General features: G+C 29.7%; 4 protein-coding genes across 7 annotated transcripts; 1 reads left to right on the forward strand and 3 right to left on the reverse strand.

The window, feature by feature from the left end:
• Positions 1–14,885: 14,885 nt before the first annotated feature.
• Positions 14,886–16,339, reverse strand: LOC129912535 (uncharacterized). 3 transcript variants are annotated; one of them, XM_055990823.1, is made up of 5 exons: positions 16,246–16,339; positions 15,799–16,015; positions 15,374–15,726; positions 15,129–15,295; positions 14,886–15,011 (listed from the first exon to the last, which is right to left on the reverse strand). In XM_055990823.1, exons 3-5 carry the CDS (start codon positions 15,595–15,597, stop codon positions 14,941–14,943), a joined length of 462 nt encoding a protein of 153 aa, XP_055846798.1. In that variant the 5' UTR covers positions 15,598–15,726; positions 15,799–16,015; positions 16,246–16,339; the 3' UTR covers positions 14,886–14,940. The 3 variants fall into 3 exon arrangements, with proteins under 3 accessions (XP_055846798.1, XP_055846799.1, XP_055846800.1); XM_055990824.1 differs by having other exon boundaries at positions 16,211–16,322; XM_055990825.1 differs by having other exon boundaries at positions 16,179–16,290.
• Positions 16,340–19,521: 3,182 nt separating this feature from the next.
• Positions 19,522–22,722, reverse strand: LOC129910373 (nestin-like). Its single transcript, XM_055987727.1, has 3 exons — positions 22,237–22,722; positions 22,006–22,172; positions 19,522–21,943 (listed from the first exon to the last, which is right to left on the reverse strand). Exons 1-3 carry the CDS (start codon positions 22,437–22,439, stop codon positions 19,614–19,616), a joined length of 2,700 nt encoding a protein of 899 aa, XP_055843702.1. The 5' UTR covers positions 22,440–22,722; the 3' UTR covers positions 19,522–19,613.
• Positions 22,723–36,664: 13,942 nt separating this feature from the next.
• LOC129911457 (monocarboxylate transporter 1-like) lies at positions 36,665–42,666 on the reverse strand. 2 transcript variants are annotated; one of them, XM_055989268.1, is made up of 6 exons: positions 42,512–42,666; positions 42,025–42,265; positions 38,367–38,493; positions 38,117–38,260; positions 37,004–38,062; positions 36,665–36,943 (listed from the first exon to the last, which is right to left on the reverse strand). In XM_055989268.1, the coding sequence occupies exons 2-6, from the start codon at positions 42,217–42,219 to the stop codon at positions 36,774–36,776; spliced, it is 1,695 nt and encodes a 564-aa protein (XP_055845243.1). In that variant the 5' UTR covers positions 42,220–42,265; positions 42,512–42,666; the 3' UTR covers positions 36,665–36,773. The 2 variants fall into 2 exon arrangements, with proteins under 2 accessions (XP_055845243.1, XP_055845244.1); XM_055989269.1 differs by lacking the exons at positions 38,367–38,493; positions 42,512–42,666 and having other exon boundaries at positions 42,025–42,124.
• A 10,976-nt stretch (positions 42,667–53,642) lies between these two features.
• On the forward strand, positions 53,643–57,816 carry LOC129911950 (uncharacterized). The gene is made up of 2 exons (XM_055989986.1): positions 53,643–53,776; positions 56,894–57,816. Exons 1-2 carry the CDS (start codon positions 53,773–53,775, stop codon positions 57,742–57,744), a joined length of 855 nt encoding a protein of 284 aa, XP_055845961.1. The 5' UTR covers positions 53,643–53,772; the 3' UTR covers positions 57,745–57,816.
• The last annotated feature ends 14,273 nt before the right edge of the window (positions 57,817–72,089 follow it).

The raw sequence follows: 72,089 nt of genomic DNA on the forward strand, positions 1-72,089 counted from the left end.
AAATTTTTGAAAAACAACTAGTTTTTAGGGACATTTTTGAGTAGTCTTTTATTTTTTTGGAATTTTTAAAAGTCTGCAAAAAATCTCAAACTTATAGGAAATATCGGTTTTAATCATGCGCATGAATGAGTATTTGGCATAGGCCACTTTTGCTAAAAGTTAAAAAGTGAATATTTTTAAACTCATTTTATGAACTTTTCGAGTTTTGATCCTCTTTATCAATTGAAAACTAACTAATTACAGAGTCGAAAATTAGAAATAAATACAAGAAATGGCGGAACGAAGTCCGCCGGGTCAGCTAGTAATTATATTAAAAAAAACTTACAAAATGATAAAAGAAAAAAAAAGTCATTTTTTTCCCTTATTTTTACAAAAAAAAATAGATTTCAAATTAGTCTTTTTTCCTACAAACGTGCAGATATAAGCAATGTCTTAATCTTTATCTTAAATATGGTTTTATTATATTATAAATTTTGTATACAAAATATTTGACAAATTTCTAATTTTCAAATGACTGCTTTGTATTTTACAATGTATTTTGATAATTCAGTTCAATTCATAAAAGTATGCAATTTTTCATCAATGTCTTTTTATAACGTTGACACGTAAAATTATCATCCGTAAACCAAATTTGTTTTTTCATCACACAATCTTAAATCTCAGTGCCTTTTTCTATTATAACTGTCAAACTAATGTATCCTTTCTGCTAAATATAAATTTATGAGAAGTTACTTTCACATTTGTCATTACATTAAGTATTCATGCTGTAATAGATTCCTTTCAAAACAAAATAATCAACAATCCAAAATAAACAAAAATCCAATATTCACACGAAAACAAAAATGTTCTACCAATAATATATTGATACATGTACATTATACACATAAACATATATGTCTCATAGATGTAACTTGTCTTTTTTGTCAACCAAAATACATAAATCTTATATGCCTTGGCTCTTTAAGCATCATTCATGATTCATTTAATTAGCAATCTGTTGTACGTCTTTGATATGGTTAAGTCCAGATTAATAAACTGGTTTTTATTATTTGATATGTTAATCCAAACGTTAATGAGATATTAAGAGTCAATGTGTGTCATTTCGCTGTCAGACCTTTTGAATTTTCATCATTATCTGCATTTATTTTAATATCACATAAATATATACAACACCTTTAAACACACAATTACAATTAGACTAAATGGGTTTTAAAGACTATTCAATTTTTGTCGCATCATAAACCAGGTAATAGATATATCGAATTATCACCTACTTGACCCTCTGTTAAACTATCAAATGGTAAACAATATTGAATTGAAACCCTTTAGTAAACAAATACTTTTCCTTTTTAAACGATTTGCCAGCAATGGAAATAAAGTCGATTAAAAGTGGCTTCTTGTCTTTCAAAAAGTTTAAGAATTTATAAGATAAGTATCAATTTCAAAAATGCTGTTATTTATCCCCACAAAATAGACTCGTATGGGTAGCTATAACAGAATTGAATTAAGTTACTCTTTAAGGAGAACATCCATCAGTTTCAAATACTAAATATCCGACGTCTGTCATCCTTCGTTTTTTTTTTATCAAAAGTTATTTAGACCTACAACAACTTACCTTATGGTGATTTCTTATTGAGATTATTTACCTTTTTTTTTGTGGAAAGGTATTGGAAAACTAAATTTGAGTTCGGGATATAACATTTTTTATTTATTTGGCCTCAAAACGTGTCTGATGGATAAAATTGTTAAGGAGTGACATTGATGTGACATGACAGATTCATATCAATAGCTTTTGGGGTTGGAAAAGTAATGATGACTGATTAGATGACATTTTTTTGTCTACAGTTTTTTTTTTGTTTTGAAAGAAATATTTTTATTTTGAAGGAAGATTAAAGGTTATTATTTTACGAGTGGGCTAGAAACTAAAGCCTTTTAATAAATAAAATTGTTTGTTAAGGTCATGTGATGTGATATGTCTTTTGAAATTAATAAACCTTTTTGGAGTACATATTTGATCAGTGTAATATTTTAATTTTTAAAGGAAATAAATTATATAGTATATTTCTTAAATTTGATGGTCTTAAAAATTTAAAGTTTATTCGTCTTTTGTCATCCGATATTATTTTTAATTATTGTATGAATAGATTTTGTTCAGTTAGAATTATGATGTTCATCTTTTTTTAGTAAAATTTCCATCAAATTGCCTTCATTGTTTAAAATAAAGAGATGAATTGAAAAAATCAAGTTTGGAGCTCAGCTCTTTTGTTTTGTACATCGGCTTTGACTTGCGTGTAAATTCAATGCAATTATGACGAACTTTGTATCCAAACTTGAATTATTTATTGTTTTGATTACATTAAACGCTTACAACTCATTTTTTGGTGAGGTGGCAGTACTAAACTACTCGTTTTTGGGAGAGAGTTAAAAATTTAAAAAAAAAAAAGGGACCCAATTTTCGAAAAAAAACAAAAATAAAAAAAAATGTTACCATTTCCTTACAAAAACAAAATTCACATTTTAAGTTTGCCAAAACAAAGGATTTTTTTACTGCCAGTAATAAAACTTATGAAAATAGAAACATTTCAAATTCTTAGAATTTAAAAATTTGTGTTAATTTTCACCAAGTTATTGTATATGAAAGGGTTTCACTTTTTTTCCAATTATAAAAATCAAGTGAAGCAAACAAAATTCAAAAGATGATCCTTACAATATGGATGGCTTTTTATATATTATTTTTTTTTTTTTGTATAATTGTGTCAAAAGTATCACATGACAACTGTAGACATTCATGTCATGGTTTCAAGTTGATGCTTAAGGGAATGAATTATGAAAATGAATATGAGCAAAAAATATAAGTAAGTATATATCCTTTAGAGATGGAAGTGGGGTGGAATGAAAAAAAGAAGCCAAATTGGTAGTAATTATAGGCATTATGATGGATAAATCTCCTCATTACTGACATTTACTCATTTATTGTGTCATTTCAGCGAGTAATAATAGTGCCTTAGGGTTGAGTGAAAAAAAATATTTAAATGACGTGTGCATGAGAAATAATAATATTATGTGAAAAGTAGAGCGTGTCCTTATTAAGTTGAATTAATTCACAAAATGAATAGTTACAAGTCAGATTGTATTAAGATACGTAGGTATATCAAAGGAAGAAAAACTTGAGCATTTTTGATGTCACATTTTTGAAGTTCTACTTCATATTCAGAAGAATAGTTAATGATTGTTATTTTTTGCTCTTTTGTTTTAATTTTTCAACATTATGTTCTTTTATGAAATAAGGTTTTAAGGGGGAATTGATTCTTAAGGACTCCGTTGTATTTTGATTTTGAAGAGCGAATCATTGTCATTTTATGTCATTTGATTAGCTTTGTTTGACTTTTTCATGCTTAAATGGTTAATCGAAACCAACAACTACTTTTCGATCTATAAAAGAGATGTTATGCTCTAGAAGAGAGTCACATTCATGCAAGACATATTTTGAAAAAAAAAAAAACATTAAAATCTACAGTTTCAAAATGTATTGTTTAATTTGTCTTTCTTTGTAAAATCAACATATTTTCAAGGGGCTTGAAAAATTGAAAACAAAAATGATCTTAATTAAAAGAAGAACCCAGTAGGTACGTAGATATTGATTTTGATTTTTATACGTGGAAGACGGTATTTTCTAAATATTTTATTTCAAATAGTGAATAGCATCACTCTAACCAGGGAAGTAGTTTCACCTTTCGGGGCCCTGTTTCAATTTTGTTGTTCGGAACCCCGTTTCCCATTTTAATAATCTTATATATTTGCAAATGTTTAATTTAAAATTATAAAAATTCAAAGGACAAAACAACATCTTAAAAGAATTTGAGCACTGTTTGAAAAAAAAATAAAATATAAACGATAATTTATAAACGAAAAATTTTAATTGACAGTTTACACTTTACACCAAAATCCAAAATTTTGAAATAAATTCAATCACCCCTATTCTAATTTTTGCTCCGAATTGAATTCGTTACCGAAATTGATTTTCTCACAGATTTATAAAAACTAGACGACCCCGCCCTCGAAATTCGAGTGCAAATTTCTTTATTTTTTTTTTTTTTTTATTTGCAACAATTTTGAACACATTTATATCAAAATAGTTTCTTAATTTTTTATAGTATTTGTTGTTGTTGTCTTGCGATTAACTACAATTTTCGAGGACAAAATAAACATGTATATATAATATACCTACTTTTTGATATATTTTAAACCTGACTTAGATATTGTTGAACTACGTTTTAACTGCGCTCAACTACGTAAAAAAAGTATCAAAAAAGAAATTGCAAAGTGTAATCGCCTTAATGCATTGTGTTTACACCTTGCATTTTGCGATTCAATTCAACCTGTTTCATGTTCCATTCGTTCAAATTCCATCATTCAATCATTCAACCTCCACCAACTTCACTCAAGTTTGTCATTCACACCAGGTTGTAGGTTCTCGTCTTGGCTTGTAGAAGTTTAAATTTCCGAAAGGTAGAGGGCGTTATTTACGATAAATCCGAGATTTAGCTAAATAGATTTAGAATAAATCTCGAGATTTATTTTAAATCTACTTCGCTTAATCTCAGATTTGGGTTCAGTTACCCTAAATCTAAGATTTTCACCTACTTTCAATCCGAGATTTAGAATAAAACTCGAGATGTATGCTAAATCTACTTAGATAAATCTAAGATTTAGGGTAGGTAAAAACGTAGTATTACAAAATTAAATTTCTTTTATTTCTTTCTTGCGCTATTTGTTTTTTAAAAATTTTTGAAAAAAACTACAAAAATTGTTTTTGAAATCAAAAAATAGGCTTTCTGCGTCATTATTTTTAATTTTGTGGTTGGAAAAACTGTCAAAAAATGAGTTTGAAAATTTTCACTTTTTGACTTTTTGCAAAAATTGGCCGTCGTAGTTATAACTTAAAAGCCTTAACTTAACTGAAAAAGTGGGAAATTTACAAAAGTAAATTTTTTTTATTTCTTTCTAGAGCTATTTGTTTTTGTAAAAAAAATTTGGAAAAAACTACAAAAATGGTTTTTGAAACCAAAAAATAGGCTTTCTGCATAACAATTTGTCATTTTGTGGTCGGAGAAACTGTCACAAAATGAGTTTGAAAATTTTCACTTTTTGACTTTTTGCAAAAAGTGGCCATTGTAGTTATACATACCTTAAAGTGACCTAAAAAGTGAAAAAGTGGGAAATTTACAAAATTAAATTTTTTTAAAATTTCTTTCTAGGAATATTTGTTTTTTTTTTTTGAAAAAAACTACAAAAATTTTGTTTTAAACCAAAAAATCAGATTTTTGCATCATTATTTTTTATTTGTCGTCGTAAAAACTGTCATAAAATGAGTTTGAAATCTATATCACTTTTTGACTTTTTGCAAAAAGTTGCCGTTGTAGTTATTGGCTCAACAAGTGAAGTGATTGGACCTTAGTAATAGACTCGATTTTAAGTTTTTTTCTACAAATATACATAAATCAGAAATAAAATTAAAAAAAAAATAATTTTTTTGGCTTTTTCAACAAATTTTGAAAAATCAAATTTTCGATAACGGGACAGTGAATTTTTTTGAAATTTTGGTTTTTGATGTTGATAAGTGATTTCTATAAAATGGCATACCATTTTTATTTTGAAACTTTTTTTTACCAAAAAATAATTTATATATGTACGTAAAATTAGTTGTTTTTTTTTAAACGGCTCTAACGATTTTGAAAATTTTTTTCTAAATATGCATCTTAATATACATACTGCATACTTGTTTTGGAGGGCAATTTGATTTCAGATGTTGTTTTATTGCTTTGAAAAACGAATTTTAAATATTAAATAATAAAAAATATTTCTTTCATCAGAAGAAAAGTCTGGGTTAAAAACGTCAAGTTCAGAGATGCTTTCTCAAGCCGTACCACACGAATGTGGAATATATTACAGGTCTCTATTTTAAATGTCCAGGACTCCAAAACTAATGTGAATCGGTTTCTCCTAAAGTTACTCCCTATTTCAATGAAGATCGCAATGTGTTCATCAAATTGGTGCCCGTAGAATATACAAAAAAAAAAAAAAAAACGGTTCATCCGCTTAGGTTGTAGCTCCTTATAATTTACATTAATTAGGGAGACGAACACAATCCCCAAATCCTGAATCCAGAATACCCAGAATCCCGACAAAAAAAAAAATAAAACTTTTTGAAAAATTTGCGCAATTTTTTCATTTTATGTGTATAAGTTTTCGGGAACCCATTCGGGAATTTGGGTTTTCAAAATTCTGTGTTTTCGGGATTTCGTATTTTCAAGATTATGGGGGACTTTGGATATTTTTGAATTTAAATTTTCTAGGATTTTTGATTTTCGGGATTTTGGGTTTTCGGTTTTTGGGATTTTGACCCCAACACTATTATTTAATCAAAATATTTTACCATACTTATTGGATGGATTTTTGAATTATGAATTTGTTTCTTTGCAGGTATAAAAATAATAAAAGGAAAAAAAAACGGATTTCAATTTTAATCCCACTATGGCTTACATTTTTATAATTCATCGTCACCAAAGTACAAATTATTGTTATGCAAGCTACATTATGTATGCATTCCCAGCGATAAATGAATTTGTTTATCTTATACTAATAGCTTTCCGGTTCTTAAAAAATTCTGATCGAATTCAGCATTTTAACAAAAGCACACGAGACATTTTGATTGCAAAATTAATGACAGTTCCGTATTTTCTTTTTTGGAATCACTTTAAAGCCAAACGATCACCATCAGGAGTAACTCTATAAATAACTTTTCTGAATTTAAGTTTGTTTTCATTTAAATAACTACCACGTTTGTTTAAACTCTTTCGGCCGAATTCGTTCATCATTTGTTTGTTTATGAGTTCATTTTCAACATTCTTTCAGACACAGGATATTGCTTTTCCATCATCGCCAGTAATATAAAATGTGTATTGAACATTTTATCTGTATATTTCCAACACTTGTGTTTAATGAAAACTCCATTTGTCTTTTTGTTAAAAAAAAAAAAAAATTAATAAAAAAGAAAAAACTGAATTAATCAAAAAGAGTAAACTTAATTTTCTTTATTTTACGAGAGAACCATACAACTTTTATGTCCTTCAAAAGTAATTACATATTTTTTATGTTTATTCGATTTATGAATGTGTGTAAAAAATTATGCATTGCGTATGGCAGTAGTTCTCAGTTCTCATGAGTCCCAAATAAGGTTGACAACAAAATGTATCCTTACATTATTCTCATCACAGCCATAATAATTGTATGTTGTTGTTCAATAAAGTCAATCAGTCAGAGGCATCCATCATAAAAAAAAAACTGAATGTTAAAGGTTCTTCAATTTACCTCTACTATTTATTGTAGGTCCTCTGATGATTTATAAATGTCCATTTCTCATAAAAGTCCTGGTACAATAGTCGTATAGACCACAACAACAACAAAAAAAAAAAACTGAAAATGTTAAACCACCTCATATGTATTGCAGCCTGACACATCACTTACTTTGAACTCCAACATTGTTCATCCATCTGGCAGGACTCGATTAAATCGATCCAACTCACGTGCTCTGTTGTTGTGGTGGTGTGTGGCAGTGGCAGTGGCATTGGCATATACTGGAAGGATAATTCGAGAGTTCCTACTTTCGTCCTTGTCGTCATACGATGACCATAGACCATAGCTTTATGCGGACTAACTGAAGCTGATGGATTGCGTATATCACATTTCCAGAGCCTTTCGGTTGGTTTTTGGTTGCGTTGTTCTTTCTGCCGTGTGTGCTACTGCCACCAATATGAGATATACAGATACAAAGTAAACGGACAACTTCAACTGTGAAAGATTCCCATTGAAACCGAAATTTCGTATTTCCAAGTAGTGTTCGTTGTTGGGTTCAGTATACGAAAAGTTTGTTTTACGAGTGACTTGTTTTTATTTTTTAACCGATAACTACTCTGCTTGCTCATACTTCACAAATTGTTTTCGAAAATACCGAAGAAATTTCTTGCATTTTATCGATTCCATTTGCAAAAAAAAAAAAAGAGATCAATGTGGTCTACAGTCTACTCGTTTATAAAGTTCATCACATGTTGGTGAATAAATTTCCCACACGAATAAGCAAGTGTAAGAGTATTTTGACATAATCAGGTACTCACTGAGTTAATGTTGATTATTGTGCGACCGGTATAAAGCATCAACAGGATCATGGGTCGTCGTTGCTTACAGACAGTTGGAGATTATAATGGAAAATGGGATGAAAAATGGATTTAAATAATTTTTTTTTAAATTAATAATTCTTATAAAGAAAGAATTCCAATTAATTTTTTATCCGATGTATGTGGAGAGTAGATACTTACTTCTTTCTAGAGGTTTTAAAAGCAAAGAAAAATACCTTCTTTAAGAGAATGCGATATTCACCTTATATGTACTACTTTTTGTAAGAGGAGCAAAAAATACACAGCTGACTGGGTGGAACTGACTTTAAACAATTTTCTTAGTCGCGATATAGGTGCTATAAGGACATTCAAATTATGGAGAATGAATTGATTGCATTTAAAAAATGCCAGTTTTTTTTTCTTGATGTCGTACAAACATGATTGAGGTGAATATTTAAAGCTAAAATAATGAGCTTTCAGTAAATATAAAATTTATATTGTAGGTTGTCATGTAAAAATATTGACAGTATAATGTGTAAAGAAAAAGAAGTTAATTTTTTTCTTGAAAAATGTGCGATTTCAAGAATGGGTTAGAAAATATTTTTGTCTTAAAATCGACTATCACAAATTTTATCAGTACGGGATAGCCATTTCCAAACATTTTCAACCAGGTTTAGACTTATTTTCTATGGTAGATACTCAAGTACTTTCTAAATTTGCACTTCCTTCCAATATTTTGCACAGCATTTTTGGTGGTATGAGGCGTGGTCCTGTTGAAAAATTCAGTATACTGATTCACAAATACTAGAGAATTAAGGAAAAGTTTCTTGAATATTCATTTACAAATAGGGTAAATTAGGGCATTATGGCATACCTAAGCACAAACTCAAATATCTTTACTACGGACTACAATTTTTACTTCAATCATTTTTTTTAATTAAATTTCATAAAAACGTAACATAAATAAATTATTTAAGAATAAAAATTCAAGCTTTTTAACAAAAAATAAATTAATTAAAAAATAGTCCAAAAAAAACCATATTGCCCTATGTACGGGCAATATGGCGAACCCCATTTACTTCGGAACCCTTTACTTTTTTTACGTATATTCAGCATTTCTGAAATATAATTGTTAATAAGTTTCATAAAATTAACGTTAAATTGAGGTTATTTTCAAATTAAAAAAAATGCAGAGTTACTTTTGAAATTAGTTTTACATAAGGGCATTATGGCGCAGTCGGGTATAATATAGCGCCATAATGCCCTTATTGCATCTGCGCCATATTGCAAAATATACACATATTCACAAAACTCCAAAAACTAAACACAATTCTTACTTCAGTTAAAATATAACAAGTGATATAACCAAACCAAAACTGTACTCTGCGTTTCACTCTTTACAACAAACACGTGCACTGTATACTTACCGAGATACACACAAACAAAAACAAAGATTTATTATATTGGAACCCAGAACCGGTATTTTTTTTTTGTTTTCTTTTTTGTTTGGCACAAAAATAATAGCACTGACCTGCGATCGTCACAAGGCTAGTGTTCGACGAAGGCCAAAGTTTCTGCATTGGTTTTATTTAAAAGTGAGTATTGGAAGTATGGTAGTTGAGAGGTGCGCCATAATGCCCGGTGCGCCATAATGCCCGAAGTTACCCTAATTGTGACCATTCTTCACGTTTGAAATTTATTATTTGTATTATCGTAGTAGATTACTTTCTTCCATGCCTTAACACTTTTTTTTTAACAATGAAGTTGGTCTCAAAATGGTTTCTCTTTTCGCAGAATGTTAAACTGATAGTTTAACTCACCAAGAACATCAAAATTAAATGTTCGTTCATCCAAAAATAACAAGAAATACCACTCAACTTTTCATGTGGTAAGGGATTTCAAAAACCTTAAACGCATACAAATCTGTTCTTGGTTTAGTGATGGTGTCTTTTCAAAATTCAGCCATTTTAGAAAATTGGGACTAATGACCATTGTATTTACTACCTATCCTAAAATTACAAATAACAACTGTTTTTCACTTTTATTCTTGTCGTTAATCCACCAAAACTGGTAGCACATGTAAAAATTTACTCATTTTTTTAAATAATTTTAGCCGTTGCTTTTCCTATAACATCTTCAAATATCAAAAAACAATAAAACCTTTTTAGGTCACGCACCACTATTGGGGGCAAATGATTAATGAACATTTGAAAAGTTGGGTACCTATTCTGATGAAAAGAAGTGTATATGGTTGATTTCATTCCACTGGAAGGCAAGTATTTTCTTTAATTTCAATAGTTTTTAATGCGAATTATGCTTTCAGCAACTCAAATAACTCGTATTTCATCTTCAGTTTTGTTTTCCAAAAACATACTCAAGAATCATCCATCAAAGTCTTCTTGACTATTCAGAGACATTACAGGATGTCTTACTATGAGACTTTAATACATTTTAGTATTAATAACAATACCAAGAATGTATTTTTTTGGGGATAGTACGATAACTAAGGCGGTGAAAACTAGTAACGGATTCTTGTAGAGGAGTTAAATACAAGCATTTTTTACTATGGGAGGGGGGTCTAAAAAATGACTCAAAATAAAAAAAATATATTGAAAAATGACTGCAACACCTTCAGTTATGAATGATCACAACAAAAACATTACTGTTAAAAAAAGAGCCAAGTTCTCCTATGTTGAAATTATGCTGGCACAAAAAGTACTGAGATGTAAAAGTGTACCAAGTTCTAAAGTTTGGGTTCAAATTCGTATCAATAAAATTTTGATTGTTCTATTGACAATTTTTCTTTTAATTACCGATTTTTAAAGTTATTTCAAAAATTGCCAAGTAAACAAACAAAATTTTATTGATACGAATTTGAACCCAAACTTTAGAACTTGGTACACTTTTACATCTCAGTACTTTTTGTGCCAGCATAATTTCAACATAGGAGAACTTGGCTCTTTTTTTAACAGTAATGTTTTTGTTGTGATTTCACTACTTTTTGCAAGGTATGGCTGTAGAATTGAAAATCTCTATATTTGATGAAAATTCAGTGAAAATGGGTGGTTGCCACGCCCCCTGGCTGAAATTCTCAAACTTTAAATTTTTTCCTTTGTATAAACTACCAGCTCTACCATTCTACCAAATTTCAAGATTCTACGATAATCAGAAGTGCTCTATAATATTTGATTAAAATTCAGCGGAAATGGGCGATTGCCACGCCCCCTGGGTGAAATTCTCAAATATTAAATGTTTTCCTTTGTATAAACTACCAGCTCTACCATTCTTACAAATTTCAAGATTCTAATCAGAAGTGCTCTATAATATTTGATGAAAATTCAGCGGAAATGGGCGATTGCCACGCCCCCTGGCTGAAATTATCAAATTTTAAATTTTTTCCCTTGTATGAATTACCATCTCTACCATTCTACCAAATTTCAAGATTCTACGATAATCAGAAGTGCTCTATAATATTTGATTAAAATTCAGTGGAAATGGGCGATTGCCACGCTCCCTGGGTGAAATTCTCAAATATTAAATGTTTTCCTTTGTATAAACTACCATCTATACCATTCTACCAAATTTCAAGATTCTACGATAATCAGAAGTGCTCTATAATATTTGATTAAAATTCAGCGGAAATGGGCGATTGCCACGCCCCCTGGGTGAAATTCTCAAATATTAAATGTTTTCCTTCACCCAGAGAAAAAACGCATAGTAATTTTTAATCCGTTCTACATTGAATCAATGGTGAAAAATATATTCATTAATTTTTTTAAAAAATCGTCCTGTGCTTAAGTTACAGTTTGTCACATCAATTTTTATAAGTGAGATGGCACAGTGGTAAAGCACAAGCTTGTCAACGCAGGTATAGCAGGTTCGATCCCCAGCGGATGCCAGTTTTACTTTTTTTATTTTTTTAATGTATGAACAACTTTTATTTAATGTGTGAACAACTTTGATTGAATGTGTGAACAACTTTGATTTGAAGTGTGCTACTTTGATTCAATCATTTTCCACTTTAGGCTAAAAATGTAGTGATTTTCCATTGATTCAAAGTGGTTTAGATTGATTTTACGTTGTTTTTTGGCTCAGTGTTTGTATAAACTACCAGCTCTACCATTCTTACAAATTTCAAGATTCTACGATAATCAGAAGTGCTCTATAATATTTGATGAAAATTCAGCGGAAATGGGCGATTGCCACGCCCCCTGGCTGAAATTATCAAATTTTAAATTTTTTCCCTTGTATGAATTACCATCTCTACCATTCTACCAAATTTCAAGATTCTACGATAATCAGAAGTGCTCTATAATATTTGATTAAAATTCAGCGGAAATGGGCGATTGCCACACCCCCTGGGTGAAATTCTCAAATATTAAATGTTTTCCTTTGTATAAACTACCAGCTCTACCATTCTTACAAATTTCAAGATTCTACGATAATCAGAAGTGCTCTATAATATTTGATGAAAATTCAGCGGAAATGGGCGATTGCCACGCTCCCTAGGTGAAATTCTCAAATATTAAATGTTTTCCTTTGTATAAACTACCATCTATACCATTCTACCAAATTTCAAGATTCTACGATAATCAGAAGTGCTCTATAATATTTGATTAAAATTCAGCGGAAATGGGCGATTGCCACGCCCCCTGGGTGAAATTCTCAAATATTAAATGTTTTCCTTTGTATAAACTACCAGCTCTACCATTCTTACAAATTTCAAGATTCTACGATAATCAGAAGTGCTCTATAATATTTGATGAAAATTCAGCGGAAATGGGCGATTGCCACGCTCCCTGGGTGAAATTCTCAAATATTAAATGTTTTCCTTTGTATAAACTACCAGCTCTACCATTCTACCAAATTTCAAGATTCTACGATAATCAGAAGAGCTCTATAATATTTGATGAAAATGGGCGATTGCCACGCCCCCTGGGTGAAATTCTCAAATATTAAATTTTTTCCTTTGTATAAACTACCAGTTCTACCATTCTACCAAATTTCAAGATTCTACGATAATCAGAAGTGCTCTATAATATTTGATGAAAATTCAGCGGAAATGGGCGATTGCCACGCCCCCTGGGTGAAATTCTCAAATATTAAATTTTTTCCTTTGTATAAACTACCAGCTCTACCATTCTACCAAATTTCAAGATTCTACGATAATCAGAAGTGCTCTATAATATTTGATGAAAATTCAGCGGAAATGGGCGGATGCCACGCCCCCTGAATTGAAAATCTCAAATTTTCGATTTTTTCCTTTGTATACACCACAAGTCCTATCACCGTGTAAATAATTTTGATGATCTGTCAGTGAGTCAGTGAGTCAGTGAATCAGTGAGTCAGTGAGTCAGTTACGGTTTTTGCGATTTTTGAAGCCCTATATCTCAGAAACTACTCATCGTAGGAGGCTGAAATTTTGTGAGGTGTTTGGTTTTGACCAGCTCAACAAATGTAGTGAGTTTGAAATTTCTAGCATCTTTGGTGTGGAAGTTAGAGGGGGGTCGAAAATGGCCTGAGTTGTTTCCTGTAAATAAGGGTGTAGTGCCAAAGTTGCTAGAGAACTTGGCTGGGCACTACCGTGCCCCTTGATACATTTTTCAAAATCCCGAATATTACACTTTATTTTAATTTTTAAATTAAGTTATTTTAAATCAATTTTAATCAATTTCAAAGTTAAAATTTGGGAAAAAAAAGTAAAGGTACAAGGTACTGTTTAAATAAAAAAAAAAAACTGTTGACATTGGCGCCTGCCAGATGACTTTACATACCCCAAGCAGAGCTGCAAAGTTGCGTGAGCGGTACAGAGGACCTAAAAAGTAAAGTTCAAATCCTGAGAACCCGCGAAGCGGGACAGGCAAAGTATACTTTATAGATTATAGATAATAAAAGCTATTGACATTGGCGAGCATGCCTGCCGAGGTATCTAGTGTTTTTCTTGGAGGTACACAAAGTTCTCAACTTACTCTATGTATAAAATATCAAAGACCTTTTTAATGATGGCAATGTAATGCCAAATTTATCGAAAACAGTTAAAAAATTAAAATCTAATAAAAAAGTAGTTTTCGTGTATTCGTGTATTCCAATTTTCTCAAAAACTATATGGCATAAAAACATATGGTGTTCAGTGGTTAATTGGGGCAGTTTACTTTATCAATCAATTTTGTGTTGAGGTCCACAGTCATAAGAAAAATAGTATTCAGTGCGTTTTGTATGCCTTTTCCACAATTTTTGACTTCGAATTCGATTATTTTAAAAACTATTGACTGAAAAAACATGATCTGAAATTTAAAATTAAGTGTAGAATTCTGGCTTTTGAAAAAGGTATCTTTTATAGTTGTATGTGTTGCCATTGCTTTTAAATATTTTTTTTTATCACTTTTAGTTTTTTTTTTTGAAAATTGCCCCTCCCTCTTAAACGAGGGTCTATAACCCCCCTCCTATAGTAAAAAATGCTTGTATTTGACTGGTCTACAAAATGCCGTTATTATTTTTCACCGCCTTAGTTATCGTACTCTTGCCATTTTTTTTTTATACTTTCTTTTTACTGATTTGAAAATATAAGCCAGAAAACTTTAACTTTTTTCCGAAGCCAATATGCTCAAAAGTAAGTTTTTTGCTAACTCACCATAGATGGTATTGGAGTCAATTGAACTGAAACAATTAAACAAAATAGAAGACAAATACTTTTTATTATATGATCTTTTTATTTCAATAATAGTTCAAGCCCAAAAATATTTAAGATTTTTTTGATAATAAGGTATTATAAATTTTTCAATTTTGGCACGTATGGAACATATGGAGGCAGCACTGGTGGTTTGGTGTCAAATTCTCCTAAACGAATAAAAAATATTACAAAATTAGTTTTTATGTTCAATTTCAAAACGAGTAAAAAGTTAAAACAAAAACTACAAAATGGATATGAGTTGGTTATTGTACAAATTAACATACTTCTTATGCGACGAAATCCATTTTCATCGGCAATATAATAAGTTGTTCGATATGTATTATCAGGAAGTAATTCTGAATGATATCCTTCATAGACTTGAATAATTTTACCATTAACCTCTTTGTTAGTTATCTTTTGGTATTGGGCAACACCATTGCTAAGCACAAATCTGCAACAAAAAAAAAAAATATTTCGGTAAGTTATTTTAAAATTAGAATAGGCTTTCATTTCAAATTAAGGCACTCACTTAAACTCGATTGTTCCATCTTCATAAACACGATAAAATCGATCTAATTGAGTTACTCCATCGCCAGATCTTGTTTTTATTAAATTTGATAACTCAGATTCAGATTTTGGTAAATTTGGATCTTTCAATCCAGGTATTAAATTGTTATCTCCGTTGACTGAAGCAGACTTAGCACTTGCTAATATACAAATTATTAAGACAAAACTTATTTTTAAAATCTCCATCTTGAAGAGTGGTCACTTTAAAACTCAATCCTTTCAACAAAATACATTGCGTTTTATATTGTAAAAGTTTATTCCTTTTTTGTTTCCTGGTTTTAAAGTGGAAACTCTGAATCTAGGTCATTTAAAATTCTATTTATAGAAATTTGAAAAAAAAAAATTAAAATGAGAATAATTTAAATTTGTATCAAAATTTAAAATTACCAGGTTATTATAAATTCTTTACGAGTTCATTTAGATATAATAATGATTCCATTTACATGTGTTGCCTTTTAAGATATTTTGGTTTTTCTTTGACCAGAAAAAATAAAATGCATGGCATGACTCTGCTCCATCAACTTGTTCTTCAAGTACATATATTATTTTTGTATTAATATTTTTCAGATTTTTGTCCTTTCCAGGCGGGAGGGGAAATAAATTTCTAAAATTGAAAAAAGTATAGAAATTAAACGGCAACGCTTGCAACACTTTTCAATTGCTCAAAATGTTTAAAAAATTATATTTTAAGCCCAAAGTTTTAAAACAAAAAAGAAATTTTTAAAAGTTTTTCTGGTTTTAGAAAAAGCTGTAGGTTAATTAAAAACTAATCACAGATGGTTGCAACAGAGTTACCAACAGAATAATCTAGAATAATTGCCAAAAGTTATTAACTTTTATTTTATTAACTAAATCATCGGAAGAGTTTATAATAGGGTAGTCAAAATCAGCAATGCTGATTCTTAAGAAAAAAAAATTTAAAAAAAAATGTCAAATTGTTTTTTTTTTTTTTTTGAAAATTTTCATTATTTTTAAAACGTATAAACTTTGCGAGAAATTTTTTTTTTTTTAATTTATTTCAAAGTTATAGACATTGTCTTAGAACAAGTTCTATATAGATTTTTTTTTTTGTATGTTTGTTCCAAAGTGATCAAACATCGCCTTTTTTTACTCGAAGAATGAGGATGAATACAAAACACACTTGGAACTGGAAAATAAATATTTTGAGGAAGTTTTATTGTTATCAGAGACTCATTTATTAATTTATTCTTAAGAACTTAAGATGAACAATTTCCACCATTAAGGATTAAGGATATTCCAATTTCTAAATGTACCTATTTTCTAATTTATCCTATTTTCGTGACCTTTTATCAATCAAAATTACCTATTTTCTCTTTTTTTTTTGTTTTAGTTTAAATTTAGTATCTATGACTTAGTTTTGCATTATATTTCCACACATTGTTTTTAATTTTGTTTCAAATCATTTTGGTTTAGTGAGTAATTTTATTGCTTTTATGAACATTTTTGTATACAGTCAGCATCATAGCCGGCGTTGAAAATAATAAAAAAATTTTAATGCTTTTTTTTATTCAAGAGACCATAAAACGGACAGTCACACGAAAACGCTGAGATTTGTGTTTGCTGGTATGCATCAGCGTGCAGTACATTCTTGATGGAGATGCAAAAAAAAAAAATGACTAAAAAAGTGTGTGATAGAATTATGATGGGAAGCAAAAAAAAATTGTATGATGTGCCAAATGCACATCGCATCGTCGTCGTCAGACCGGATGTCCCATAAATGTTAGAGCATTTTCAGGATGTGTGTTGAGAATCTGCGTTAAAATATGTACCCAAAGTATTGCACAAGATAAAGTTGAGAGGCATTTTTTAAACGACTTCCCTCTACACACACTCACACACAAAAAAGTGAATGAGTATGAAAAGTTTGTCTTCTAGTTTAACTCGCACAGAGCTCAGGGTGTTGAAATGAAAATTTCACGGAAAAGATTATTATTATTATTTTTTTTTTTTGTATTTTCTTCTTCTTCTTAAAGAACAAATGCAAAGTTGCAAATTTCTTTTGAACAATTCTACAGTAAAAATATGTAAATTTTTTCACACACATAGAAGTCGTTGCGAAAAGGATTCATACAATAGAGTTTTGAAGAATGGATGTATCCGAGCTTTTATAGAATATGCGAAGAAGAAAAAAAAAAAACAATTACCAGAGGAAAGTAGGACTACTTATGTGTACCTTCCTAATAAGAACAAAAAAATCAAAATCTTTAATTTTAAACTTCAAAAAGTTGGTGAATGTTTTTTTTTTTTCTTTTTTTGTTTAGCAGGAACTTTTTATCCTCGTTGTTCTTTTCCACTCTTCATACATACGACACATCATAATTTAGTTTAAAAATTAATTATAATACCAGTATTAGGATCAGTTACCTAAAGATAAAATTTCAATGACTTACCATCTTGTCTGACATAAGGTGTTAGATAATTGCATTCATATCAGCCACAACAAGTCAAAAGCTTGCATCAAAAATGAATCGTTTATTTCAGAAACGACATAAGTCCATGAGCATAAACTTTTCAGAAGCAACAAAAAACTGTTTTTTACTTAAAATTCCACAACACTTCAAATTTAGAGTATGCCGAGTTATAATCTAGCCTAAGATGCATTAAGAAACCTTTAAAATATATATTTTTAAGCCTTTAAAGTCGGTGGACTTATGTCGTTTCTGAAATAAACGAAATTTTTGTGGCAAAACTTTTGTTTTTATTTAGCTATAGTTTTTGAACCGTACTTTCGATTTTACTAAATTAAATAGCAGTAATTTTATAGATGTATAACTTAAAGGCTTGCGTGTCATGATGTTTGCCAAAATAAGTTAAAACTGGTAAAATGTCATATTATTCAAGAGTTAAAAATGCTACCACCACCAGAAATCTGGCTATAACTTTTGAATCCTGAGTACAATTTTAATGAATTTAATAGATATAGATAGAGTAATTCTTTACATTTTTATAGATATATAACAAAAGGGGGTGCGTGTCAAGATTGCTGCCAAAATAATTTAAAACTGGTAAAAAGTCATGTATTTAACAGTCAAAAATGTTGTCACCGGGTGAAAATTTTCCATATAAATATTTTGAACCCTTTTCTTTCAGTTTTCGTATTTTGGGGGGTCTGACATACTTAATTTTTTTTCAGAAGATGAATAACTATATATAAATGAGAAATTTCCAAAAAAAAATTTTTTGGAAAAAGTGGACTTATGCTGTTTCTGAAATAAACGATTCAAATGCAGTATTGAGAGGTCCTTAAGGCAATTGCTTAGGCTTTGTTTTAACTTGTTGCTTCTGAATTCCTTGGAAATGGTCCTTTTGGTCAAATCATTTTTTTTTTATAATCAACTTAATTTTATTTTTAAGATTTAATTGAATTATTTTTACAAACTTTTTGTGCACTGTATCTTTGGGTTCCCTATTTTACGGAAGCCCTGTTACAATGATACAGCTGAAACTGCAGTAGATACACCCCTTTTGGCAATATCCATCCATTCAGCATACCAACCTGGCCACTCTGGAAGTTTGAAGCTTCACTTTCTTCGGTTAAATCGTTCATTTTAAATACTCATAACTCGAAGCACATAATCAATGTGCATTCTAAGTGTTCGTACAAAGAGCGAATGTAGTTCAGTTTCTAAGTTCAAACATCATCTTTAACTTTGAAGAGAAAAAAATTCGAACTTGATAAGACATGAGTCTTACAAATGATTAGGTCATAATATCAACGAAATTTTGTACACACAAGATATTTTTAGCATACAATAAAAAATTTGTTTTAGATATTTTTAGCCTTAAAAAAAAAACTCAAAAAACTATGTTTGATTATTTTTCAAAATAATTTTTTAGTTTTAAAATAAGATGATACATATTTATTGCCAAAAAATAATAACTATGATCCAAAAAGGCTGAAAAATTCGGGTATTTTGTGACATTTAATGCACTTTTGACAATGTAAGGTTGTTTAAAATCGTTCCTGGAATATTCGAGATATTTGAGATTAAAGTTTAAAATAAAATAAAGAAAAACAACATCATTTATACATTTTTTATATTATAATACTTTAATGTTAAAAAAGTCTTTATTCAAATACTATGGCACTTTCTAGCTTACAAAACAACATCATTTCCATCTTAACTAATTTTACGAATAAAAAACAGGATGATAGATTATAGAATCATCTCCATGAAATCTTATGTCCACATCTCTAGGTGTAAAAGTTTGTGAAAAAAACCTGGTTCTTCTGTGGTTATTTCAGCGACCTTTCCTTTAGTATCATTTTCTTCACTAGATTCCTTGGGGTGTTCGGTACTTTTTTCACTTGAATCTTCTTCCGAACTTTGTGATGGTTGTTCTGTGGACTTAATATCATTCAATTCGGTAGTCGAAATAATTTCTGCTTCAGTTGTGGTACCTTCTTCAGAAACTGTTGTTGAAATATTGTCTTCTTCTTCCTTTGATTTAGGTTGTTCTGTGTTTATTTCAATTTTGTTTGTAGTGTTTGTAGTATTTTCTCCTTCTTCACTCTTTTTGGCAACAGTTGTTGAATTTTTCTCTGGAATTGGTAAATCGGTAGAAACATCAAGACTTCTAGACTGTTTAGAGTCCAATTCATCATTTGTTTTAATTGCTTCTAATGGAATTTCTGTACTTATCTCACTTTTGATTGTACTTGATTCACGATCTTCAGTATTCAAAAAAATTGGTAATTCAGTAGTTTTATCTTCATCATTCAACAATGCTTCAGTTGTTGTTTCTGAGACTTCATCAAGTTTTGTGCTTTCTTCTAAATCAGAAACAGTTGATACTTCAACGTCTATTTCTGAAATTTCTGTAGTGATTTCGTGATCTTCTTTGTTAATTGAAGCAGTCGATATGTCTTCATTTGAGTTGTTGTTCGAAACATCTTTAGAAATTTCTATTGGATACTTAGAAACATTTGATGTCTCACCGTCAGTCTTAATTTCGTTTATTTCTGGAATTTCTGTTCTAGATTCTTGATCTTCATTTGCTTGTTGTTCAGTCAATGGGTCTTGTTCAAGAGTCTTTCCTAAGTCTTCATCATTTTTATTAAAAACTGGTGAAATGTGTTCTGAAATAGCTCCAGTTTTATGTTCAAGATATCTTGATACATCATCTTCAGTCTTAATCTCATTGAATTCTGGTGTTTTTGCTTCAAATTCCTGACCTTCAATATTAAGAGAAGCCGATTGTTCAGTAGAAGTGACGACGTCTTCATTTAAAAGAGCTTCAGTTGTTGTTTCTGAAATTTCATCAATTGACACTTCTGTGCTAACTTCTAAGTTTGGAATAATATCACCAATTGGAACAATAGGTTCTCCATTTGTTATTTCTTTAATATCTTCTTCACCTTCAGATAATATTTCTGAGGAAGATGAAGAATGTAAGTTTCTTCCAATTGATTCTTCTTCTAATTTCGGTAGCTCAGAAGATATTTCAAGATTATCGGCTTCAGTGATTGCTTCAGTTGAAGATTGTTCTGTAATAGGCTCTGTTGTAACATCAATACTAGAAACAGGAAGTGTTGAAGATTCTACTTCATTGCTAACTTTTTCGGAACTGTTTTCAGAAATTGGTGAACTGGCTGGTAGATCTGAATTTAGTTGAACTGATAACTCTTCATCGTTTTTCTTCTCCAATATTTCTTCGTTATCTTCCTGCTTCAGAATTTCTGAATCAGTTGCAATATCAATACTAGAAGGTGGAAGTGTTGAAGATTCAACTTGATCATTTACTTTTTCGAAGCTGTCTTCAGAAATTGGAGAAATTGGTGAACTTTCTGAACTGGTCGGTAGGTCTGAATTTTGTTGAACTGATAATTCTTCATCGTTTTTCTTCTCCAATATTTCTTCATTATCTTCCTGTTTCAGAATTTCTGACTCAGTTGTTGAAATAGAGTCTTCTTTGACAATATCAGATCCTAGATTCAAATTGTTTAACTGCTCTTCTTCCAGATCTTTTTCAATTTCTATTAAATTTTCTTCAACGGTCTTTGTCCTACCTTGAATATCTTCAGTTACCGATGGAGGTATTTCTTCACCATTTTTCTCTTCCAATATTTCTCCTTGATGATTCAGAATTTCTTCATCGTTTTTCTTCTCCAATATTTCTTCTTCTTGCTGCAAAATTTCTTCACCATTTTTCTTCTCCAATGTGTCTTCTTCTTGCTGCAAAATTTCTTCACCATTTTTCTTCTCCAATATTTCATCTTCCTGATTTAGAATTTCTTCACCATTCTTCTGCTCTGATATATCTTCATTATCTTCTTGTTTTAGAATTTCTGACTCAGTAGTTGAAATGGTATCAGATCCTTGATTCAAATTTGTCAACTGATCTTCTTCGTGTTCCTTTTCAATTTCTACTAAATTACCTTCAATTGTTTTTGCCGTCGTTTGAACATCTTCATTAACCAATGGTGGTAGTTTATTTTCACTATCACTAAGTTTATTCAAGGCATATGGGCCTGAGCTAGGTAATTTCGGTGGATTGTTCTCAACTATCACTGGAATAAAAAAAATTTAAATAAAAATTGGAACATTGAAAAGATTGAAGATCAAAGCTTACCTGGTGAACTTCTGTATCCATTTTCATCAGCAGCATAATATCTAGTACCATAGCGACCATCTTTGTATTGCTCAGAAATATATCCTTCAAAAACTTGAATTTTATCTCCATCAACATATTTCGTGCTTATTCTTTGGTATTGAACGTGACCATTATTCAGGGCCATTCTATACAAAAAATAGAAGTTTTTGTAACAAAAATTCTTCACTAATACTTTTTTTGAAAACTCACTTAAATTCGACTGTCCCGTTTTTGTAAGTCCTGTGGAAACGTTCCATTTCTTCAACTTTTTTTACTGGAATAGGATTTGGATAGACCACATTTCTATCACCTTCAATTGTCTGTGGAGGTCCGAAAAATTCTGTAACTGGTGCTGCTTGTGAACCAAGCAAAACCGTTAAGATTAAGGCTACAAAGACTGTTACTGATCCCATTGTTTTCTGATTCGATGTTAAACTTTAACTGATTTCTTGGATAAATCTTCTTCAGATATTTATACTTTTTTCGTTCAGCTTACAAAACACCAAAAAAAACTTAAAACACGTAATAAAAGTTTATAATTAGTTACAACGAATTTATAAATACACTTTTTATTTTCCTCCAAAACAAGTGACTAAGAAATAAGAGGACTCGGCAGTTAACAAAATCTTTCACTTCACTTTTTATTCGATACCTTTTAGTTGAACTATTTTGTCAAGACTAATAACAAATAGTTCATGTTCAACATTCTTATAGGAGAATTTTTTTCTTTTCAAAACGTCATAAGTATTCAAATTAATATCTGGGGAATCTCTCAAAAAAATGGAACTTACTCGTAACTTAATAAGATTTCTATGAATTTTTGCGGGGCTTTTCCAGTTTTTGTACTATTTTTCTTCAATGAATGAATAAAATATGATTCAGTATTTTCTGCGTCATCATTTTTCTGCTAACTTGGCTAATATTGGTTGGATTTCATGAATTTTTGGAAGAGGTTTAGTAAAGGAAAAAAAAAAACCTTCAAGGTGCTAAACTGTGACGTAACAAATTCACATAATATTTTCAAACTTGTTGTATTTGTTTACTGTATTGATGATCATGTTAACCAGTCATTTATTGTTCAATGACCCATGGGGTTTTGGTTGTCAATGAAAGAAAAAAAAAACTTGAAGACTCATGATGCCAAGACTGGTTTAAGCGTCATTTTATTTAACTGACTAATTTCCGAAAAAAAATGTAAAGTAATTTTTTTTTTTTTATTTCCCTTTTTTTTAAAGGTTTCGGTTTTTAGTGATAAATTAAATGAATCAATATTCACAGCAAATTTCAATCTGATTTAAATCACAAAATTATTATGATGACTGTGATTTGTGAATTAGCTTGAAAAAATATAATTTTATTTATTGATCCAATTTAAATAAATTAATTATTCAGTGAGCGAGAGTAATTTTCTATATAAAATGCAAATAAACTAACAACTAACAGCGGCGTAGAGGCTTATTAGAGATAGATAGATATTTTTATTTCGTTATAATATTTTCAAAAAGGTCTGTGACCGCGCATTTTACAATTCAGAGATTTGATATAATTAATCTTACAACTGAAATATTATTTAAGAAAAGAAACAAACAAATTTATATAATTAAGGATATATCGAAGGAAAATACGAAAAAAAAACCTTCATTCAAAAGTAATAAAAAAAAAAAAAAAAAAAAGAATTAATTAAATTAAGTTTAATAAATAAATTTAATTCAAAGAACAATTTAGAAAACAAAAGTAAATATTTACAAAGGTGTGATAATGTTCAAATAAATAAAGTAACAGAAAAAAAAAACAAAATAGCAAAAAAAAAAAAAAAAAAACAACAATAAATAAATAAATAACATAAAGTAAATAAATAACATATAACATTATAACATATAAAAATTAGAACAAGAATAAATAAATAGTTTATAAACGTATAAGTAAACAGATTAATAAATAGGTAGATAAATAAATAAATTAAATAAATAAATACAAAAAATAATAAATAAATAGATAAAAACATAAGTACATAAATAAATAAATAAGTAAATAAATAAATAAATAAATAAATAAATAAATAAATAAATAAATAAATAATAAATAAATAAATAAATAAATGAATAAATAAATAAATAAATAAATAAGTAAATGTATTAATAATTTAATAAACAAATGAATAAACAATAATTAATAAACAAAGTGAATAAATTAATAAGTACACATTTTAACAAGTTTATGAATAAATATACATAAATATCACATTAATGAATAAAAAAAAACAGTAAGTTAAAGCATTCGTAATAAATATTTTTAAATTAGTATCACAGATTACATATTAAGCCGTCTTATAATATAATTTTCGGAGATATCACAGCTGTTATTAAAATTTGATGTTAGTTTAAGAATTCTTTCAAAAATCGATTCAACATCCGCCTTTTTGTGGAGATCTAAGGTTGAAGTATGCCAAGGTAGATTGAGCATCATTTTTAAGATTTTATTTTGAGATACTTGCAACTTTTTTATATGGCATAAAGCTGCTTTGCCCCATATTGGACATCCATAAAGTAAAATTGCTTGAAAAACAACTTTGTGAATGATTATTTTATTTTCTACGCTGAGTAAAGATTTACGATTTATGAAGGGGTAAAGCATCTTAATTGCAATATTTATTTTCTTCAACGTGCTTTGTATATGTTGGTTGAAAGTAAGCTTTGTGTCAAGATGAACTCCAAGATACTTTACGGATTGTTCCCACTTTATCACGTTACCATTAATTTGAAGCTGACTGTTGGGGAGATAGCAAGCTTTTCTTTTTCGTGTAAAAAAGATGGCTTGCATTTTCCCAACATTCAGCTTGATTTTCCATCTGTTGTAATAAATTTCTAGTTTTTTAATCGCATTTTTTAGATTCGTCTCAATGTTGAGAGCGAATTCATGTGACGCAAAAACTGCAGTGTCATCAGCAAGAATTGCTGCTTCACATTGCGGTAGATAAGGAAAATCTGAAGTATATAGGTTGTAAAGGATTGGACCAAGGACCGAGCCTTGTGGAACGCCATAATCAAAACAGAACAAACTAGAAACACCACAATTGACATGTACTTGAAAACATCTATTGGATAAGAAACTTTGAACGATTTTACACAGATATAAAGGAAATTCAAATTTTATCATTTTATGTATTATTCCATTGTGCCAGACAGAATCAAAAGCCTTTTCGATATCAATCAATACCATTCCTGTTGACTCGCCTATCATACGATGTTCTAGAACGTGATTGCAAATTCTTTTAACCTGATGCGATGTGCTATGAGAGCTTCTAAAGCCAAATTGTATATCAGGGAAAATTTTCTTATCCAACACAATTTTAAGAACTTGTTTTTTAACTACTTTTTCGTAAACTTTACTAATGTTACTTAACAAACTTATTGGCCTATAACTTTCAGCTGCATCTGGAGGTTTCCCAGCTTTAAGCACAGGAACAACCATTGCTTTTTTCCAACACTGAGGAAAATATTGATGTTTTAAACATGCATTTATCAAAAATGTTAAAAACTTGATTCCCACATTTGGTAAATTTTTTAAATAGGCATTTTTAATGTTATCTAAACCACCTGTTTTTCGGGTTTTAAGGCTGTTTAACACATTTTTAATGTTTTCTTCCGCTACAAAAGCATTAAGGGGTGTCACTTCGTTTGAGGATTCGAATTCTTCAATCGAATCTCTTACAAGTTCATTTGTTTCGAGATCACCCAAATGAAGAGAAACAAGATGATTTTTTGAAAAATTATCTCCAAGTAAATTAGCCTTCTCTAAATCGGTTAAATATGTCTTTGTTGAATCCTTCAAAAATGGTATTTTTCGGTTTTTGTTTTTTACTATTTTAATAATATTCCAGAAGGGCTTAGCGTTTTTATCAAGTGCACTCAATTTTGTGTTCCACTCTTCATTACGATTTTTATGTATTTCTTCTGTAATTATTTTGTTAAAATAAGAAACCATTGATCGAGAAAACGGCTGGCGATACTTCTGCCAATTTTTTCGATGAATGTTTCTTATTTTAATGAGTTCTATAATATGGACTGGGAGTTTCTTGCATGTAACTTTTTTTTCTTTTTTAGGAACGCTTGCAATAGCTGAAGAGAAAATTGTTTCAGTAAAGTTTTGAACAATGGTCTCAACATCCTCCTTACAAGACACCCTTTCAAGATCTGTAGGACTATTTTTAAGATTCATTTTTACTTTTGATTTGTATGATTTCCAATTAGCATATTTCATGTCAAGGAAATATTGCACTTTTCTTTCTCCCAACCAAGAGAGTTCACAAAAAACAGGGTTATGGTCTGAAGTTAGAGCACTAAACGAGACAGGTTCTGTTATTAAGTAAGGGACATTTGACACAAAAAGATCAAGCACAGAAGGACAACCACGAGAACTAGCAGGATAATATGTTGGACAAGGAGGATAAAAAATATTTAGAGGTAATGTCAATTGAAGATCGGCTAATATATTGCCCCATGCATTCGCTCTTGCACATCCCCAATCTCTATGGCGGCAATTAAGATCGCCACCTAATAAAAATTCACCATTCATTGTAACTAACTTTTTGAGATCTTGTTTAAACCATTTTCTTTTTATATCCGAGGAAGACCCACCAGGAAAATAAACTGAAAAAATTTGTACTGTCTTTTGGTTTCTTAAATTAATCTCAATCCCTATATTTTCCACTATTCGTGTTGTTATCATAGGTAAAAGCGAATGTTGAATCGATTTTCTAATAAGAATTGCAACTCCCCCACCTCTTTGACCTATTCTATCTATTCGATAGCATTTGAAATCAGACGTTGAGAGTTGTATATCTAAAGTGAGCCAGGTTTCGGTAACTAAAGCTACGTCAACTTTGTAGTTACTCAAAAAATTTAAAAATTCAATAAATTTATTACGTATGCCTTTTGCATTCCAAGTTACTATTTTTATTTTTGTATCTGACATTTTACTTATTATTAGAGTATAAGAACTTAGTGGCTAAATGCGCGATCACATTAAATTGCTCTATTTTTGTTTTACAAACAGATAAATTAGATACCATTTCCATACACAAGGCATTAAGCTCTTCCATAGTGAAGAGCGTTGAATTGTTGTTGTTTACATTGCTGAAGTTGTTAGAATTGGATGTAGAAGGTCCATGAGAGTCATTTTCCCATACCTTCATAGCTGCTGATGCTCTTTGTGGCTGAGAGCTTGCATTTGGGAAGCTTTTGCTCGAAGCATTGACTTGTCGTCGAACATGTGGTTGCCGAAGCGAAGGAAAATCATGCACAGAAGCTAAAGAAACCGGTTTTTCATATACCTGCTGATGCTGAGCAGAGACATGTGCTTCTGCAGCGATAAGAGTTCTTGGTTGGTGGGGATGAGCTTTTCTTGCAGATGATCTTTCTTTGATTTCTAAATATCTAGTTCTACTAGTGCATGTTATGTCAGTAGCTTTATGATTGCCATTGCAGTTGGCACATTTATTCGTTGACGCATTATTGCATTCGGATGTTTTGTGAGGCCCAGCACAGATAGCACAATATGTTTTTATGTGACAATTTCTCTCACCATGGCCAAACATTTGGCAATTAAAACATTGTGTCACCTTACCTTTTATTTTTCTTTGGAAGTTCCAATTGACTTGAGTGTGAAAAATAGAACGATAATTTTTTTTAAGTTCATTTAATTTAATCGAACCATTTTCAAAGGAGACAAGATAAAAGTAATCAATGAATTGTTCATATTTTTTTTCAATTTTTTTTATGTCAACACATTTTAAGCCAAGAGAAACAAGTTCAGCTTTTAGATCATTAGTATTGATATCATCAAGACCATATAAAATAACTTTGAAGGCTTTCGCACTTTTAAGGTCATGAGAAAAATATTGGCAATTGTCTTCATTTAATTTATTTAGTACAATTTTAAAGGATTCCATACAGTCACAAATAATTTTTATTCCGATTGTTAATTTTTTGATGGAGTAGTTAGATACTTTAAGGTTTTTCATGAGACTATGCACATATTCAGTGGATTTTTGTAGCACTTTTATAGGTGGCACATAAACTTTTTTCACAATTGTGGATTCATTTTCTTCATCCATATCTGAATTATCAGTATCTGGATGGCATTGAAGGGGTGTAAATTTATTAAAGTACATATTTTTGATAGGACCACTACTAGTTGGAAACATGGTGGAACGAAGTTTTTTATCCGAGGACAAATAATTGTCCTCGGTTTTTGGCGATCTACCGCGTTTGGGAATGTTTTTTGTTAACTTGAACTTGGGATTAAGATATGAACACGTCATACGTAGTCGAAAGCTCGGGGTAAACTGGGTAGAGGCTTATTAAATAGGTGAAAACCAGAGATAAACGTTGAGATAAATATTGTATATCATTAACACAAAACTGTTTGAGGGGGCAGATATAGATCAAAGTTTGGATTAAAATAGTCGGTTTTTTTTCACACCTACTTGTATGGAATTAAATAATGAATGAATCGATTTTTACTATAGCTATGGAACCTGTTTAAAAATGGAATTTCAATAAAAGATTTACGTGTGAGATTTAATAATACGAAATTATTGTCGATTTAAAAAAGCAGAATGGAATAAAACAAAATTAAATGACAAAAAGATCAAAAGCGCTGAAGAGCTGAAGTTATGTTTTTTTAAGTTTCAATAAACAATTGGTCAAGAAGATACATAAAAATAATTTTTGCTGATTGTCGGAGACACGACCGTCGAGTTACTCATAAGCTTGTGAGGTAAGAAATTAAAATTAATTAAAATTTAAATAAAATGCCAAATAAAATATAAGTTGTTACTGAAAACGAAAAAAAAAAATAATTGCAACTTTTAATATGAGAGAAGTTCTTATGTGACAAATGACAACCCTATTTCTGTATAAAACAATGCAAAATATTTAATGTAGGTACACATTTTGCATTCTCAAAAACGGCTCTAACGATTCTGATAAAAGTTTGCAAACGTAATATTCAAAGCGATTGCAATAAAACTGCATTTTTATTTTTTTCTAAAAAAGTCAAATAAAACAATTTTTTTTTTAATTTATCAAAATTTTGCCCTAAATGTCGGCTCTTCCCCAATATCAATTTTTTTACTTGCGATATAGACAATGCCAAAAAAGTGGGTCGCGGAAGTCCGTCTGTTTGTCTGTCTGTCAGTCTGTCTGTCTGTATAAGGAGCTACAGCCTAAACGGATGGACCGATTAATGTCAAATTTGGTATGTAGCGTTATTTGGCGACTCTCCAGAGGGGTTTTTGGAATTAATTTTTTTGGACCAAAAATAACGATACTTATCATATACCGATTTTAGTTAGTTTTAAGCTAAAGTCTATCTTCTAATGAAAAAATTTTTGTTTGAAAATCATTATTAACGGTACCTTGCATAGAACCGTTTTTTTTTTTAAATCCGATTATCTCCGAAACTGCTTATTCGATTTCAACTAAGCTTTTTGTGAAGAAGAATTTATATAATTTAAATATAAACCAAAAATAAAATTTAAACAAAATTAATTTTTTGGATTTAAAAAAAAATTTTGAAAATTTGTTTTTGAAAAATCAAATTTTCGTAACGGGACATTTAATTTTTTTGAAATTTTGGTTTTAGATGTTGATTAGTGATTTCTACAAAATGGCATACCAATTTTATTTTAAAACTTTTATTCCAAAAAAATATTTATAAAAAGTTAGTTTTTAAAAAACGGTTCTAACGATTTTCAAAATTTTTTTTTTCTTAAAATGCATGTTAATATATCAATCAAAACTGCATATTTGTTTTGGAGGGCAATTTGATTTCAGATTTTATTTTATTTTTTTAAAGAAGGAATTTTATTTTATTTTTTTTCCAAATTTCTATATAAAAAAAAAGTCTTAAAAATTTAAGCAACTTTAACTCTAAGAGCAAGTTCGTGCGACCCATTCGTGCATTTTATTTAATTTATATAGTGCCCCCTCTTAAAATCTACAAGTAAACTAACATAAAAGTGCTTTGAACTGCAAGAGCAAGTACATGCGACCCAGTCGTGAATTTTATTTTTAATGCAAAATATTTTTATTTGAAATAAATATTTTTTTAATGCAAATATTATATTGCAATTAAAATAAAAATTTTTTTAAATGCAAATTTTTTTCAGTCGCATTAAATATTTTTTTATTGCATTTTTTTTTTATTTGCAATATATTTTTTTTTCATTTTGTAATGCATTTTTTTAACATCCTATTTTTTCAAAAATTATGATTTTTTAAATAGACCAAGAAAAGTAGGTACTAGATTATTGTATGCAACTGAGACTTTTGACAAATCGAAACAAAATTATATAAAAATTATATCTTGATAACCTTAATCCATGGGATTGATTGGCTCTGAAAAAAATATAGTTATATATATTATTATTTAAAACTGAGCCATACAATAATACTCTTGTCACAATAACCTTTTTCGTTGGAATGGATTGATATGATAACACATATTATATTACAAAATATTGTTCAACCCAATGAATATGAAAAATATTGATTACCATTTTTTTCTAATAAACTCGATGTGTAACAAACCGTGATGCATCACTTGTAATTATTTTAAATCCTATATGAATTGAATTAAAAATTAATATGATTTCAGTTAAAAAATGCGATATCAAAATTTTCTTGAATGTGGGTTAACGTAATTATTAATAATAACCGCCATAGGCATTGCTTCAGTTTAATTTTTAACCCATTTTGTTTTTTTTAGTCTTCTTCAAATTTCTAAAACTAGTTTACTCGCGATATAGTTATATACTATATATTTTTTTTGTACACGAAATTTTCTTTCAACTTTTTCTATACATATAATATGTTTCGATTTTGAACTTTTCTTATAAGGACACACTTTGAAAAAAATCCTTGAGGTATAAAAGCTCCTGATAAAATTAGAAATGTCACACCTGTAACATTGTTCTTTTTTTGTATATTGTTTTGTGTCTCGTTGTGGAAAGAATTGGCAAACTGAAGATCATCATTCTGATAATACATATATTTGAAAACAATTAACATGTTTACAAAATGAAACATTTTCTAATTTATAGAAATTTAATTTTCTGTTCGAAAATCACAGGCTCTTAGTCCATCACACCCGTAACGTATGTTAAGTAGATATGGAAAATAAAATGAGCACATAAAAAATTTTTTTTTTAACATTAAATCATTGAGACATCCATAAATCCTGAACAATTTATAAAATTATGCTTTAAATTAAAGTGTCACGCCCGAAGAAATGGAAACACTAAGTATGCATTGATTACAAAAATGGGGAAAATCCCTTTCACAGATATGTGGACAGAAAGATCATGCACAAGCTTTAATAAGCTTTAAAAAATGACTACCTAAATAATAATTAAAACTCCTTCTTAATTTGTCAAAAAAAGAAATAAATTACTTTAAAACTTAAAACACTCGTTTGTTGGTTATTAAAAAAAATCAAAAATCATAGTCGTTAATCAAATTTATTGAACAGAACACACAACAGAACCAAATGGGTAGTTAAGTGCCATCAAATACCAAAGCTTAATAGGTCGTAAGAGATTATTGATGGGCAGATAAATTTTCGATTTGTTATCGAGAAATTAATTCGATTTTAATTACCTACTCGATTTAATTATACATAATTTAAACAAGTATAGTAGATTTTGCCTGCTAGCTAATGAATGGATATTTCGATATCTTCAAATAATGAAGCCACACAATTTTCAAATCATATTTGTATTTTAAATTCAAAACACTTTTGCGAATTTGAAATTGCCCAAAAGGTTATTTTTTTGTTTATTTAAAAACAAACAAGAAAAAATACAAAAAATAATAATAAAAAAAAAAAAAAGAAAACTTGGGCAAAAAGATTAAAAAAAAAATTGATAAGAATTTCCTTTCGGACGCAAAACTTTTATAATCACTTACATTTTGCCATTTGAATTTTTCAACAACATTTATGTAGGTTGAAATATAAATTCCAACAAAAAAGATACCAAACGCAAAAAAAAGGATATTTTCTCATTAAATAGAAAGGCAACAGACAAAAATCTTATTAAACATTCATTAAACTTTTTTTTTGCCTGCTTTTTCGTTGTTGTTGTTGTTGTTGTACTTGGTGTTGTTGGCTTTTGTATAAATGGTAATATACAAAGTCCTAGGGTCAATGAATTCCAAGCGGATAAAGTTAAAAAATTGCTTCTGGGCTAGTAGTAAAGTTTTATTTTTGATTGGGAAGAAGGGGACCTACGTTACATACCTTGTTTCGAAAGTTCTTTTTTTTTAAAAGAAAACAAGAGGATGATTATAAGGGAACATCATTTACATCATTTTTTTTTGTTTTTTTTCTTACTGAAATTTGTTAGGCAGCATAAATTAGTTAGAAAATTAGAAACATCACACAAAGAAAGGAAAAGACTCATTATTTGAAGGATTTATTTTCTAATCATTTGAAAATATTTTCTTCGAGGGTTCTTTTTATTTATTTTTTCTATATTTATTATGCAGTGTGAATACTGTATCACTTCTATAATAACCCACGGTATTTTTGTTTTGGATTTACAAGAAGAAATTATTTTTTTATAATGGATTTGGGATTGAAGGTTTTACTTCAATTTTGGAAAAGTTGGACAGTTTTGTAATTATTTGAATGGCAGTTTTTTGATTGATTTTCAAAAGTTTGAACTTTTAGATTTTTTTTTTGTTGATATATTTTTTGCAAAATTGAATGCTTAATACATTACTTACCTACTTTTTCAATATGTTTAATTTTCATCTTTTTGATGAATTAATAAATTAAAAAGTATTGGAAAAAGTTTTAATGTTAAATATCTCCGAAAGATAATTATAAAATTATTTATTTAAAAAAAAAAAATAAAATTAATATTAACAAAATTGAATACCTATTGAAGGAATATTTTGTATTAAATTATTAGTTTTCAACGGTATATAGACATAATTTGGCGGAGTTAAAACTAGAACTACATTAAAGAGGTGTGGATATTTTTGTTAAGCAAGTGCTATGAAAATATGAAAAAATAAAATTAGCAGAATTTTGAAAAGAAAAATTAAAAAAAAACAGAATTTTGAAAGTCAGAATAGAAAAAATCAGTATTTTGAAAAACAGAATTCTCGTAAAAAAAATTATGTGTGCAATTCACACGTGGTAGAAGTGAAACCTTAAAAAATCATTTTTCTTGCAAAAAAAAAAAATAGAAAAAATCTACCTATTTTTATTCTATCACCTTCAAATCCATGTTTTTTATATGTCAACCTGTATATCATCTGAAAGCTTATTGTCTAAGCTCAAAATATATATATCAATCAGGTCTATGAGACATCTACAAAAAGAGCTAGAATTGTTTGAACTCGATCAATTTCCATCAAAAAAAGCGAAAAAACACGTATTTTTGTCTTCTCACGCTATTAAATGCATTTTTTCCCTAACAACCCATAAAAAATTTTATACCATGTGAAAGCTTTTAAAGTCAACCATGTCGAATTTCCAGACTGAGATTACGGTACTTCCTACACTGGTAGCTGGTCATCGCCAACAGATCTCCACAGGTGTTTTGAGGTATGTTTAAATTTTTTCAATTTAAGATTGTGTAACTTGTAGAAAACGTACCGTTATGTGTGATACATCAAATAAAAGGTTATTTTATCAGCATGCGTATTAAAGTTAAATCAAATTTGTATGTGCACTAGATCAAAAGATATAACGTGTGTTGGAAAAGAACATCTTTTTACCGTTATCTCCGAATTTTGAATATGAAATTAATTGAAATTTTGTACAATTATAACTTATTTAATTACCTATCAACAGTATAGATTTCATTCATCTATCTTTTAAAACAAAAAAGTTATAACAAGTTGAAGTCGTGTCGTGTTTTCGTTTCATCTTGTTTCAAATCACTACGATACTAAAGAAGTTTTCACTTCAAAAAAACAGGATTTTTAAGTCAGAATTTTGACCCGCTCCCGTTGCTGAGATATCGAAATCAAAGACAAAACTATCATTTTTCGTTCGGAAGGTAATTTCTCAACGTGAAGTCGTCAAAGAAAAGTTCTTCAAAACAAGAAATTGGAGCTGATACTATCCACTTCATTTCCATATGATTGGTTTTTTTTTCCAGTTCAATAGAACTAAAAAAAAACAACAAAATTTCGAAATATTTTAAAGGCATTGATTTAACATTTAATACTGTGTGATGAAAATCACTTTAAAAAATCTAAGAGAAGTTTCAGATTGTTTTTGCCCCACGTGGCAGGGCCCCAAAAGAAATTAATCAATAATGAAAATTTTTATAAAAAAAAAAAAAAAACAAAACCAACTTCATTAGATCGAAAGCACTAGCTTTCGAATACGAAAAAAATTATCAAAAATTGGTTCACCCAGTGTAAAGTTATGAGATAACAAACATAAGAAAAAAAAAAATACAGATGAATTGATAAATTCTACCTTTTTAGGAAGTTAGTTAAAAAAATATATCTCAACAACCCAATCTCAAGGAAACATCTATGAATAAAGCTTAGAGAGCCCTTTCTTTTGATGTCTCACTCGATGGATTTGCAGGAAATTTTTTAAAATGTATTTTTCTTTGTCAAGGTGATTTTTTTGCGAAAATAAAAAAAAAAAAATAATTTTTTACTTGCATTTCTAAGCCTGTTGATTATGAACTCGAATATCATAAAACATGTTTGGTTTTAAATATCTCAGGAACCAGACCTCCAAGAATCTTTTGATTTTCAGTTATGAATAGAGCTCGGAAATATCTTTCTTTTGATGAATTTTTATTAATTTCTTTAAAATGCATTTTTTTCAGCAAGGACCAAAGAGTTTAACCTTAATTTTTTTTTTTCTCCAAAATAAAAAAACGCCTTACATATCGAAGTCTTCAGTCTGTCTGAGCATCCTCAACAGAAAGTAAAGTATCAAGGGGCACGGTAGTGCCCAGCCAAGTTCTCTAGCAACTTTGGCACTACACCCTTATTTACAGGAAACAACTCAGGCCATTTTCGACCCCCCTCTAACTTCCACACCAAAGATACTAGAAATTTCAAACTCGCTTCATTTGTTAAGCTAGTCAAAACAAAACCCCTCACAAAATGTAAGCTTGCTACGATGAGTAGTTTCTGAGATATAGGGCTTCGAAAATCTCAAAAACCGTAACTGACTGACTGACTGACTGACTGATTCACTCACTGACAGATCATCAAAATTATGGAGAACTTCCCGTTATCGTAGAAACTTGAAATTTTACACGGTGATAGGACTTGTGGTGTATACAAAGGAAAAAATCGAAAATTTGAGATTTTCAATTCAAGGGGCGTGGCATCCGCCCATTTCCGCTGAATTTTCATCAAATATTATAGAGCACTTCTGATTATCTTAGAATCTTGAAATTTGGTAGAATGGTAGAGTTGGTAGTTTATACAAAGGAAAAAATTTTAAATTTGAGAATTTCAGTCAGGGGGCGTGGCAACCGCCCATTTCCGCTGAATTTTCATCAAATATTATAGAGCACTTCTGATTATCTTAGAATCTTGAAATTTGGTAGAATGGTAGAGTTGGTAGTTTATACAAAGGAAAAAATTTAAAATTTGAGAATTTCAGTCAGGGGGCGTGGCAACCGCCCATTTTCACTGAATTTTCATCAAATATAGAGATTTTCAATTCTACAGCCTTACCTTGCAAAAAGTAGTGAAATCACAACAAAAACATTACTGTTAAAAAAAGAGCCAAATTCTCCTATGTTGAAATTATGCTGGCACAAAAAGTACTGAGATGTAAAAGTGTACCAAGTTCTAAAGTTTGGGTTCAAATTCGTATCAATAAAATTTTGATTGTTTACTTGGCAATTTTTGAAATAACTTTAAAAATCGGAAATTAAAAGAAAAATTGTCAAGAGAACAATCAAAATTTTATTGATACGAATTTGAACCCAAACTTTAGAACTTGGTACACTTTTACATCTCAGTACTTTTTGTGCCAGCATAATTTCAACATAGGAGAACTTGGCTCTTTTTTTAACAGTAATGTTTTTGTTGTGATATTTTCTTAACTAAATCGCATAAAAAGGTGAAATATTGCAACACACCTAAGAAATTTCCAAAATTTAGAAAAGCTATACGCTTAGTAAAATATATCCAAACATTTTTCAATAAATAAAAAATGGTGTGAAGTGATTCTATTTTAGTACACGAAAAAAAAAAACAATTTTTTCAAATTATGTACCAACCTTAAAACATGAAAAATTTTTGTTTTTTCATTGTAAAAATTGTCATTTTTCACTTTTCTCAATTGACCATGCTCTAACAAATTAAATCACTTTTTTTCGTTAGGCCATCCTTAGTTGAAAAGTTAAAACAAAAAACTTTTATTCCAAGTACCAACTTCTTAAAAATCTAAATTTGTTTTTTGCAATCAATTACCTACCATGCTAATTCCAACAATTTACATCACATTTTTTTTAACAGAATTTCAAGATTTTACTGTTAAAGTAATGTTATAAAAATTCTAACGCTTGTAAATTTTCTTCGAAGTCAAACTTCCAAACAAGTTACCAAAGGATAAACGTAAGGTCCTATACATCATTTTAAAAAAATAACAGTTCACAACTGATATTTTTATTAATCTTATAACTTAATCAAATTGCAAAAAAATTCAATTTAAGACAGAAGACATTTCTTGACTCTCCAAAATTATTTGGCTTCTTGGGTTGGTCGATCATGTTGATCAGCTTGTTCTTTTTCTCGCTTCCTTTTCCTTTGTTTGTATAAATCTTCCAAAAGCCATCCCGTAACCACCATAAAACACATCGCATTCATCCAATGAAGTACAATTATGTAATTTGTGGCATCACGAACGAGACCTAAAACAAACAAAAAAATCCTTATCTAAAAATATTATTCCCAGTAAACAACCATATTACCAATTATAGGTCCACAAGTTAATGTAAATATTCCCGACAAAAGTAACTGCAATCCAGCTGCAGCAGGTAATCTCTTCAATGGAACATATCCTGGTATTATAAGATTATAAAATATCACCATCAAAGCTTTGCATAAGCCAATCCATGCAAAAGCTATCAGTATCACTGTAAAATTTCTACTATGCGCCACAGCTACTCTACCCAAAGCCATTCCAATGATACCTCCCAAAAAGAACACCTTATTGCCAAATTTCATTCTTCCAGTTATAAATGGAATTAGAAACCTCATTCCCAAATCGAATACAGCCAACATTGACATAGCAGCAGCAATATGGCTGTTATCAAAGCCAAAATCACTCAATATGAATGGAGTCAAAATGGCAATGTTACTTTCTGTAAAATTAATAACAGTCAAACCCATAGCCAAGTTGACAAATGTGAAATCTTTTAAAAGATCAAGATCGAAAAATATTGAGATTCTTTCACAGATCGAGGGTTTCTTTTCCTCCTGATCTTTATTATCTAGTTCTTTATCAGACTTTTCTAAGAGCTTTTTTTCTTCTGAAGGCAAGGAAAGTTCCTTGGATGGCAGTTCTTCTGACAGAGGCTTACCAGCCTCTGTTTCCTGTGGTAAATTTTCCGAAGTTCCATCTAAGATCTTGTAATTTACTTTGGAACCATTCAGAGACTTCTTTGAACCAAACCATCCATCTTCTTGAGTTTTTGGCATCATTGGTGTTTCTAGTAATTCATCATTTTCAGGAACTTTCTCTGAAACCTTTTGTCCAGCTTCAGGGTTTTCTTTCAGTTTCTTTACATGCCACTTGACCGGTTGATAAATAAATGCACAAGCTAGATTATGAAGTGACAAAGCACTGTAAAATAGAACAGCTCCAGCAACATTATATTGATTGATAAGAAATGTGGAGAGATATGGTAGGACAATAGGTCCAAAACCACCAACAGTGAATTTGTAGGACATGGCAGTTCGTCTTTTCTTTTTGAAATATGTGTTTACAGCTAAATTAGATGAGGATACCATCAAACTTCGACCAAATCCTAAAATGAAATCAACATAATTTTACTGATTTTTACTGATTTATTAGAACTTACCGTATATAACAGAAATGGTTAACAGATATAAAATAAAAGAATCTGCTCGAACTGTTGCTAACAGACCAATAAATATTAAGACTGCTCCAGTTATGGCACATTGTCGATATGTGAAACGTCGAAATAGTGGACCATTAAATAGACCTAAAATGGAAAAAGGTTTTTTTAGTTTCAGAAAGAAGTGTTACTCCTTTGAGAATAATCAAAAAAATCCACTAGAAATATTTACCTACATAAATTTATTATGTACCTGTAAATGCAGATACAGCTTTTTGGGTATTAATTATAGTTGTCATCTGCGAACTACTTATTCCTAATTCCTTAAATCTATCCCTGAATAAAATACCATATTGTTGCATTATAGGAAATGTGACTAACTGAAAATAAAAAAAATATGGAAACAAAAAAATCAGTTTTACACTCTGTTTCACATGACTAAGGAAATAAGAAAAACATTTCTTAATGGATAAATGAGAAAAGGACGATTGGATTCAGTTAGCGCGAGTGAAAAAACGGTTTTTTAAAAATTATATATTTGGTTAAAAGCAAAAGTACCACTCTTATCGAAAAATGGAATAAATTAAAGTTGTTGATAATTAAAATATCTACATTCTACAACTTTAATTTTTTTTGACAAAAAAAGTTGGATCTTGAAAAAAAATTGTTAAAATTTGTATATTTATGTTTAAGGTCAGATTAAATTTTGTTTAAATCAAAATGTAACAAACATTTAATCTTTTTGATCGGGTGGCAATGGTGTAGTGGATGTAGTGCTTGACTGCTAATCTGGAGTTTGTGGGTTGGAGCCCTACCTCAGGCAGCATTTTTTTCTTTATCCCCCAGCTAGGTAGACACCCGTGGGACTATATGAGATAATAATCAACTTATTTTCAATTCACTGTACCAACAAAAAAATTCTTTCCTATCTTTCTATTCCTTCTAACTAGTACCGTGCAGTATGCATTTAAAAAACCTTAGACCTTACAGGCAAATAGTTAAAATTATTATCATTATTATTATTAAAATGGCTAAGTATTCAATGAAAAATGTTAATGAAAAAAAACTTTGACCTTTGAAAATATTAATACAGAATTTTTGAAGTGAAAACTTCTTTAGTATCGTAGTGATTTGAAACAAAATGAAACGAAAACGCGACACGACTTCAACTTGTTATAACTTTTTTGTTTTAATAGATAGATGAATGAAATTTGTATTGTAGATAGGTAATTAAATAATATATTATTGTACAAAATTTCAATTAATTTCATATTCAAAATTCGGAGATAACGGTAAAAAGATGTTCTTTTCCAACACACGTTATATCTTTTGATCTAGTGAACATACAAATTTGATTTAACTTTAATACGCATGCTGATAAAATAACCTTTTATTTGATATATCACACATAACGTTACGTGCTCTACAAGTTACACAATCTTAAATTGAAAAATTAAAAATACCTCAAAACACCTGTTGGCGATGACCAGCTCTCAGTGTAGGAAGTACCGTAATCTCAGTCTGGAAATTCGACATGGTTGACTTTAAAAACTTCTAACTTCTCTTGTAGACATCTTTGAAATAAGATTTATACATCATTATACAAGGTGAAACAATAAGCTTTCACATGGTATAAAATTTTTTATAGGTTGTCAAACAAAAAAATTGATTTCAAGCATGAGAACATAAAAATAAATGTTTTTTTTGCGTTTTAGATGAAATTTCATCGAGTTTAAAAAATTCTAGCTCTTTTTGTAGATGTCTCATACACTTGATCGATATATATATTTTGAGCTAAGACAATAAACTTTCAGATGGTGTAAAAATTTGTATAGGTTGTTAGGGAAAAAATGGATTTAATAGCGTGAGAAGATAAAAATACGTGTTTTTTTGCTTTTTTTGATGGAAATTGATCGAGTTCAAAAAATTCTAGCTGTTTTTGTAGATGTCTCATAGAACTGATCGATATATATATTTTGAGCTTCGACAATAAGCTTTCAGATGATATAAGATTTATATAGGTTGTCATATAAAAAACATGGATTTGAAGGTGATAGAATAAAAATATGTAGGTAGATTTTTTCTATTTTTTTTTTTTTTTTTGCAAGAAAAATGAATTTTTAAGGTTTCACTTCTACCACGTGTGAATTGCACACATGATTTTTTTTTTAAGTCTAGTCCCTAAGCTGCTGAAGCGAAACGAAAAGTAAAAAAAACCCACCCAGTTTTTGCATCCCCCAACCCACTTCCGGCCGATTTTTCATCTTATCTCATCTTTTTTTTTAGTTATTTGCACTGGTCTGTTAAGTAGGTACCTGCTTAATTTCAAATTAAGATTTCAAGGTTTTAATTTTAAAAGATGAAATAATAAACAAATTGTTTTTCAAGTTTTCGAGAAAATGCGAAAGCTATATCAATAGCTTGAAAATTTTGTATGAAAATTTTTCAGAGAGATATAAAAAAAAGACTAACTTTCAAAATGTGTACAAATGGACGCAAAGACGTACTGACAATAAGATGTGATTTAATTAAATTTTCCTTCTGTTGAGTAAGGTGATCACTAAAGATTTGTTAAGTTAAATCACACAGCACGGAAATGGCAGATTAATAAAAAAAATGTATATGACTTTAAACCATATTATGTATATTTTAATGAAAAATAATACCTTTCTTAATACATATGTATATAAACTAAACATTTACAGTCAAATGCACTTGACTTAAACCAAAGCAAAATCCAGATGTATTTAATGCTATTCCTTTAAACAAGTTCGTTAAAAAATTAACTTAACTGAAAAACCTGTTCAACTAAAACCTAAGTTTTTTGTGATTTAACTTAAGTGGGTTTGACTATAGTAAAAACCTTAAAGTGGGAAAACATAAAGTAAGGATTTAAAAAAATAATAAAAAGAGGTAATTTTCATTCTATTTAAATGATTATCTTAGTTTATTCAAGTCAAATTGTGTTCAGACTCTTATAAAAGTACAAAGCTATTTCTTTTCTATTACAAATAAAATAAATTGCACGACTGGGGTAGCACGTACTTGCTCTTCTGGTAAAAGTTACTCTAATGTTAAAGTTTTTCATTGAACAAAATAAGGGAAAATTTAAAATTTGATATTTTCACGGAATTTCGTTAGTGGTGCTTGGTACAAAAAAATATAAAATCTGTTCTTATAAATATAAATACCGTTTTAAATGATCTTTTACAAAAAACTATGTATGCCTATTTATTTCTAGTATAAAAAGGAATTTTTAGAAAAAAATTTTCGAAAATCGTTAGAGCCGTTTTTTAAAGAAATAATTTTTTATATAAAAAAAAACTTTAATTTGTCCTCTAGGGAATCACCCAAAACTGTTAACTACCAAGTTTGAAGAAAATCACTTTACTAGTTTAGGCTGTACCTCGAGGTTCTTACAGACAGACAGACAGACAGACAGAATTGCCGGACCCACTTTTTTGGCATTCTCCATCATCGTAATGTCATGTAAAATTGTTATTTCGAGTTCGATTTTTTTTACGAATCCTAAACTTGCCCTTAGTACCTATATGTATATTGCAAGTAAAAAATATTATACCTAATATAAATAATATATTTATTACAAAAAAAAAAAAAAATTTGCATACAAAAAATATTTATTGGAACTGAAAAAAATTTGCATAACAAAAAAATTTGTTTTGCAACTTAAAATTAATATTTGCATTAAAAAAATATTTATTTTAAACAAAAAAAAATTCGCAAATAAACAATTTTCTGCATTGAAAAGAAACCCGATGCAAAATGTGTGCATTACAAAATTTTTTTTTAGTATCCGTCGAATTTCTTACAATTTTGGCTATTTGACCATACATTAGATTCAATATTATACTTAAAATAGATAATTTAATTCTTATAAATATTTCACTTACAATACATACTCCAGATGCAATGGCCACAAGCCATCCCCATCCGCCATCTGGTGCAACAAAATTATCACCCAAATCACTTTTATCACGACGAAAGTTCTTCTTTTTGATTGTTTTCAAACGTAGGGGTTTTGATATGGGATTTCGTTTATGAATGTTTTTATGGGCGACATTATCGCTTTTATCATTTTCATTCATAATACTTTATTAGTTGCAGTTAGTATGGTTCGATTTAGAAAAACATCTGAAATAGAAATGCAAAATAAATACAAAAACTGAAAACTTTTACAAAAATAATTTTAATTAACTTGCATAAGTACGCCTCCAAACAAACAAAAAGTATACCGGGGGAATTGAACTCTAAGCCTATGGCGAGACAGTCAAACACTCTAATAAATTTGAAATTCGCGTAAACAAATTGGACTGAAAACACCTTCTTTTTATTGAAAAATTATTTTTTTATTTATCACCAGTCTGTTAACTAACTCACATGTTTTGACCCTTGTCAAATAACAATCATTTCTAAACGAGCTACAAAGAACAATGCATTAAAGTAAAACAATTTCAGAATTGATATTCCTTAACAATAAAAACCGTGAGCCAAAGCTTTTGCTGACATTTTGATAAGATTTAATAGATTAGAATTTAATGAATCTTGAGCGTAATTTTATACTGTTCTAGTACGATTAGGAGTAGTTTTGCTGATTAATCTAACTAAACTAAGAAATAAACTTTACGATTGTATATATTTTGCGATTACTTTTATCACAATGATTTTATTGAATATTTGAGCTGAGATTTTAGAATGACGCAGTGTATGATCTATATTTTATTAATTTACATGATTGTATCAACTTATTAAAGAACCTATATACAATAAACACTCTCGAGAGAAATTCAATTATTAAATGTAATTTGTAGGTACTTAATTTGTTTAACAATCGTGACTTCCTCAAATTAATTCAATTTTATCTAAAAAGCAATACAATATTTTTTGTTCCATTTTTGCAATAATTGTTTTGTATGAAAATAGAACAATGTTATCTTGAATTTTCAATAAGTCAAGGTCTTAAAAGGCTAAAAGTGTTCTCTATCTATAAATGCAAAATGCTTGTTATCAAACCAGTGCACAGTGGTGCTTTCTATGAATTTTATAGTCAAAAATAATTTGCATGACCATTTCTCATAATTATTTTAATAGCGAAATAACGTGACACAGCGACCGACGCGACATGGCGACACACAGTGCGTCGATTGTATGGAGATGTTGGAAAAAAATTCAAATTTTCAAAATTAAGTTGAGTTTATAAAAAAAAAATTTTTGTTAATGTAATAACAACAAGTTTTACAAACTGTAGCGAAATTTTCACACCCCCTGCCACGCCCACTTCTGAATATGATTATTGATATTTAGAAAACGGCTTGCACAATTAAAATTAAACTGAAAACTTACAAAATTTTACTACAAATCTTACTCTCATTATTTGTTTTTTTTTTTTTATTAATTTTCTGAAGATCTCTGACAACAGAAAATTGAACTTTATCATAAATTAACCGTCGATTCATACATTTAGACTTATTACCTTGAATTTGGCATTCTACTTGCTTCACATTTTATGATTTTTTTTTTATTTGTTTCCACTAATCGCCGCACTGTACGACAAGACGCAGGGAAACAGATCCACAACGGGAAAGGTTGACACAGGTAAACAAATTGACAAGGCCACAGGGTGCCCAAAATTTTTTATCGCTAGCCCACATTTAGTTCTAAAATTATAACAGAATAATTTTTTTTTTCACCTCAAAAATCACAAAAAATATTTTTTTTTTATTCAGTGTAAAAATTGTTGATTTTGCACTGTTGTTCGTTAGCCCAACCTAAGCCCAGGATAGTCCAATTTTTTATTCCCATATTCCACTATTTTTTTCAAAAGATACATATAAACAAAAACTCTTTTCATATCTGAATCCGAAAAAATTGTGATTTTTTTTCCCGTGAAAAAATCGTTAGTTAAAAACCGTGGTTTGTTTGCCCAAGGTTAGCCCAGGATAGCGCAACTTTTATTTTCGATATGCTACGCTTATTTAAAATTATAGAAGCATTAGTTTTTATTCACCACACACAAAAAAAAAATAGTACGCATACACCACAGTGACCCTTTTAATTTATAATTTAGAAAAAGTAAATTGACTGGTGTGGGCATTGTCTTTCAAATGTTATTTATTTGACTTAGAACTCTTACTTGATTAAATGTAGTCCTTATAACATTCCTGTTAAGAAGCTTAAGTTGATTTATTTCATTTAACCTTAAAAACCAAATAATACAAATATTTTTTTCAAGTGTAAAAATCATTGATTTTTTGGTTTGCCATATAAGCACCTTGAAAAAATACATGCTTAATAAAATCTATCCAAACATTTTTCAAAAGTAACAACAGTTATAAAATGATGTGGGAGGTGATTTCTTCTTCAGTATACGAATAAAACTTTTTAGACTTTTCTCAACTTATCTTGGTAATACCATCAAATAACATCACTTTTTTTTTCGTTAGCCCAGCCAATTTTTACGAAAATGTGGTGTGGGATTAATAAAAAAAAGGTGTAGTTCGAAATCAATATATCAAAATACCTTTGCTTTTCCTGCAGGAATAAAATTAAAAACTTCAAAAAAAAAAAAAAGAAAGTAATCAAGACCCTACGATCTTGGTGGTATTATAATTAATTGCCTTCTTTTGGCTTCCATATCCTTATAACTGTATTGCAAATATTGCCTACATTGATGTACCTTTACATGGTGCAAATGTTATAATTGTATAAGCTTGTAAGCAGTAAACCAGAAACTTAATTACTTTTCCTCAGAATTCTCATTTAATACACAACTACAAACTGCAAAGCCAATAAGTGGACACTAGCCCTATATACCTACGCATAAAGACTGATGTAGGTGTATGTTTAGTAGGTATACATACATGCCCATCAACAGGATCTCCCTGAAAATGAACTTTTTAAATAAAAATGTTGAAAAACTCTGTTTTGAACCAGAACATACGAAGAGAAAGAGAGGGAGAGCTGCTAAGGATTAGTTGGAATCATGGTTAACTCATTTGGCATAACCTTTCTCATCTTTGTATTCGAATATTATGTGGTATAGTAATACAAAATGCATAAGCCTTCATAATATGAGGGATATACAAGAGAGGGCGATGACTTTAAGGTTTCTCTGTGGAAAAGTTTCTTTTGTTTAAAATAAAGATTCTGGGAATGGTGATTTCAAAAGGAATATGATGGCAGACAAATGAGCTTTTGTGGTTCAGTTTTGATGGTTGAATTGTTATTATTGTGGCAGTTTATTTGTTAAATGTTGACATAAAATTCTGAAAATAGTTTTGAGTGTTAATCCTTTCGAGAATCAATCTTTTTATTTGCGATTATATTATGCAAATAAATGAATAGGTCCTTAATGTCTGTGTATATTTATGAGAATTTTCTGAGAAACTAGGCTACGAGTTCCAGGAAAAATATATTTGGTATTTTATTTTGATACAATAACTTAAAGGCCAGGTCAGTTTAGAAAACTACAGGATTAAAATCAATGTTACTTGCCATATATGACCAAAATGAAGAAAGTTGTTTTTTCTTGAAAACTGTTCCAACCATTTTGAATAAAAAAATAATGCATGACTGTGGCAATACTTTTGAAATTAAAACAAAATTTTTGAACCGATTTCAACGAAAATGTATGTTCGAAAGCTTCTTAGTAACTTCAAAATTGATACAAATTTTCAAAAATTTTAATTTTTGATTTTTTATTTTAAATATCTATTAAAATTTTTTTTCAAAACCTGTTACTGAATTTCCTTGAAATTTTTGTTTTTATGTGTGGTTAAGATATTTCCTTAGAATGGCACAAATATTTTTTTTTCAATTTTTATAAGTAGGTAAGTACCCATAAAAATTTTTTTTTAATTATATATTTTTTTTTAATTTTCAAAACAATTTTCAGCTTTAAAAAATGTTGCGGAGAGAACAAGTTGGTACGCAGAATGGTTAGATCTGGCTCTGCAGTGTGGTAGGTATGTCCATTAGAGTGGAGTGAAAAAACATGTTTTTCGATTTTCGTGTGTCCTATATTATCTATCGTTGATCCTTGACCTAAAAAGTGTACAGCCAAAATTTTAGCCAATTATGACAACATCTAGAGGTGGCGCACTTGACTTGACTTGAAAAAGAGGCTTATTTCAAAAACATAAAAACAACACTGATTTTAATTTTTTTTTTTATTTTATTTTTTAATTACATACATAAATAGACATAGAAGCAATAAATCAAATTAGCTAAAATTATAAATGTTTCTTTTAGCAGTCTTTGGGTACTCTTTTTGGCCAAAATAATCAGATTAGGTTTCAAAAAAAATTAAATTGGTTGTGTTAAAAAATGTACAATAAATTTTGTATCCTATTATAATAATTACACGGTGTTACAAAAATGAGGTTTCAAAATATACGCGGGCGGAGACCTATCAGGTTTTGTATAGCTAGTCGCACTGATTACGAAACCGTATTTGAAAATCCCCTAACACCCCCAAAATCTGGAGTTACGGGCAAAAAACGGTTTTTTGGACCTTCACCCATTGAAAAAATTCTAGCTTCGACAATTTTTTACCCATTTTCGATTTTTTTACCGTTTCTGATAGAAGATAAATAAAACCTTTTCAACAATGTATAAAACATGTAACTCGGTTAAATCACTTAGAATTTATAATCTGTCAAAGTTCAAAAATTCCATTTTTTTCGTCATTTGCCCAACTTCGGCATCAATTTAAAGTATATGTTTTCAAAGCAACATGCTATTTAAAAAATATATTCATAAACTATATCTATTTTCCAATCAATCGAGGTATTTTTTATGAAAATCACTCCAAAATTGGCTTAGAAAAAAAAAAAAATTTTCAAAAAGGCATCTAAATTTTATTTAAATATTTTTTTTTTTTTTTTTCAATAAATGATTTACTTATAAAAAATTAGTTTTTTTAACAAAGGCTCTTACTATTTTGAAACGTTTGTTTCTAAAAATAATTCTTAATAAAAGAAATGAAATTGCATACTTGTTTCTGAGCTCAATTTGATTTCAGATATTGTTTTTTTTTCCTTTGAAAAACGTATTTTAAGTTTTGTTTTTTAATAAATTTTCCAAGTTTTTATAAAACCTAATTGCTCTGAAAACGTTTTAGCAATTCGAACCCTTAGAGCAAGTTCGTGCCACACAGTCGTGCATTTTATTTTATATGTTCATATGTGTTTGTCAAAAAAATTTTGAAATTGTACTTTAACAAATCATTTCTTTTTATTATTAATGGTGGTTTCAATGAGTTTAATAGTTCATATTATCGAGGGACTACTGTACGTATATTATTTAAAAATAACAAAATAAATTTATTTTTTCTTCGTTGACTAGTCTATTTTATTTTCCAATCAAATCAATCAATAAAATTTAAAATTTGAGCTCAACCTACCCCAACATTAGAGATTTGGTTGGGAAGAATTTATATTTGCTGCTTGCTTATTGTACATACATATATTTTCAATCAAATTCATCTAGTCGTTTTGACAGCTCTTGTCAATCACATCATTTGATATAATTGAAGTCTTGACCGCAGTCTCGTGGTTTTAATTTCTGTTCTTTTATCAATTACATTTGATTTTGGTTTAGGTATATGGGTGTGGTACAAATTACCACAAAGTAAATGTTAAAGTTATCTTCTGAAGGAAGCTTAAATGTATTTTTGAGAAATTGTGGCAATAATAAGGGCTTTTAATTGAATTCTATATGAGTTGATTTTGTACAAAATTGTATTATCTTTTTTTTTTATATGTATATTTTTACCAAACTAAATATCTAGGAAAATAGCCTTAAAAAAATAAACTTAAAAAACATTCTTTCAAAATTCTTTAAACCGCGTTAACTTTAGCATTATTTCAGCTTTTCTACTTCTTTAAAAAAATTTAATACATTAAAACATGTTTCTTTAATTTTTCCAAAGTGAAAATATTCGAACAAGTTATAAGACACAAGGTAGGGTAAATTAGGGCATTATGGCATACCTAAGCACAAACTCAAATATCTTTACTACGGACTACAATTTTTACTTCAATCATTTTTTTAAATTAAATTTCATAAAAACGTAACATAAATAAATTATTTAAGAATAAAAATTCAAGCTTTTTAACAAAAAATAAATTAATTTAAAAATAGTCCAAAAAAAACCATATTGCCCTATGTACGGGCAATATGGCGAACCCCATTTACTTCGGAACCCTTTACTTTTTTTACGTATATTCTGCATTTCTGAAATATAATTGTTAATAAGTTTCATAAAATTAACGTTAAATTGAGGTTATTTTCAAATTTAAAAAAATGCAGAGTTACTTTTGAAATTAGTTTTACATAAGGGCATTATGGCGCAGTCGGGTATAATATAGCGCCATAATGCCCTTATTGCATCTGCGCCATATTGCAAAATATACACATATTCACAAAACTCCAAAAACTAAACACAATTCTTACTTCAGTTAAAATATAACAAGTGATATAACCAAACCAAAACTGTACTCTGCGTTTCACTCTTTACAACTAACACGTGCACTGTATACTTACCGAGATACACACAAACAAAAACAAAGATTTATTATATTGGAACCCAGAACCGGTATTTTTTTTTTGTTTTCTTTTTTGTTTGGCACACAAATAATAGCACTGACCTGCGATCGTCACAAGGCTAGTGTTCGCCGAAGGCCAAAGTTTCTGCATTGGTTTTATTTAAAAGTGAGTATTGGAAGTATGGTAGTTGAGAGGTGCGCCATAATGCCCGGTGCGCCATAATGCCCGAAGTTACCCTAGGTATTAATTTGCATTATTCCATCGGAACTTCTTAGCTGCATAGTGTAATTTTCTGTTAGTTATGCAAAACATACTTTGAAGAGTTATCCGTCATAGTCAAAAGTTGGGTGGAAGACAACCAACGTTATCGTCAGTGGTTCCTGTTTTAAGAAAGTATGTTTAAATAGCTTAGCTATGCTGGTATAGGTAATAACATGTTTGAGGACAACCAAGCGAAGGTAAACACTTTTAGAATATTCATCAATAGCAACGCTATCTTGTTTTTAATTCATTATCACTATCATAAGGATACTATGCATATAAAATGCAGAAATGGGTTCATCGTACTGGGTCCTGCCTTAATGTTAAGTCCGTTGAATATTAAAGCCAAAAAAGTGGGTCCCGGAATTCCGTATGTCAGTCTATCTATCTGTAAACGAAGCTACAGCCTTAACGGATGGACCGATTAATGTCAAACTTGGTATTAAGCGTTATTAAGCGACTCTACAGAGGTATTTTTGGAATAAATTTTTTTGGACAAAAAATAACGATACTTGTCATATACCTATTTTAGTAAAGTTGAAATTGCTAAAAACGGCTGCAAAGATTTTGTTTAAAAAACTCAAATGTAAGTTTTAAGACAAAGTCTTTCGTTGAATGAAATTTTTTTTTTTTGAAAATCATTATTGCCTGTACCTGCCATAGAACCGTTTTTTTTTTTTAAATCAGATTTGCTCCTAAACCGCTTATTCGATTTCAATGCAACTTTTTGTAAAAAAGCATTTATATAAAACTAAAATTTCGAAAAAATTTATTTATGAAAAAATTTGAAAATTTTTTTTTTTTTTTTGTAAAATCAAATTTTCGAAAACGGGACATTGAATTTTTTTGAAATTTTGTTTTAAGATGTTGATTACTGATTTCTACAAAATGGCATATCTACCAATTTTATTTTAAAATTTTTTGTCCAAAAAATTATTTATAAGAAAACGACTCTAATGATTTTGAAATTTTTTTTTTCTAAAAATGCATCTTAATATGTCAATCAAAACTGAATACTTGTTTTGGAGGGCAATTTGATTTCAGATTTTGTTTTATTTTTTTTTTTTTTTTTGAACGAACATTTCCCAAATTTCTATATAAAAAGTCTTAAAAATTTAAGCAACTTGAACCCAGTCGTGCATTTTATTTACTTTGAAATGACTGTGTCCAATACTTTTTCTTTCCTAAATTGTTATCTACTTTGTGAATCGGGATGAATAAGCAAACTAATTTTCAAATACCGTTTTAAGCGGATATGACAAACAAAAAATTTAAAAAAATTATTAGTGAAAATTATGTAAAAATCATCTTTGTAGCAAATTAAAAATAGTTTTTTCAACCGTTTAAGATTATTAGGTATATAATGGACGCACAAATACACAAACGAAAGCACTTTTTTTTTACATGAAACCAATGTTTTGGTTTGAGAGCTAGAAAATAATTACATATTTTAATTTTGTTATACATAGTAGGTACACCATTTCACTTTATGATTTTTTTGCAAAAACTTTTTTGATTTTATTAAAAATTAGACATATTTTTTTCAACCAACTGATAACTTTTTTATTACTAAACCGAGAAAAAATATACATACTAATAATAAATCAGTAAAATCATTGTCAAGCTACCGCACATATTAAATAATATGAATAATCTGATACAAATGCAATTGCGTTTTACCGACAACACAGAGTGGATTGAATGAGCTCTGAGCTTGACTTCGAGAGAAATAAACTTGTGCGTGACTAAGAAAGCTATAAATAATATAAAATGCACGACTGGGTCGCACGTACTTGCTTTTTATAAAAAAAAATCGTAATATTAATTTTAATTGACTTGTATAAGAAATTTATAACTTAAAATTAGTGTTTTTTAAATAAGAAAAACAAATTTGACATGCCATAAAAAAACAAAGTATTAACTGTCACATGTAAATGAATTATTAAGAAAATGCAATGGTCCGTATTTTTTTTTAACAAAAAATTGATTTTTTTTTTTAATCCAAAAATATATCATTTTTATAAGCATTCTCGTTTTCGAGATATTAAAATTATTAATTTAGTTTTTGTTAAAAACAACCTTTTCCATTATGGTAATGTGGGAAATAGAGTTAATATTGGTCTAAGAAAAATAAATTTTCTCTAGGGAGCAATCCGAAAACTATGAAAAATTGAAGTATAATTGCTTCAGTGGTTTAAGGTGTAGCTTAATAAGTTCAGACAGAATATCAACCACCCGCTTTTATGCGTTCTCTATCATGTTTTGTTGTTATCTAGAAGTTTGTTTTTTACGAATCGTTAACTTGCCCTAATACCTATACCGAAAGTAAAAAATTATTCGAATTGCAATTTTTTTGTTTGGTCAATGAACTCAGAAATAACTGGTTTGTAGACTATTTTTTTTTTTTTTTTTGTTACACCTATTTAATTACAATAACTTAGTGAAGAAAAATAAGAACTAATTTGCATCACTAATATCAATAATTATTGATGAAAAAACATAAAAAGTAAATTTTATAAAAAACGGAGAACATTTCTGTTGCAGGAGTTTTGACACATTTATAATAATTATTATGTTTTATGTTTATGAGAAAATTGAAAAATAAAAACAAATAAAAACAAAAAATATTTTGAAAAAAGAAAAATCTGATAAAATAATTTTTCAATTTTCTCAAAAACTAGAAGACATAGAAACATATAGTTTTCACTGTTCGATTAGGAATCAATTGAGACAGTTTTCTGTGTGAGTAATTTTTTTTTACTAAAATTCACAGTCTGGACAAAAATAGTATAAAACGAGTTTTAAAAACATTTGTTCGCCTATTATTTCAAAAACTATTGGTTATATTATATGGATTTAAAAATTAAAATCAAATGTACAATTTTGCCTTTCGGAAATGGTATAATTTATTACTGTAAGTGTTGTCGTTGTTTTTTAATATTTTTTTTTTATTTTGATAATTTTTTTTTAGAAAACTGCCCCTCCCACCTAAACGGGGGTAGATAGACCCCCCTCCCAAAGAAAAAAATTTTTGTATTGAGCTCCTCTACAAAAACCCGTTATCAAATCCTGGCGCCCAGGTTATCCTACAACGTGCCGAAACAACATTTTTGTTCTATACCTAAAAGTTCGAATTTCTGTATCTGGGTTAAAATCGAAACATTTTTTTTTCTAAGCCAATTTTGAAGTGATTTGCATAAAAAATACCTCGATTGATTTCCTAATCATATATAGATATAGTTTTAGAATATATATTTTTAAATAGCATGTTGTTTTGAAAACATAAACTTTAAATTGAAGTTGGGCAAATGACAAAAAAAATGTAATTTTTGAACTTTGACAGCTTATAAATTCATAGTGGTTAAACCGAGTTACATGTTTTATACATTGTTGAAAAGGTATATTTATCTTCTATCAGAAACTAAAAAAAAATTGAAAATGGGTAAAAAATTGACGAAGCTAGAATTTTTTAAATGGGTGAAGGTCCAAAAAACCGTTTTTTGACCGTAACTCCAGATTTGGGGGGTGTTAGGGGATTTTCAAATACCGTTTCGTAATCAGTGCGACTAGCTCTACAAAACCTGATAGGTCTCCGCCCGCGTTTATTTAGAAACCTCATTTTTGTAACACCGTGAATTGAAGTCGGTACTATTTCAACATCTGACTGTAATATTAATAAAATTCACGACTTGGTCGCACGTACTTGCTCTTGGAATTCAATATTAAAATTAACAAAAAAAAAAACATAAAATTCGTTCTTGAAATGAAAAAAAAAAACTTTTTAAATGAAATCGAGCTCCAAAAAAAGTATGTTTAATTTCTTTTATAAAGATGCATTTAAAAAAAAAAAAAACTTCAAAATCGTTAGAGCGATTTAAAAAAAAAAAGTTTTTTGAACTAATTTTTTGAAAAAAATGTTTTAAAATACACTTGGTATGCAATTAAAAACTATAAATCAACACCCAAAACCAAAATTTCAAAAAACTTAATGTCCCGCTTTTGAAAATTCAATTTTTTTTTTCAATTCAAATGATTTTTTCAAAATTTGATTTTTGGTTTATATAAGAATTATAAAAGTGATTTTGTTTAAAAATGTTCGTTGAAATTAAGCAAAACGTTTGGGTGAAATCAGATTTATAAAAAACAGGGGTCGAATCACCGCACACGATTACGATCATACGTTAACGTTTTGACTATTGTTCTCTCTATTTAATCAGTAGAAAAGGATATTGACACATAGTAACCATACGTTAACGAACGTATGCCGTAATTCAACCCCTGTTCTATGGGAGGTACCGGTAATAACGATATTTGAAAAAAAACTTTTTTCATGAAAGAGCTAATACTTGAATTTTTTTTAATCAAAATCGTAGGAGCCGTTTTTGAACAAATTAAACTTTTCCAAAAGTGGTATATGACAGTAACCGTTATTTTTGGTAAAAAAAAATTAATTCCAGAAACCCCATTTTATCAAAATTATTTTTAAAAAATATTGTCCAATATTCAACTATTTATGTTTTCTTTTCAATAAAAGACAAATAAAGCTAAAACATTTATATCATTATCGTTTTAAATAAAAGATAAGAAATTCTTATCAACTTTTTATCTGTTTTTGAACTTTGTTTTAAGAAAAAAAATAATAAAACTATGAGTGTACTTATGTGTATATTTACTTACCTACTTCTCTTTATGAAGATAATTTTTTCAAATGCTCAGGTGTATAGAACATTTAAAATGTTTCAATAATTTAGTCGTATTGACAAAAGGTCATTAGTGCGGAACGTTTTTGTTCTTTTTGTACATATTACCTATTCTTATATTTTTTTGAAACAATGGGTGAGATCTTTGTTTGTATTATTTAAAAAAAAAAATCAAATTTAACTGTGAATTTAAATGTTATGTTTTATCAGAAAAAAAAAAATTAATGTATATTACTCGTGGAAATGAATAAGTTCATAAGTTTAAATTGCATTTCACTATACTACCTGTGCAATGGTTTTTTCCTCTTGACAAAACTTTTCTAACAATTGATGTAGTTACAAATCAGAATTGTAATATGAGTAAATACTTTTGTTTCTGTTATTGTTCAACTATAAATTATCTTGTTAATATTCAAGTGATTCCATTCTATCAAGTTTCTACGATAAATCAGAACCTCCATAATGTTTGATATTAATTCAGCGCGGAGCTGCCACGTCCCCAGAAATGAAAATCTCACATTTTCCATGATCTGTCACTGATTGAGAGAGTCAGTAACGGTTTTTGTGATTTTTAAAATGATATATCTCAAGAACTACTCATTTTAAGTAGCTTAAAAAAATGTTACGAATATGATATTTCTGGCTTCTTTGGTATAAAATAAACTTGGCTGGGGCACTTCCGCATTTGTTAATACAGTGTTATTGAATTTTCATTTTCACTATAAACTCTGAATGAAATTTCCAAAAAAAATATTCCCAATGAATCATTTTACACAGCCACACAAAAAAAAATAAAAGTTCTGACCTGGGGTTGCGACTAGATTTTTCATATAGTTTTTGGGTCGCTGAAACCGAATCCAAAGTCCGTTTTGGCCCATCACATCAGGTTTTCGAGATAACCTCAAAAAATGTCACAAAAAATAAAATTTTTTTTGTCTGATCTGGATGGGCGAATATGTTAATCATATAGTTTTTGGATCGCTGAATCCAGATTCGAAGTCAATTTTGCCCTATCACGTCAGGTTTCTGAGATATTCTCAAAAAAATGGCAAAACCAAAAAAACAAAATTTCTTATCTGGGATTGCGACTAGGTTTTTCATATAGTTTTTGGGTTGCTTAAACCGAATCCGAAGTCTATTTTGCCATATCTCGTCAGGTTTTTGAGATATCCTCAAAAAATATCAGATAAGAACTTTTTTTTTAGTTTAGACATTTTTTGAGGATATTTCAAAAACCTGACGTGATACGGCAAAATAAACTTTGGATTCGGTTTAAGCGACCCAAAAACTATATGAAAAACCTAGTCGCAACTCCAGGTAAAAACTTTTGTTTTGACATTTATTTTTTTTGAAGATATCTCAGAAATCTGACGTGATAGGGCGAAATTGACTCCAAATCTGGATTCAGCGATCCAAAAACTATATTATTAACATATTCGCACATCCAGATCAGAGAAAAAAATTTTTTGTTTTCGTGACATTTTTCGAGGCAAAACGGACTTCGGATTCGACCCAAAACTATATGAAAAACTTAGTCGCAACACCAGGTCAGAACTTTTATATTTTTTTGTGTGGCTGTGTTATTAAATTTATCTTACAAAATATCTCAGACTTTAGCAATTTTTTAATTAAATAAGGTGGCTTATTTACAAGTTAGTTTTTATAGACATTCACTTAATATTAATAGCTTTTAGACTTATTTACTGATAAGAAGCTTAAAGATTTTAATTCAACGGAAGCACTTATTTGATAGATAAAGTTGTTGATAGATTAGGTTAAACAAAACATATACTACTACATAAAGGGTTTCAACTGAAATCAAGAGTTTATGTTTTCCTTTCGACGAATGGGGTTTTATCACCAATTCTAAGAATATCTAAACTTACCTAAAATAGATTTTGAACTATAGTAAATCAATGTTTTTGTTTTTTATATTCATATTTTATCTAAATTTCTAGCAACTAGCTAGTTATTTCAGTTGAAATAAATAGTAGGTAATAAAAGTTAATAATATAGAAGTTGTAGCATAAAGTGTTTTTTCATGCAAAAGTATTTTCAAGGAAGTCAGATTTTTTGAGTTTTGGAAATATAAGTGACATGGCAACCGTTTGAAAACTATAATAATCATGTTATATTATGATAAGAGAAAAGAATCTTATGAGAACATACAATTATTTTGGAAGACAGGGTGTTTTTTTACGATGTAGAGAAATGTTGTCCTTTTCAAATAATATTGTATTTATAGCCTGAAAATTTTAAATTAAAAAAAATAGATTTTTAAAGCCATAAAACCAAGTGATTTGTTTTATTATTGTTAAATGTAAAAAAAAAAATAAAAATAATATTCATTCCTATTCAAAAACTCCACATAAAAAACACCCTTTCATCCAAAATATTTTCATGAATTTTTTTAAATTCTGATTCTTATTTCAAATGTAAATTTATTACCAAATTTCATCGATGTAACCCAGCGATTTTTTTTTTTTTTTTTTTTTGTCAATACAAAAAAAAACACCCTTTGATCGAAGACCTTTAGATTCATGGATACAATATTAAATATTAGATTTTATTAGGGTATTATTATTCTTACCGAGTTTTTGCATTAAGCCAACAAAAAACATGAATTTACCAGATTTAATGCGTAACTTCAATGGCAAATGCAAAATTTTTAATAAAGTTTGAATGGGTACCAATAACATTGTTTTTTTGTGAATTTAAGCGGATTTTCCCAATTTCACATACAAAAAAAAACTCCCATTCATCTAAAATAGTTTAAGAGACCATTTAAATTCTTAGTGCTTGTCGGAAATGAAATATTTTTATCCATTTTCATTGTAGTGCCATTGTCATGGTTTTTGTGGTCCGAATTCTAAAACTCATTAAAAAAAAAAAAACAAAATACACCCTTTCAATCAAGATAAATTCGATGGGGGATCTCAGACTAGTCAAACAGTTATACAAATGTTTTCTGTACCAAAATTAAAAGCATTAAAAAGTAGCCTCCCAGCTCCAACGCACATAAAAAGTTACATAAAACATAAAGCAAAATTCAACCAACTGTTTTCGGAAGTTGCAAACCATCCACATTAGTCCGTACAACAGTGGTACCTACTTGTTTAAAAGAAAAACACTATACTTAAACTTAAATCCATTGAAAAAAATACAAATTTAATTTTTTTTTTTGCACCATCAGAAAAAAATAAAACAATATTAAAGTTTCTCCATTTTTTTTTTTTTTGAAAATTAATTCCAGATCACAAATGGATTTCCCAATCGAATGGTAGCATTCCCAACGAAGCCGTTGCAGCTGGTGTTGATTCGGACGGCGATACCATTTACATTGGTCGGGCAAGTCTCAACAATGACTTGTTGCCCGCCAAGGTAATACCCAACAAAGGCAAAGCTTACGTCAGCCACAGTGGCCAGGAGCACGAAGTCTCCAACTATGATGTCCTTTGTGGCCATTTCTACGACTGGGCAGATGACAGTGATGGTAATGTTCCGTCCACAGCCGTTAAATCGGGTTTAACATGTGACGGTGAGATCCTCTACGTGGGCAGAGGCACTCACGAGGGTAGCTTGACCGTTGGCAAAATTCATCCTTCACATGGTTGTCTCTACATTCCGTATGGAGACTCGGAAGTAAAATTGACGTCGTACGAGGTCCTTGTACAGCCGGAGCAGTGGATTGATGCAACACCTGGCAACATACCCCGCGGTGCAGTCATCGCTGGAGCCGATTTCGATGGTGATACCATCTATGTGGGTCGTCTACGCCATGGTGGTGATTTGTTGCCAGCTAAAGTTATTCCATCCAAAGACGGTGCTTATGTCTGCTTTGGTGGCGAAGAGGTTAAGAGCGACACTTTCCAAATGCTTGTTGGCGCTGGTTTTGCTTGGGCAACTTGCAATGGGGGAAATGTTGTACCAAATGCAGTTCCCTCGGGGAATACCAGTGATGGAGAAACCCTGTACATTGGACGTGGTCATCACAATGGCAGCTTGAGCGTGGGTAAAGTTCATCCATCCCACGGATGTTTGTATCTGCCGTATGGTGGAGAGGAAGTTAAGCTGGACCATTACGAAGTACTTGTTCGTATATAGGATATATTCATGTGTGTGAGAGGGGGTTTAATGTTCAAATAAAAGGAAAGACGATATCTTCTCGGTTATATGTGAGAGAGTGTGTGTGAGTTTAATTATTTTTATAAATGGCTGCGCACTTGGCAAAGTTTCAAAAAGTTTGTCTGCTGTGAGGAGCAGTTTACTATCGTTTTATTCTCCATAGTTTTGCGAATAAAACGAACACAAAGAGAGGCTCTTTTCTTTTGGAAGCCGAGAGGTGTCGCTCTTTTGGCGACTAAATTAAAACATACTTTGTCTCATGTGCACACAAGAGGGTCAAATAGAAGCCAAGAATGTCTTTAACTTTTGGATTCGGATATCTTGACATTAGTGTTCTATATCATTTCGAGGTTCTGGTGAGAAAATCATTCTCAAATGTGCACACACAAAGAGACGATGCAATGAATCGTGAATGTGATAAAAAAAGTTTTTTTTCAAGATTGAGAACTAAATTCCTTCTTAGAGGAAAGTTTTAAGTTGAAAGTTTTTAATAAATAGCAATTTAACACTTTGTGGACAAAAGAAGTATTTAGAAGAAATATTTTTGGGTGATAAAATTCAAAGGTATTCAAAGACGGATTTAAACAATTTTATTTTGGCAAGTTCTGAGGAAAGTTCTTGAAAAGAAAAGTATTTACCTACAAGTTTCGAATTTTTTCAAAACTAGGTATTGGATATTTTTGTAGTTGGAAAACCAATGTTGTTGAAGTTGGAATAGATGCAGATACCAATAATTGAAGTTAGAGATTATAACCCGGAAATTTATATTTGATTTATTTTGAGCTATTCGAAAATAATGTCTCCCACCACTACTTATTTAGGTAACCTCTTTTTTGCGAATTTGGTTTATACTTTTTCATGTCGCTAGAACTTTTTTCGGTCTCACTATTTTATAGAGAATCATATATGAAATTGATGCAGAATTTTCCGAGGAATTCGAATATTGTATTCACAATTCCAAAAAAAAAAATGTATTTTCACACGTTTTTGTGACCACTTTTTATTTTTGTTCTGCCAAATTCGCACCCGTGTGCCGACAGAGGGTTAATAAGTTTAATGATTCTACGAAAATTACGGCTCCAATTCAGTGTTGCCAGAATATTTTGGAGACAATTAGCCGATTTTGAAAAATCTTGGAGCCAAAAGGAGCAGCTTTCAAAAATGGTCCAAAATAACGCAAATAATTTTTTTTTGGTATATTTTTTTTCTCATAAATTGACTTCAAACACAAAAACAAATATTTGAACACAACGGTAACACCTACAATATTTAAATATACATTTTTAAAAAGGCCGAAGCTTATTCATATTTTTAAAATAAAAATTAATACAATTGAGTGAATTGTTTTTAAAAAAATGGTAATTAAACTCAGATTTTTGAAAAAAAAAAATTATTGAAAAAATTTTAACATGTCGTTTTTAAAACTTTTTCGTAATATAAAATACATTTACCTATTTTCCAATTTTTTTTTTTGCCACATTTATTATGATTTGAAATTATAAAAGGAAATGTCAATATGTTGTATTTCCTACAGTGTATAAAAAAAATTAAAAAGTATTTCCTTTTAGTAGAACTTTTTTTTAATAGAAATTTAGCTAATTTTTTTTTCAACTTCAACATTTAAATATAAAGTTATTTTTTCTTCATTCAACAGGCCTTATTGTTGAAAGTTAAATAGCAAAAGTTTAAAGTTCTTATTTGCCAAAGTCTTTGAGAAAATCAATTATTTCAATGCAAAAATTTAGTTTTTATCAAAAAATCCAATAAAATGAAGTAATTTTGATTTTTTTAAAAACTGTAATAAATATTAGTTACCTTTTCCTCTTTGCAATTTAACTGATATTATTTATGTCAAAAATTTTTAAAAATAAAATAATATTTTACTACAAAAAACTTTGAAAAAAAGCCATTTAAAATTTTTTAATAACGTTTTTTTTTTCAAAATTTTGAGTTGAGGACCATTCTTTCAAAAACTCTTGATTAAATTTAGTGGATTTAAATTTTACAGATAAAAATGAGATTCTGGCTTTTTAAAAACGTGTATACAAAATGTAAATAATGTAGGTAGGTGTTGCCGTTGTATTCAAAATAATTTTTTTTTTGTTTGAAGTCAGTTTGTGAGAAAATTGCAATTATTGCTTAAACGATGGAAGATTGTCTTTTACTCCCACATATTTTTTTTCCTTAAATTACCTAGAGAATCTTTTGGTATTATTATTTTATGAAATTTAAGCAAAAAAAACAAATGGTTTTGTAAAAAAAAAATTAATTTTTATTTTAAAAACAATATGGCAACATCGGCAGAAATAAATCTAAAAACCAACTAAAGTATGAGCAATAAGGCTCTATCTTATTATATATTAAATTTAAGCATTATATTTATTTTTTTCTTTGAATTGAGAACCTCATCAATGGCAAAAAGTTTCTTTTCTAACGTTCGAGTAAAAAAAATATAGAAACTAATAACATGCAGGCGGTTCTAGACACAGGAAGTTCATCTTTTTCTGTCAAAACATACCCCATTATTTGAAACATAAATGCTAATTCAGTTGATGATAATGGCTCAAGTACAATGTTAGCAACCCTTAAAAATGAAATTTCAGCACTACTATAAGCAAAGTTTTAACCTTGATGGAATTTTCCCCCTAACTTAAAAATGTTCACCGAAATTATTTTGAGTAATCTTAACATTTTAACATTCTCAAATATTTTTATTTGAATAATTCCTTCTCGTATTTTAAAATTAGATAAGAATAGAAAATAATTTAAAACGCAGAACTCACAAAAGCTTAAACGTCTCTGGATTTTTTTTTCCTGCATTGCAATACTCGACCTTTAATATGAAATAAGGATATTATTATGTCACGATATTATGAAGACATGAGCTTGGTTAGTGTTTAAGTCTATAGACTATAGAGCCTTTAATTATATTGAGAGTGTTGTGATTAAGAAGCAGTCATCGTCATCTCTTCTCATCGCGTCAGACTGCGTCTGTGATTTATTTGACCACAGAAGGGATAGAGTATATAGAAAAAATGATTATGGTTTTCCTTTCAGCAAAAGGATACCCATAACCCATATAATTATTATGGCGAGACGTTGCAATAAAAGACTAGGATGTGTTTTTGTTTACAAATCGACAGCTAGTCAAAAGGGGGAATAGTCTTAACGCCTTTTGAGAAGTTGCTTTGATGAAAGTATGAATGTATATTAAAATGTCAACATAATTAAACGCCCTTTGATATGTTATCTGAAGGATCTTTATGGAAAAACCTTAAAGATAAATGAAGTTCACTTGGGTTGTTTTGGATTTATTATAAATGTGTCACTTTCTATTCCACTCCGTATATGCGGGATGGTAAATTTTCTAAAAAAAAATTTCTTAGGTTAGGGTTAGGTTAAGATGATGGAGAATGCCAAAAGAGTGGATCCCGCAATTCTCTCTATCCATCTGTCTGTTTATTTCAAGTTGCAGCCTAAACCACTGAATCGATTTACTTTAAACTTAGTAGTTAAGAGTTTCTGATGATTAACTGAAGGATAAATTGGAGAGTGATGGGCCAAATCGACTTGAAATTCCAATTCAGCGGGTCCAAAAACATTTTTTAGACCGTTTTAAAGGTAGTAAGCGTTTTACCGATTTCTGTCTTCCTCATTAATAAGTTAACCGATTTCATTGAACATTTTTTATAAAAACCTTGCTGTAGTCTCAATATTATATTAAAATTAAGAAAAAAATTCAAAAAAATATATTTGGATTTTTAAAAAACTTTAAATTTTTTTTTTTTTTTTTTTTTTTGAAAAATCAATTGAAAAGGAATTTCATCTAACTTTTGTTATGTCAATTAATATTTTGTTTTGAATGGCATACCAATTTTTTTTTTGAAAAACAATTTTTCAAAAAAAAAAGAACGGTTCAAACGTTTTGAAAAAAAAAAGTTCTAAAAATTTATTCTTATATAATAAGAACGAATTTCATAAAAAAAGTTCTGAAAATTCCTGCTTATATACAAGAAACCAACTAAGGAGAGTTTTGTAACTTCAAACCAAATTTAAAATTATTTTTTAAGTTATTTTATTCTTCAATTTTAAAGGAAAAAACTTTTGCGAAATTTTCAAAAGCTTTAATATTACCTATTCCCAGGGGCGGACTGGCCCACCGGGCATTCTGGATTTTTCCCGGTAGGCCCTCGGGCAAGAAAACATTTCTTAAAAGCACTTGAAATTCAATTTTTAAATTCACTCACGTCATGCTTCAAATCGGTTTCTGGCCTTTTTAGTCAGTATAAATCTATTGGGCCCCTTATGGATCTTTCGAGACCTATAGAATTATGTTTGTGAGCCCCCTATGTATATGTTTCGAGGCCCACAGAATTATGTTTGCGGCATTTAGTTCAACGTAGGCCTCCTATGGATCTTAATGGGCCTACCGATTTCTGTTTGTGGGCCCCCTATGGATTTTCAAAGGGCCCCATATGGATATTTCGAGGCCCACAGAATCATGTTTATGGCGTTTAAGTCAATGAAAGCCTCCTATGGATCTTTAGGGGCCTACAGAATTCTGTTTGTGGGTCCCCTATGGATTTTCAGGGGGCCCCATATGGATCTTTCGAGGCCCACAGAATTATCTTTGTGGCCTTTAAGTCAATGAAGGCCTCCTATGGATCTTAAGAGGCCTACCGAATTCTGTTTGTGGGCCCCCTATGGATTTTCAGGGGGCCCCATATGGATCTTTCGAGGCCCACAGAATCATGTTTATGGCGTTTAAGTCAATGAAGGCCTCCTATGGATCTTTAGGGGCCTACCGAATTCTGTTTGTGGACCCCATATGGATCTTTCGAGGCCCACAGAATTATCTTTATGGCCTTTAAGTCAATGAAGGCCTCCTATGGATCTTTGGAGGCCTACCGAATTCTGTTTGGGGGCCCTATATGAATCTTTCGAGGCAAAAAACAAAAACAACAAAAACTTAATCTGTATAGATTTTTGAAAAATCCAGATAATTATCCAGATTTTACTTTCTCTCGATAAAAACAGTGGTGCCAAGGTACTTTATTTGTTGTGTTAAGCCTGAACTACATCAAAACACAAAGTCAAAAAAGTACAAAAAAGTAAACACGATGTTTTTTCTTCTTCCCCCTAGTAGCTTGTTTGTATATCTCTCTTTCATTTTAAAAAAGTATTCGGTTCAAAAAGCTTGAACAAGACCAAGCTTTCGATTTTCACAAAGTTTCGATTTGTGAAAAAACAAATACACTGAAACAATATTTTATATCCTTTCCGTAAGGTAGCTCTTCGATCACATAGTTCCTGTCATTTTCCGAAAAAAAGCTATTTTGACACACAATTGAAATTTCAAATACATTCGATTCCCTATAAGTCGTACTGTATCACTAACGATTCTCGAGCTACTTGTATTGTTTCAACCGTCCTTTGCTTTAACAGTACCTAATCTCCTCTAATTAGAGATTTAGGTGACAAAATATGAAATAAAAGTAACAAATTGAGTTTTTAAAAAATATTGAACTCTTAATTGATTTGCAGCAAAAAATATTTTGATTTATTAATTATTTCTTATTATTAAGAAATGTTTTAGTGAAAGAATTGTAAAAAACAAAAATCTATTATGAGCGGAGGGAGCAAAATACAGTTGCAAAGTCGGGACTTTTCGAAATTTCGCAAAAACTGCATTAAATCGAAAACCGTAAGAATTTGAGATGAACAAGTTACCAAATTCTGAGAGTCCTTAAGTTAGCCTATCAGCATATTTCGTTTGATCCATTACTTTTGGGACACCCTGTGTATACAAAATATTTAACAAATTTTTAGCAAACACGAGTTGTGGTATAATTACGGTGACCATATTTCTGGGAGCAAAACCCGGAACAAAAAACATTATAAAATCGTAATAGAATGCATAGATAAAGAAAATATCAAAGCTTTTTATGTACCTGATAACTCACAAAAATATTTTTAATTTAATTTTATAAGAATTTTAATATCAATTTAAAAAATGATATAAAATTTAATTAATTTATCGAAGTACCTAATTTACCGGTTCAGTAAAAGGTACTGTTGGTAACTGTTAAAAATATTATTTTTTTTGTGAAAATCGTGAAGTGTTGTTTTTTAACATTATCATTTTATTTTAAAAGATTTTGAAATTGTGAAATCTTAAATTTTAATTTAACTTTTAACATGTAATTAAAAGTTTTGAAATTTTAAAGGGTTCATTATTCAAAAAACTTTTTCTAGTGAAGCTTTAACATGACAAACAAAAGCACTGGATAAATTCACGAAAACTTTTAAAAATAAATGCTTTTATTTGAAAAAATAAATGATTTTTAGCATTTACATTTTCCAAACTTGGTCAATTAATTAAAAGTATGTACAATTAATAAAAAAGGACTATCACCGACTAATTTCTATAAGTCGGTTAATGTGGTTGCAGTCCTCGTAAAATGCCACATGTTCCGAAAAAATAGATAAAACATCCTTAACAATTATTCCTGACAGACCCCTTATATTTTAGAAAAAGAAGGTGCAATAAAGACGAGATCGTTAATAAAACGTTAAAAAATATTTCTAATATTTTTTATTTATATTAAGAACATACATACATTTTGAAAAAAAGAGCTTGTTTCTAATTATTTTTCGACCACTGTATATAACAAAACAATTTCTGCATATCAACTTTTATTTTTAAACATTTCGAGTAAGTAAATAATTATGTACCTAAGTATTTTGTGGCCCTTTTCCTAAAAGTCCCGGAAGGCCCTTTGACTCCCAGTCCGCCCCTGCCTATTCCAAGCAACTTTTAACATAAGAGTAAGGACGAGCGACCCAGTCTTGGATTTTATTTTTATTTATGTTCATAAATAACGCTGTTTTAAAGAATAGTTTTAAATAAATATTTTTAATATCTAAAACAAAATAAAAGCACGACTGGGGTCGCACGTACTTGCTCTTGTGGTAAAAGTAACTCTTATGTTAAAGCTTTTTACTGAACAAGCTTAGGGAAAATTCAGAGTTTTATATTTTTAAGAAATTTCATTTCAATAGTGTAAAAAAAATAAAATCTGTTTTTGTAATTAATTAAACACCGTTTTAAATGATCTTTTCACAAAACCAAATATACCATTTGATTTCTTGCATAAAAAGGAATTTTAAAAAAAAATTTGAAAATTGTTATAGCTGTTTTTTTTTTTTAAACAATTTTTTATATATACCTACCTAACTAAAAATTTTCTAACATTAAGAAAAAAATTGGTATGCCATTTTTAAGACAATATTGTTCAACGCATGAAACCGAAATCTCAATAGAATGCATCAACCCGTTTTTAAAAAATTGATTTTTCAAAAAAAAAAATTTGAAACATTTTTTAAAAATTAAAAAATGTGTTTTTTGCAAAATTTTAAATTTTTTTAAATAATGATTGTTTTAACGTTTCGGTTTAAAAATTTTGATCGAAATTTGTTTTGTCGTTTACGAGAATCGTTACCGTTTGTACCGTTAATAACGGTACAAAAAAAAATATTTTTTTAGTTAGGTATTATTTTTTTAGCTTTTAAATTGTTTTTCCTTGCGATCTGTTACATGTTAATATATTTTTTGTGTATTTTAATTAAATATTAAAGATTACAGAGAAAAACAAAATGCAGAGCAAAATAACACATAAAAAAAAAAAGAGTGTGTGTACACATGTACACGCGACTGAAGTTATACTTCTCATTCAGTATTATGTAAATTAATTTTATTTGATATTTTTAATTTCTATTATGAAGTAAATAATCCACACTTAGTTTTTTTTACATTTTTATCAATAGTCGAGTCAAATTAGACATAAAATTTGTAAGATCTCGGAATCCAGGGAAAGTCGATGCATCTGAAAAACGAGTATAGGGCTGCATTATAAAAGGGTCAAATAAGAAAGTTAAAAAAAAAATTTCACCGCTCTCGATTACAACAGTTTTTATGGACCGTTAACTGTCATTCCGTATGCAAGCGTCAATCGGAATTGCTGTCTCATTTTAGATTTTGATCAAACTTTGTAGGGATGTTCTCTAGGACTGTAAGGAAGCAAATCCATGATGATTTAATTTTAAGTTGAGTGGTTTCCCCGCTACCCGCATTCGAACTTTTTCAGAAGGTCATTTTTATGTTATTATAGCTTTGCGTCTACTAAAGATATCTTTTTGTTTGAAACGCCATGTTAAAGCTTAAGAGTAGTAATTTTTGAATATATATTAAAAAATTACGTAATAATTATCCCTGAATTAAAAATAATTTTTGAAAAACTGGCAATTTTGCTGATTTTTCATGGTTTTTGACTGGCTCCAGAACCTTGGCTATGGTATGTAGGAAGCTTATACTTACCAAATATTAAATATAGATACTTTTCAACAAAATAAATCTAAAATGAACACGATGGCTGTACTCCTTATGCAAAAATTTTAAGTTCAAAGTTTTGAGTTTTTTGAAAAAATATTTTTTTATACTATGATTTTTTACGATTTGACTAAAGATAGAAACATGAAACTAACAGTGTGTTAAGTTGAAACTTTTAACTTTAAGTCCTCTAAATAAAATTGTGTTATTTTCATATCTTCTTAGTGTACCGCTTGTTTGAAAATTCGCAAAAATGCTAAAAAGCCAAAAAAAACCCTACTTAAGGCTATGATTGCACTATGTTTGACATAAGATAGAAGCATGAAATTAATAGTATATTTAGTTCGTACTCTTAGCTTAACATACTGTAAGTTTCACGTTTCTTCGTTTAGATAAATCGTAGAAAATGACAGTATAAAAATTAGCTTTTTTAAAATACTCTATACTTTGAACTTAAAATTTTTACATAAGGAGTACAGCCATCGAGTTCATTTTAGATTTATTTTGTTGAAAAATATCTATATTTAATATTTGGTAAGTAAAAGCTTCCTACATATAATAGCCAAGGTTCTGGAGCCAGTCAAAAACCATGAAAAATCAGCAAAATTACCAGTTTTTCAAAAATTATTTTTAATTCAGGGATAATTATTACGTAATTTTTTAATATATATTCAAAAATTACTACTCTTAAGCTTTAACATGGCGTTTCAAACAAAAAGATATCTTTAGTAGACGCAAAGCTATAATAACATAAAAATGACCTTCTGAAAAAGTTCGAATGCGGGTAGCGGGGAAACCACTCAACTTAAAATTAAATCATCATGGATTTGCTTCCTTACAGTCCTAGAGAACATCCCTACAAAGTTTGATCAAAATCTAAAATGAGACAGCAATTCCGATTGACGCTTGCATACGGAATGACAGTAAACGGTCTATAAAAACTGTTGTAATCGAGAGCGGTGAAATTTTTTTTTTTAACTTTCTTATTTGACCCTATTATAATGCAGCCCTATACTCGTTTTTCAGATGCATCGACTTTCCCTGGATTCCGAGGTATAAAGCTAATTTGACTCCACTACAAGTGAACAATAAATTAATTCTTTCATCCTCCTTGCGTCCATGTAGTTTTCAATTTATTCTGTGAAATTTACTCATGTTGTGCGGTTCAGAACGTACGGTTGATGGTTAACGAAAGTAAATGAATTGCGCATAAAATGTGCGATATGGTAATTTTATGAGAATTGTGTGTGCTTCAGCACAAGTAGTAGCAATATGGAACTTGTAGGGTTGCTACAAAGCTCAAAAGTTAGCTGAGCTCAGCTCACAGCTCAGCTCAAATTTTGAGCTAGCACACTTTTGAGCTATGTACCATAGCTCAGCTCATTTGAATTCCGGTATAATCCGGTTTTTCGACTTTTTTCAAAATTCCGAGAAAATCGCCTTTGAAAGTTGGGGTAAATTTTTTTTTTCGAAAAATCCCCGAATCTTTGAACGCTCCTGGAAGCTAAACCGTTTGAGAGCAATTTTTGGGAGTGATGCCAAATGATAGCTTGTGTCATGGGCCTACGCCTTGCACATTGTCAGATTTTTAAAAAATCGCCTTCCATGTTAAACCGCCACATCATGCCTATTTTTTCAGAATCGTGCGTATTTTTTTTTACTTTTAAGTTCTCCCGGTTTGAGAACGCGTGGACCTACAGGGATGAGAGTTGTACCCAAATGTATGTTAGAGCCCCCGCTACATTTTGGCATAAAAAATTTTTTTTCCATTTTCTTCAAAATTCCGAGATATAGGCGTTGGAAGTTGGGGCGCTCACTTTCAGCTCAGCTCAAATGAGCTGAGCTATGGTACCTAGCTCAAAAGTGAGCTAGCTCAAATTTGAGCTGAGCTGTGAGCTGAGCTGAAATGTGAGCTTTTTGCAACCCTGGCAACTTGTCACATGCAACTTCCCACTAGAACTTGCCACACGCAGCTTGCCACATGCAACTTGCCACACGCAACTTGCCACATACAACTTGCCACATGCAACTTGCCACATGCAACTTGCCACATGAAACATGAAACTTGCAACGTGTTGTGTGTTTTATGTTTGCCGTACTGCGGCGTACTGCATTTTTAAATACTAAAGTACTGCCTACTCTAAAGGTGAAACGACAGCCCTGCTACCCAGGGCGATCGCGTCATAATCCCTTTGACATTCTTGTCAAAAAGTAAATTTTCATACTCACCCTCCCATAAGAAGTATAACTTCAAAAATTAAAAACGCAAAAATTGAAAATGCAAAAGAGTAATCCCGCAAAGTGAAAACATTGCGAAATAAAAATTGCAATAAACTTGTAAGGCAAAAATTTGCGAACCATTTTTTTTCTAGAAAATGAAAAATTTCCAAAAATATTCCATCGAATTCCCGCATTCACATTTCCTTGAAAAACTATGTTTTTTAGGTGTTCCTTTGAAAATACCTTATAAAGCTGCAATTCTTGAAATTAAATTTTAAATTGGTTCATTAGTATAAACAACAGATAAGCTGTAACGGTAATGAATCCATCCAGGTATACATACATGTAAAATGTAACGTTTCCCCATTCAAAATAATGGAGAGATCATAAAAAATGTATGTTAAAGGTTACTGCACCATTTCCATACACGTGCGTTACTATAATTAGTTTGTTGTTGTCTTTTTTTTTCTTCTCTTTTTTGTAATTACAAATATTCCGGAAATCTAAAAGCAGCATGGTTTGGGGTCGAATCCTCTCTTTGAAGGATTCCAGGAATTCCGCTGCAATTGTTTGGCATAATTTTTTTGTAGTTTCCTTATACTCCAGCTCAACTGATGCTGCTGCTGCTTATTGAAAATGGAATAGTGCTCCTGGGAGCTAGTAACATCCGAACGAAATATACTACATCCACCTACGTGAATTAACGACGAACCTTATCCTTATTTCTTTCCTCTGTGGCTATAATATCATGACGGCCGCCCGATGCAATGCAACTGCAACAGTTGAACAGAACACGATGCCTGATGATGCGCCCCATTTAATTTGTAACAATCAAAAGTCCTTGTGTTGTATTGCAGCAGGAGTAGATTTTAAAACTATGCTCACTGGATGCTACCGCATATAACCACCACCGTGTCAGGTGGGAGGAATGAGCAAAGGACGAATGGTGCTTCTTTTCTGAGCAATGGCGATGGCGACGCGCGGTGAAGTTGAAGGTTTTGGATGCTATGCGAAAGCAATACCACTAGGTACCACATTGCCGCGAGTTTCGCGAACATTGATGATTGTTCAGTGCAAAAGATGACGATGATGATTGTTTTTCAGCAACAGCCAACAGAGTGACAGAAGCGATTCTGCAGGAAGATTATGATGATGATTATGATGATGATGATGATGATTATTAGAACGATGTTAATGATGATGGAGAAGAACTTGCTACTCGAATGTAATTAAAACTGCAACAGTGCAACATGCAAAGAGGGAAAGGGATACATATCTATAAGGCTTTTTCATTTTTTTTTTGTAGAATATGTAGGTCAAAATGGTCCTCGGTGGAATGTTGGTGTTTATGGCAAACACTGTGCGCGCATCAGAAGGATTAGTTACGCGAATTGGAAAAGTGTTCCAATGATTATGGGATTCATTGTTCGGTTTCACTTGAATGGGCTTATAGGAAGGATCTGTGCAAGTAGGTAAAGGAAACGCGGATCTAGATATATAATTGGGTTAATGATGTTGCAGCTATGGGTTTTTACATTTTAGAGCAATAGTAATTTAGGTGCCTAGTACTCATTTTAGGACATTACTAGTTTTTTGCGGAATAAGGATATGATGAAACTTATTTCTGGGAACTAGAATTTATTAACGAATAGAGGAAATGTCCTTAATACACAATGATTTGGCATTAATTTCAATTTTTAGATAACTACCTAATAATGCATAGATTTGCTTGATTCGTAATTATCTTTTAATTGAACATTCAAAATTGGTATAGTATTTGCAAGAAGTGGTTTTAATTAAATTTCATGAAACATAGAATCGTAACTGCAGGAACTTCAATATAGAAAGTACGAATTGGAGGTCGAAAAGATAAGCTGTATAAATCTCAACGACGCACGGTTGTCCAAAATTACTTATCTCGTTGCAAAAATCATAACTTTTGAACGGATTGAGGTAGCGGTACGTTATTAAAATAACGGTACTTGTCGTACACCAATTTCAGTAAAGTTGTAATTGCTCAAAAACGGCTCCAACGATTTCGTTTAAAAAATTCAAATGTAAGTTTTGAGACAAGGTCTATCTTTAAATGAAAAAAATTTTTTTTGAAAATCATTATTAACAGTACCTGCCATAGAACCGTTTTTTTTTTTTTTTTTTTGAATCCGATAATCTCCGAAACGGCTAATTCGATTTCAACGAAACTTTTTGTGAAGAAGCACTTATATAATTCAAATATAAGCCAAAAATAAAATTTCAAAAACAATAATTTTTGGATTTTTTGAAAAATAAAATTTTCGAAAACGGGACATTGTATTTTTTTTTTTGAAATTTCGTTTTTAGATGTGTATTAGTGATTTCTACAAAGTGGCCGATGATTACTAAACACCCTGTGAAACAATTTTCTGAAATTCATTGGTGTAACAGCCCTGGAAATTTCCTTCAAATTCCTTCAAGTTCAAAAGTTATGATTTTTGCAACGAGATAAGTCATTTTAGACAACCGTGCGACGCGACGTCAAATATGATTTTTAAGGCCATTTCTAAACAAACATTAATGAAATTTGGAAAACTAAAGAACTTCATTGTGAAAAATATAAATTTTAAATTTTGATCAATTTAAACGAGAACTCGTCAAATTGGCCCCAAATTGGAGAGTTTAAAATTTTCAAAGCAACACAAAAGCATTTGCCGTGTTCAACGCACCATCTGAACTTAAGTTAAGATTTTTTTTTTTGACGTTGAACGCAAAAAATCATCTGAATTTCAAGTGACATTAACGAAGAATCTACTTATTTTCTTTACTTGGATTGACTTTTGTGTATAGCACATTTGGTACGTTTACCAACTTCACCACCACATACACACCCATCTGACTTTTCAGATACAAAATTCTACCTGAAAGTTGTAACTAAATGTCAAAAAACGTAACTAAATGTCACCTAACTTTTTATGACATCTGACCAATCAGAGCCTCTGAAAATTCAGATCTTAAGTTCAGGTGGCCTGCGTTGAACGCGGGGATTATGATTAGGTATCTAACAAATTTAGTCACATTTTGCCAAAAAAAAAAGAAATTATCATTAAATAAGATGAAGATTCTAAACACAATCATTGTTAGAAACTGCCTTCAAAATAAAGCTATTTAAAAACTCAGATTATGAATCCCATTAAAAATTTATTGAATTTCGTATAAAATAAAAGATAGACAAACCAACAAACTTGGTAGAGCTTAAGGATGCCGTGAAATAATTCCAGATCCGGTCTTATTTCACAATACTTTTCAAAGTCACACTCCTTTTTAAAGTCATTCCAAATAAATATAAATATTGGGTCTTATGTGTAATAACTTATAGTCATTAGCTTACACCTGTTTCAAAAAGTGATAAAAATAAGGCATTTCAATACCAAACAGACTGCCGCGGTTTTTTCAGCCAAGAAAAAGAAGCAGAGGCGTACGTTCAGCTGGGGCCCCGGTGTGCAAGACTAAATTTGGAGGCCCATTTTTTTTTTATTTTTCTGTTTTTTTTTTTTTTTTTACCGAATTCAACATTTTGCAGCTCTAAATGGCCAGTTTTTATTTCAATTTAAAGTTTAAAAGGAGCACTTCCGGTTCTAACAACTATTTTGGAAATTTTGTTTGGCAGTGATTATAGCTTTAAACTTATTATTACAAAAAACCTTGAATATTTAAAACAAAAAATTAGGGTAACTGTCAA

Source organism: Episyrphus balteatus, chromosome 2, assembly GCF_945859705.1.
Source record: "Episyrphus balteatus chromosome 2, idEpiBalt1.1, whole genome shotgun sequence".
NCBI classification, from domain to species: Eukaryota; Metazoa; Arthropoda; class Insecta; order Diptera; family Syrphidae; genus Episyrphus; species Episyrphus balteatus.

Excerpts from the sequence above, each read along its gene's own strand:
- LOC129912535 (XM_055990823.1), bottom strand. The coding sequence starts at position 15,597 with ATGGAGATTTTAAAAATAAGTTTTGTCTTAATAATTTGTATATTAGCA. Across the intron at positions 15,296-15,373 it reads GATGGAACAATCGAGTTTAA|ATTTGTGCTTAGCAATGGTG; the intron begins GTGAGTGCCTTA and ends TTTTTGTTGCAG. Across the intron at positions 15,012-15,128 it reads TGGATTTCGTCGCATAAGAA|GAGAATTTGACACCAAACCA; the intron begins GTATGTTAATTT and ends TTATTCGTTTAG.
- LOC129910373 (XM_055987727.1), bottom strand. The coding sequence starts at position 22,439 with ATGGGATCAGTAACAGTCTTTGTAGCCTTAATCTTAACGGTTTTGCTT. Across the intron at positions 22,173-22,236 it reads AACGGGACAGTCGAATTTAA|AATGGCCCTGAATAATGGTC; the intron begins GTGAGTTTTCAA and ends TTTTTTGTATAG. Across the intron at positions 21,944-22,005 it reads TGGATACAGAAGTTCACCAG|TGATAGTTGAGAACAATCCA; the intron begins GTAAGCTTTGAT and ends TTTTTATTCCAG.
- LOC129911457 (XM_055989268.1), bottom strand. The coding sequence starts at position 42,219 with ATGAATGAAAATGATAAAAGCGATAATGTCGCCCATAAAAACATTCAT. Across the intron at positions 38,261-38,366 it reads AGCTGTATCTGCATTTACAG|GTCTATTTAATGGTCCACTA; the intron begins GTACATAATAAA and ends TTTCCATTTTAG. Across the intron at positions 36,944-37,003 it reads AACTTGTGGACCTATAATTG|GTCTCGTTCGTGATGCCACA; the intron begins GTAATATGGTTG and ends TGTTTGTTTTAG.